The sequence below is a fragment of the Echiichthys vipera genome (genome assembly GCF_963691815.1).
Source record: "Echiichthys vipera genome assembly, chromosome: 15".
NCBI lineage: Eukaryota > Metazoa > Chordata > Actinopteri > Perciformes > Trachinidae > Echiichthys > Echiichthys vipera.
Genome location: NC_139840.1, coordinates 19,857,651 through 19,910,955, shown reverse-complemented (window position 1 = coordinate 19,910,955; position 53,305 = coordinate 19,857,651). Strand labels below are relative to the sequence as shown.

General features: G+C 39.6%; 6 protein-coding genes across 10 annotated transcripts; 1 reads left to right on the top strand and 5 right to left on the bottom strand.

The window, feature by feature from the left end:
• Window positions 1–473: 473 nt before the first annotated feature.
• On the bottom strand, window positions 474–3,409 carry fbxo36b (F-box protein 36b; the record flags this gene model as incomplete). The annotated part of the gene is made up of 4 exons (XM_083929035.1): window positions 474–983; window positions 1,235–1,407; window positions 1,958–2,066; window positions 3,314–3,409. 4 exons carry the CDS (start codon window positions 3,407–3,409, stop codon window positions 474–476), a joined length of 888 nt encoding a protein of 295 aa, XP_083785161.1.
• Window positions 3,410–3,934: 525 nt separating this feature from the next.
• On the bottom strand, window positions 3,935–14,937 carry agfg1b (ArfGAP with FG repeats 1b). 3 transcript variants are annotated; one of them, XM_083928262.1, is made up of 12 exons: window positions 14,677–14,937; window positions 10,566–10,659; window positions 10,169–10,284; window positions 9,700–9,838; window positions 9,447–9,603; window positions 9,175–9,282; window positions 8,564–8,702; window positions 7,364–7,443; window positions 7,161–7,253; window positions 6,794–6,955; window positions 5,607–5,701; window positions 3,935–5,416 (listed from the first exon to the last, which is right to left on the bottom strand). In XM_083928262.1, the coding sequence occupies exons 1-12, from the start codon at window positions 14,841–14,843 to the stop codon at window positions 5,360–5,362; spliced, it is 1,407 nt and encodes a 468-aa protein (XP_083784388.1). In that variant the 5' UTR covers window positions 14,844–14,937; the 3' UTR covers window positions 3,935–5,359. The 3 variants fall into 3 exon arrangements, with proteins under 3 accessions (XP_083784388.1, XP_083784389.1, XP_083784390.1); XM_083928263.1 differs by having other exon boundaries at window positions 6,794–6,952; XM_083928264.1 differs by lacking the exon at window positions 10,566–10,659 and having other exon boundaries at window positions 14,677–14,900.
• Window positions 14,938–15,918: 981 nt separating this feature from the next.
• On the bottom strand, window positions 15,919–21,984 carry LOC310957381 (putative flap endonuclease 1 homolog). Its single transcript, XM_083927923.1, has 11 exons — window positions 21,790–21,984; window positions 20,363–20,429; window positions 19,745–19,847; window positions 18,792–18,846; window positions 18,588–18,649; window positions 18,337–18,473; window positions 17,946–18,006; window positions 17,699–17,830; window positions 17,456–17,601; window positions 17,235–17,379; window positions 15,919–16,587 (listed from the first exon to the last, which is right to left on the bottom strand). Exons 1-11 carry the CDS (start codon window positions 21,869–21,871, stop codon window positions 16,537–16,539), a joined length of 1,041 nt encoding a protein of 346 aa, XP_083784049.1. The 5' UTR covers window positions 21,872–21,984; the 3' UTR covers window positions 15,919–16,536.
• A 285-nt stretch (window positions 21,985–22,269) lies between these two features.
• mffb (mitochondrial fission factor b) lies at window positions 22,270–30,138 on the bottom strand. Its single transcript, XM_083927733.1, has 7 exons — window positions 30,000–30,138; window positions 28,173–28,391; window positions 27,655–27,833; window positions 26,156–26,247; window positions 25,855–26,025; window positions 24,704–24,779; window positions 22,270–24,116 (listed from the first exon to the last, which is right to left on the bottom strand). The coding sequence occupies exons 2-7, from the start codon at window positions 28,384–28,386 to the stop codon at window positions 23,985–23,987; spliced, it is 864 nt and encodes a 287-aa protein (XP_083783859.1). The 5' UTR covers window positions 28,387–28,391; window positions 30,000–30,138; the 3' UTR covers window positions 22,270–23,984.
• Window positions 30,139–31,705: 1,567 nt separating this feature from the next.
• On the top strand, window positions 31,706–40,681 carry stk25b (serine/threonine kinase 25b). 2 transcript variants are annotated; one of them, XM_083927939.1, is made up of 11 exons: window positions 31,706–32,082; window positions 33,859–34,089; window positions 34,353–34,409; window positions 34,530–34,638; window positions 35,492–35,649; window positions 36,525–36,710; window positions 37,349–37,494; window positions 38,696–38,801; window positions 38,880–38,951; window positions 40,168–40,304; window positions 40,493–40,681. In XM_083927939.1, the coding sequence occupies exons 1-11, from the start codon at window positions 32,053–32,055 to the stop codon at window positions 40,512–40,514; spliced, it is 1,254 nt and encodes a 417-aa protein (XP_083784065.1). In that variant the 5' UTR covers window positions 31,706–32,052; the 3' UTR covers window positions 40,515–40,681. The 2 variants fall into 2 exon arrangements, with proteins under 2 accessions (XP_083784065.1, XP_083784064.1); XM_083927938.1 differs by having other exon boundaries at window positions 40,405–40,681.
• Window positions 40,682–41,093: 412 nt separating this feature from the next.
• Window positions 41,094–52,656, bottom strand: septin2 (septin 2). Of its 2 annotated transcripts, none has more exons than XM_083929018.1 (13): window positions 52,559–52,656; window positions 50,875–50,916; window positions 49,882–49,996; window positions 47,756–47,842; window positions 46,819–46,942; window positions 46,413–46,547; window positions 46,130–46,247; window positions 45,731–45,832; window positions 45,363–45,508; window positions 44,630–44,713; window positions 43,492–43,552; window positions 42,467–42,562; window positions 41,094–42,297 (listed from the first exon to the last, which is right to left on the bottom strand). In XM_083929018.1, exons 2-12 carry the CDS (start codon window positions 50,896–50,898, stop codon window positions 42,476–42,478), a joined length of 1,083 nt encoding a protein of 360 aa, XP_083785144.1. In that variant the 5' UTR covers window positions 50,899–50,916; window positions 52,559–52,656; the 3' UTR covers window positions 41,094–42,297; window positions 42,467–42,475. The 2 variants fall into 2 exon arrangements, with proteins under 2 accessions (XP_083785144.1, XP_083785145.1); XM_083929019.1 differs by having other exon boundaries at window positions 52,564–52,637.
• Window positions 52,657–53,305: the final 649 nt, after the last annotated feature.

Genomic DNA, 53,305 nt, shown 5'->3' with positions numbered 1-53,305 from the left:
AGTGAAGTGGAGTCTCATCGCAAAGTGGCAAGTAAGTTATCAGTACTAAGATTTTACCCAGAATTAGTTCATGACTGACACACTAAGGAGAGAAGAACTGCATATTGTATATCACATTTATATATTATGTAAATATTAAATATTACAATACTGTATATTAATAGTGTGTATATAACAATGAACAATTAATATGATCTACAATATTTTTGTTTGTGTTATTCATTTTAAGTCAGAAAAATCATGGCACAATGGACATACTAATGAACATGTCCCTAAATATCACATAGAGAATCGACAACACAATAGTCATATCAAACAAAAGTAAAAAAACAACAAAAAAAACAATATTTGACAAATACTATAATAAAAATAATAATACACAAATCATTTTAGGATTAGGAACGTGTATACCTGGCATATCAATACAAAAGTAAGCCTGAAACACAGGACTACGGCAATATTTGACAAATGGATTAACCCATTGTCTTGTCTGGCTCTGCACCACAGTCTCCTCTACTATTGTTCAGTTGACTTTGCTGCACCGGCGATTCTACCACACAGTTCTTTATTCCCTCATACAGTTGGCAAGGTACAGGCTCACTGGAATCAGAACAGGCCTCTGGTTCAGGATCAGGTTTAACATCACAGCAAGGACTGGTGTCAAAGCCACTAACACAATCAGTGCCAAGCCTTCGATCAGGGATAACGCCAGGGGGAGATTCCTCCTCAGATCCGGACGTCTGGTCCGTCTCTGAGCTTTCATCACAAGCTTCATCTGCCTTTGTATCAGGGTCAAAGACCTGTCCTTCTTGATGCCCCTCAGTCTTCAGCCTCCTGCGGCTGATCAACTTCTGCAGCTGTAGTTTGCTGGTGAAGAAGATGCTGCGCCAGCCCACCTCAAGCGCCAAGGATGCCACCTCGGCCGACACTGTGTTGCAGCGCCGCTGCACTGCCTGCTCCCAAAACTCCTCCGACCCACATAGCTAAGGAGCGAGAAATAAGTATAAGGAATATTTCAATAAACATAAGAATGTATTTTGTTGCATTGATATAATTTCCAATTTATTAAAGCAATCTCAAAATAGAATATTTCTTTAGATTTAATAACTCATTATTTATAATGATGTGTTTACATGAGAGGTGGAAAGAAGACAAAATGGGCAATGGGGAAATTTTAAACAACAGATTAAACTCTTTTCTCAGGATACAGTTTATTTTTAGCATCATCCCTCACCTGCCTGAACCTGCGTGAAGTTCGTCCAAGCTGACCCACATCTTCTAGTTCTAGATAATTTATTATCCGCAGAAGTAAGGAGTCAGACAGGTGCTCCAGATAATCATAATGGCCTTGGCACAAAGCCTTGGTGTACTGCAAGATTCGACGGCCGAAAACCATACTGACCTCACCTGCGAAGAAGCCCATTATATTAAAGTGGCTGTCATCCATATTCAAACATTCAATTTGATCTTATATACAATAATCACAAGACACAATCTGAAGATAAAGTGATACCTAAAGTAATGTAATACATCTCTGTACAGGTCTACTGCAGACAGAGCATGCTAAAAATTATGTAATATATAATCTTCTAGGCTTATAAAAGTCTTAGCTTATTAAAGATTTGATGATAATGTTAATCCACAGGAGCTGGACCGTAAGTATTAAATATATTTAATATATTTAATCCAAACTGACAAACTATCTTCTCTCTTTTTAACATTCATTTGCAGAACAGGCACAAAGCCACTATGGAGGCACCACCAACAGTTTTTTAGGGTACAAGCAGTTCAGGGAACCACACAAATACACAATTTATAGATTATCGTTTTTCAAAGAAGACATGTTGGTATATCATAGACGCTGTTTTTGCCTTGTCTATATCAAATCACATATGATGAAAGTACAGCAGAATCACTAATATGCCTTTTTTCCACAACACAGTCCCAAAGTCCTTACTATGCAGATAAGTGTCATCCAAGAAGTCCTGGTGAGACTCCTTCAGCTCCCCTGGCTTGGAGTACCTGTCTACAGTTCTCGGCGATATCTTCCACCATCTCCATATCACCTGCAAGTGACCATTCAAAGGATCACTGTTAACGGGGTATGGTAGGGTAACACACAACTTATTATTAATGCATTTTTTGTTTAACCATCAACATTATGACACAAGTATTTTACATAAAGAAAATGGAACTGTGAAACAACATCATTTAGGCCTGAAAAAGAGACAAAGCAGGGACCCCCTACTACAAATACTGTATTCAATTGGGCCTAACTGCCAGGGTGGCCTAAAGTCTACAAACACCGCTTTTTATGGTGCATTCTAATATATTACAATGATCATTATTAATTGTTAAGTGGTGAAGTAACACCCTTTCAAAATATGATTTCCGGGTCCAAACGCAGTAGTGCAATAGTGCCGTGTTCCCCGTTGTTTGAACAGATCTGACTTTTTAAAAAACAACGTAATTGTCATTTTACCTCTTTCTTATCGACGAAAAAGGTGTCTAACTGACCAAGAGGTGATCGTTACTGTTCATATATTCGGCTGTTGTTGTCTGTTTTATTTCAACGGAGCGTTTGGACCCGGAAATTGTATTTTGAAAGGGTGTTACGTCAGACTTAACAGCCGGAAAGACCTTCTCAATGGCATTCTATTGCTAGGCAACAGCCTTGGTCCTTAGTTACTTCCTGTCAGTTGATGCCATTCACAAATAGTGCAACAGGAAATAAACTAGGACAGATTTAAGATGTTTATGTTTACATCTTTGAAAAGGTCTATAAGCCAGTAAGGCTATCATAAGGTTGTGTAAATTTGTTTTTATTTATTTATTCACAAATGTATCTAATAATACGTTGCATTCATACGTATTTCTCGAAACACAAACAGACCCTTGTTAAAGATATCTAGTCTAATGTATAACTCACATCCCGCACAGTGAACCAATTAATTATAATTCACAATAATAATGATAATAATAATAATAATAATAATAATAATAATAATAATAATAATAATAATATATTTTCAATATTGAAATAATTGTGTTAAGTACAAAAGCAGGAACTGGGAAAAAGTATCGAAGTTAAAGTTAAGTAGCTGACGTTGGCAGAAAACACGGATTCATTAAACTGGTTGTTAGCTAACGTTAATTGTCAGTTTCAGTAACCACCGTTAATGTACGTTGCTAGGTAACGTTATAGCTAATTCAAGCTAGCAACACCGAGACTACTAAAGCGCACCCTGTATTTATTAACCTAGATAGCAATTTATAGTTAAGAGTACTGAAAATTAAAAATATCAATACTTACATCTGACTTGGTGACAGAAAAATGATAAAAGTTCTTGTTCGGTGGGGGAGCGCGTCCAGAGGTCTCAAACAACGGGTCTGTTAGAAGCGACGCCATGTCAGAAGTTTATGTGTTGCCATGGCAACGGCGCCTCCTCAGTTGGTTAAGATTCAATTCAATATTTTTGTATAATTAATTTTTTATTTATTGTTTCATTTTTACTCCCTTTTTTGTGTATTTTAGTACTCCTTTTTAAATGTGCTTATGTTGTCATCATAACGTAAGATTGTAAGGTTCATTGTTTTTTTTTTTTTTAATTTAAGTATGACGCCTATCAGTTCTGCAACTGTGTCAGATAACGTTTGTGAGGATTTGAAAATAAAGTTGTGTGCGGAAAAAAAGTAGATACATGGGAGAAAGTTAGCATTTTGCTTGTTCTAGTTCAGGCTTAGTTTGTGGTACAGTGTTATGAGAGAGGTTTTTAATAATTAGCCTACTCATTAACAGAAATTAAATGGAAAATATATTAATAATACCTATCTCCTTCAACCAAAATAAAGCTTGCATAGCTTTTGCATAAAGCCTCAGATAGTCACCTCTCCGATGGAATAATCAAAAGTGATCGTCACACAGTAAAACATGTAGTTAAAAATCTTTTAATTTATTTATACATATATTTATATATGTACACATTTACTTACCTATTCTTGAAAAGACAAGAAACACATTGTCAAATTCATTGTTAGTCATTTGTGGCACAACTGAGACACTAGTTCTCCAGAGTTCCAGGCCGATCCAGTAATGTAATATTCCCTAAATTAATTTGTTCTTTTCCCTTGCCCTAATTTAAAGCAAATTGAAGGCATATCAATACAGTATTTTTCCGTATCCTGTTATTCATCCCATAAGCTTTTTAACAGAAGGCAAAGGAGAAGAAGAAATATTTCAAGGGAGTGTAGTGAGTACAACATAATGAACATTTCATAAATATTTTTTGTTTTAAAATGTTTTTGTCTACGCAGGGTCTGATAAACCTGTCTGTCTCTGTCCCTGTCAAGGAGACAAGTCACCTGCAACCATGTGATTAACTGCTTCACTTGTTTTAACGCAACCCAATTTGTGTCACACCCACAAGCCTGAAGCTTTCTTTACAGTCTTTTCCTTTTGTCCTTAACATATTCATAAAGTATAGCGAATATCTAAAAACAGGAGAGAGGTTATTTAAGAGTATAGTTAACCAATATTTATAGATTAGGTAGAGTAACATGACGTAGAAATACTCATCTTAAAACCTACACTTCTTGTCCCTTTGCTCCGTTTGTGCTCTAGTAGACGTGCCTGTCTCTTTACATGGTGGGCTAAAACATCTGAAGTCTATTTAGTCTTATAGTCCGAATTTCACAGATATTGGCAATATTGATAGAACGGTGACCCTATAATTCAGGACCATCTACCTGCATGGGATGTTTCTTTTTTTTGGCTGGTTGCTTTGGGTAATAGGCAACTTGTAAAAGACATTTTGCACATTAGTGTCAGTATAGATGCAATTATGCTGAAGTAACAAATATAAATCCCTTTTATAAATGAAATACCTGCATCACCATGGTTGCTTCAAACCAGAGATCATGGATTTGGATGGAACCCTGTTAATAACCTTACAGTCTATACCTTTACCTACGTATATAGTTTGCAGAGGAGTTTTTTCCAAAAGGTAGTGTATACTCACCTTTGTTAATTCAGTCCTTGTTATACATAACATGTACTTAATTGTGATTACAAATGATGATATGCACAGCGCTTACAGTCATAAACGAAAAATAAAAAGCATATAATGTACTGTATGTATATAGTCCAAACATTTCCCTCCATAACAGTTTCTTAGTCTTCAATGTAGTCCTTTGTACTCCTTCATAGTGTTGTAAACTTTTTTTATATGAAAAAAAAAACCAAAATATATGCAAGTCTTTTATAAAAATAAAAAAAGAAGTACTGCCACTAATTGCATGACGGAACGGATGCGTTGAATATGTGCTGCATGCTGCCCTCTGGTGGCAAGGACTGGGAGTGCTACAGGAAAGGGTTGGTTGATCCCCCCGAAGGGAATGAACCGGCTGGGGCTCCCGCCTGAAATAAGAGAGGGAGTCAGATTAAGGACACCAACATAAAACATTACACCTTCAAAATAAATGTTAAAAATAATAATGTTTTCAATGAGTACAATTGTTTTCTGAACTGATCAAGCCCCAACGGTACATTCTTTATATTCTTCTTTAACCCAAAACGTTTGGGAAACCAAAAGGCAAAGCATGCTCACCATGAATGGGTTATTGGACATGCCAGGGCCAGCCATGGGCTGCCCAAAGGGCGTCATGGAGGGCTTGTTCTGACCGTAAACTGGGAATGCAGGGCCTAAGGGAGATACAGGGGAAGAGATTAACAACAGGTTGGGTCTGCTCTCTCCAGCAGTTAAGGAATGTGTCATAATATTTGATTGCAACTGTTAAATGAACAGACAAAAAAAGAGCAGGTTGTAAAAGAGTCAAAGATGAACACAAATCTTTTTACACTGAACTAAATTATGAGAGGTCATTTTGTTATTGTAAAAAGTGTATATAACAGGTCTAGGTGCTAAAGAAAAACTGTGAAAGTATCAAAACACTAAACCCACAGAGAAATGCACAAATGTCAGTACTTATTCAGAAAATGTGCCTTTAAAGGACCACTCGGGACTTCTGTGGTTGTGACAGCACAGATGAGGAAGTAAGGAACTTATAATATTTTATGATACAAACACTGGAAGTGAATCTGCTTATCGCTCTGATTCTTAATCGATTTCTTTATTGATTTTCTGTGTGGAAAAAAGTAGGCCGACAGGTTTTCAGCATCACAACAACTGTTTTATTATCTCTGCGTCTGAACACAGTGTAGTTAGAATGAGAGAAAATTTGTACAGCTTTATTTTTTATTTAGCTTTTGGACCGTTTCTTCCTCTCTGCCATGACTCCTTTAAATCACATAAAAGCATGTAAACATGTTCTAGTAGAAACCCAAAATATGGGTATAGACCTGAAAATTAGAACGATATGAGGCCTTAAGAAGCTCTAAGGGACAACAACTGTAAAGAGGAGGGGGAAAAAAACAATATGAGAGCCAGGCCCAGCGTGTCAGATTGCATTCAGGTGTGAACAGAGCCTTATGAGTGAGCATGTCAGATGTGTTCATTGTGTTTCTGGTGCAGAGTTTTGCACAGAGAAGAATCCTAAAGCTTTGTACCCTAAATGCAACCTTTTTATTACTGTGCAGTAGCTGCTACTAAGAAGTCACACTTTTAATTTGCTGCAGAAAGACTTAAACATAATTCCCAAAACAGATGGCCATCATCTAGATAAAGATAACTCTAAATTTATGCAGAGAAAAATGCTGCATGTGACCTAAATCGCAGACAGGTACTGCACAGGTGGAAGGAGGTAAGAGGACAGAGGGATGTGGGAGGCCACTAACCATTAGACTGAGGGTGGTAGGCCCCAGGTTGAGTGTAAGGGATGGGAGCCTGGCCAGGGAATTGCTGCTGGAAGTTTCCGCTGAAACTGGTCGGGAGGCAGTAGGAAGACGCATTCCCAAAGCCGGCAGGCATGCTCATAGAGCCAGTGCCAAACGAGGCTACTAGACACACACACACACGCACAGCATGTGTGAACATGAATGCGCACACACACCCACAGCACATACACAAGGAGGAGTAAATTCTAGATACTTTGGAAAATCACAAAGCTACTGTGCAATGTAACTGGGATACATCAAAGTAACACAAATGACTAATTAAAAAATGTGTCTTATTAAATTCACTTAACTTTAAATACACACACACCTGCAGCTGGAGCTCTGCCATTGGTCTGGAAAGGGTTGGTGGCCATCTCCGGGGCAACGGCTGCAGCAACAAAGGGATTTGTTGATGGGACGGCTAGATGAAATGCAGACAGAATTTACAAATTGAGTCTTCAAGCTTTGTGTGAAAATTTAAAGCTCTGAAATTGTATTTTTATTCTCTATAGTAGCAATTACTATTAAAACCTCCAAAGCTCGGCTGCATGCCGGGTAACACAGGTGGATTCTGGGCAGGCGATGAACCAAGCACTGGTCCAAATAAATTCCTGTAAAGAAAATGGCCAGATTAAATGTTTGTATGTATGTATGTTTAACACATGCAGTACGCATGACAGTCATGAATTAACCTTTAGAACTGATTCAGGGTTCACACATGTCCTGCAAAATCTGGAAAACAGTTTTTTTCCAGTTATGGAAAACACATGGAAAATTAGAGACGGACAGATATCTGCATATGAATGCAGATAAATAATAACTAAAAGCTAAATCACTATCAGATGATAGCCGATGTGTTCTGTGTGACACAGACTGTTTACCTGAATGCAACCAAAGCCTGCTCAAACGTGATTGGTAAATAGGACTCGGACTACAAACAGAAACCAGACCGCTTTCCCCACCCAAATCTTGTCCTGCTGCCTACAGATTCTACATTCCTATGCAGAATCATTTCATAGAGATTACTGATACTGTAAACAGTCTGCCATCTTTTTAAACAAACAGTTTAGCTGTGAAATTTTTTCTTATGGATTCGAGTGGATTAGAAGATTTTAATTGGAATTGAAATGTATGCATTCTTCTTGTGATCAACTATAAAGTTTTACCATATGAGTAACATTATTCAACAACCCACATTTCACACCAGATTAATCAATTTCATGTAGTGTACATTCAGTTTTTTTCAACGCTTCCCAGGTGTGTGGAGACACGCGGTGTAGGTAATTGATGGTGTCTGGAGAACATTTTTTGGCAGTGCTATTACCAAAATTTGTGTGTGTGTGTGTGTGTGTGTGTGTGTGTGAGTGTGTGTGTGTGTGTGTGTGTGTGTTGGTCCAAATCAGACTATTGAAAATCATCAGTAGTTAAAATGAGGGGATGGAAAGTCATCAATGATTAAACGTGAAGTTTCGACTGTTACCCTTCATCCAACCAGTGTCTCAAGATCGTAGTAATAATAATTTGAGCAGGACGTGTTGCGGAAAAATAATAATTTCATTCTGTGCCCCTCAAAACGCCCCATGGGTGCATTTATTTATTTTTTAAAATATAGCTTTTAATAAAGATTCTACATATTCAACCTTTAAGGCTAAAAGTTGCTCCTCACGTGCTGAATTAGGAGTGACTTCAGAAAGGGTATTTCACAATGGTGTGTGTGTGTGTGTGTCTCACCCTGGCACATTGCTGCCTGTGGGAACAGAGGAGCTGAGCTCGTTGTCCAACTCAGCTAGAGCAGCATAGCGGTCCTCTCTGTGGCTCCCTGACTGGGCAGGGATGGCACTAGACACTGACGGTATTGGCACACCTCCCCCTTTCGACAAATTTAGGAGAGAGAAAAAATATATTCACAGATCAAGTGCCACATGCATAAACAAAAACGCACTCAAATAATAAAAAGATAAAGAATTAACTAAATCATTTGGGGGTAAGCATGTTATTTTGTTACAGGTTTAGAGCTGAATGTCAACTGAGGTGTCTCCTTCACAGCACTTCTCAGAAGTCAAATTCAAATTAAAAAGATGTATGGGTGTGTTACCAACATCACTTACAATTGAAGTTGTCTCAAATGCTCAATGTGCTGAGCAGTAGTTTAAACCTTTATTCAGGAGAAATGTGCTTCCATCAAGTTTTCAACAGTAGTGATGGTCAGCACATACTCTAAGCATCTATAGAGAAGCCCAATGGACACATTGGGAAATAAGTAAATGAATAAGAAAAATACAGAGATGAAGGTGAGTGTGTGTGGATAGGGTGGAGGAAATACAATGGTGGGACAGGGGTACCTGATGAAAAGGTCTTTGAGGGGGGTGATGTGCTCAGATGGGATGGAATTGCAGTGTTTCCAAATGCCTCAAAGTTGGCAAAGTTGGTATCTGAATTACCCTGAGGTGCTGCAGCCACACACAAGGAAAATTAACACATACAATGAACGTGGAAATAAAACCAATGGCAGGGTAATGCATGGAATGATGACATACCAAAGGATCAGCACTAATAGCTTTACTGAGTCTCTGAGTAAAATGTTTTTGGGACCTTTGAGAGAAAGCTGTCTTACCCGACTGGCTTGGAAAATGTGCAAAGTTGGCAAAGTTGGTGGAGCTGGAAGTTTGAGTGGGTGGAGCAGCAAAGATGTCTCCTCCCAGGTCAGAGAGCAAGTCAAACTTCTTCTCTTGAGCAGTGCTATGAGCCTGGGAACGAGCAAGCCCTGGAGACTGGGCAGAAGCCAAAAAAAATGTCCAACCTTGTTGCAAAAGACATTCAAGACATCTAAAGGGCTAATAGAGTGCCTTGGTGTACATTTCTGTTACCTGGCGCAGTGGGGTCTTGTTGAGCTGCAGGGTCTTGAGGGGTTGGACTTCTGGAGTACTACCAGTGCTGCTGGCTGAGGAGCCAGACACAGAGGCCTGGACACTAGCTACTGCCCTTGCCTGGTCTGGAGGAACATACCTAGGCATCCAGGAAAGAACATCGACACAAATGTAGATATATTTAAAAAGACAAAAAGGAAAAAATTGATCCCTGTTAGTACAACAGTGTTTAAACATTTACGTATGGTTCACAAAATCTGTAACTGCAAAATGTTGTTTTTTTTTAACATTATTTAAAGCTGTATACACCTAAGAATAAAATACTGCTTTATTTGACCATTTGTACAATAAGCATCCATAGAGTGAAGAACTGAAATAAGTACGGTCATGAATTTGGGTTTGTGATTTTTGACAACAGGTTTCCAAAATGTATAAACAAACAAAACAAGTAGAGAAAAAAACATGTTACCATCTTTTCTTTTCATATTTTTCCTGGAGGAACTCTTTTACTTTCTGCGGTTCTCGGAAATCTGGAACAACTAATGTCCTGTCGTCATAGAGGCCCAACCAGATGTGTTTACAGACCTACAGGGGGGTCAGAGGAATGAGGAGAGTGGGAGGTAAGGAGGGGAATGGGTTGGGGGTGGTAGCCGGTAGAGAGGTGAGAGAAAGTAAAGGGAGGGGGGGAGGGGATGACAAGAAACAGGAGGAAAAAGTGGGGAGAGAGGAATGTCAAAAAAGTTGACTAAGCAGGGTTCATAAAAACATCAAGATACTTCTGGATCAAAGCCAGAATTACTTTTAAAATACTGTTTAATAATGTGAAATATGGAGCTGAGTCCTTTGTTGTAAAGTGGGCACGATACCTCATTGCTATGTTTCTGTAGGAACTCAATTTCCTGATGTGTAAATGTGGTCATAGAGATGGACTTCACTCTGTGTGGAGGGTTTAATCCTCGCCTGTGGGTGGAGGAGGTATATGTTAGCTTAAGAACAAGAGAAGCAGGATGCAACTCAATGCTGTACATGTGACAGGAGATGAGCAAGCAAAAACCCCAACTACAGACGCATTGATACACGTTCTTTTGTACTGAAACATATAAAAATGTTTTCATTGACGCGACACAAACCTATGCTGCCATTGCGTCTGAAGGAGACCTTTGCTTACTTTGGTTTGAGGACAGTATTCACCGTCAGTTTTTCAAAGCACGGTAATCAAACACAGCTTAAATGATAATTCAAATTTCAATCAGTAATACTTACGGTTGGGAATTTTACCGTGGTTTATCATGAAAACAGTAACAGTTTCATCCCTACATTTCTGAGTCCTTTATAATAGGGACATGGAAACTGAGTGTAAGTAAGATAATTTGACAGACATTTCAAAAATGCAAACTACCTATATCAATGGCATTTACTGTTGTTAAGCATTTCTGAAGACCATAGACTTTGTTTTTGCCTTAAATCTCAAGGAAATGTAACTTTAAATAAATCCCATAAGATTAAAATAAAAGGCAATTGCATAAAATTTGCAGTTTAAGGGTTAAATAGACTTTAAGGCTGGTGGTGCAACAGCCAGTTGGTCAGTTTTCTGGCAAAAGCTAAATAATGAAGACAAAGGACCTTAAACAAATCTGCGACCAAGATTACTGAATCATTGCTTGTTTGTACAGCACAGATCACATTTGTGTCAAAGGGGCCTTAATCCTCAGTCTCTCAACAAAAACTTCAGAGTATGGTCAAGTCAATCATATAATATTTCTTAAACAGCTGTACATTTTCCTCATGCAGGCAGTTCTCAACATATGAGGGACTGTGCGACATCAAGGCAGGGCATCAAGGGGCCCTTAGGCAACTCTGTCTGAGCTTTTATTGTGCAGACGGGATGAGACACGATGCAGAAAACAACTATTGCTTCACTAGTTGCGGCTTTATGGCAGATTAGCGAAGACTGTTGAAAAAACAAAATTACTTAACATCTGGGCTACTGGTTGCCATAAGGGATGTGGGTTATATGGTCTGATGAGACCAAAACACATTCAACCACCACAAAGGCTTTTGACAGCAACATCATGCTCATTGTGGTTTCCTGCTGCGTGCCAAGGAAGGCTTTCGAGGGTTGAGGAAAAAATTTAGTCAGACACTCAAAGATCATCCTGGAGGAAAACCTGAGTCAATTTATTACAGGAATAACTGAAAAGCAACAATGCGATGTCCTGGTGTGGCCAAGTCCAGTCCAGACCTCCATCCAAACCAGGATTTATGGCAGGATTTGAAAACTGCTCTTCACTGCAACATGAAAGAGCCTTCCCATAGGGCTGTCCTCGATTAAAGTGAAATTCCAGCTTAAAATCATCCCAGGGATTCCTTTTTGGCAAATACACTCATCAAATAAGCCATCAAGATATTTTTTTTCGGGTAAGAACTATTGACGGAGATATCCTGGAGAGTCGCAAACATTCATTAGCACGGGGCAGCATGGTGAACGCATTAAAACAACTTTTTTAACCACTAATACCGCTCAAAATAACACCAAACCTCTGCAGTAGCATGAGAAGAGTCCTTACACAGAAAACAAAGCACCAATAAGCTCCTTCCTTCTGGATTGACTTGAATTGACTTTACTACGAGAGGAGCTGGTACAGGGGCCAGTAGGTAAGTCTTTAAAACACTCTTTTAATAAACTCCGGGTTCACAAACTATGTTGTTGGTGCTTTGTTTTATGTGTAGGGACTCTTATCTTGAGCAGCATTAGTTGTATAAAAAGCCGTTTTAATGCCTTCACCGTGCTGCCCCAAGTTAATCAGCGTTAGCCGCATCCGGCTGTTAGCGACTCTCCCGGATCTCTCCGTTAAACGTTGATAAACAAAAAAAACGGAGCCGTGCCGTGCCGAAAAAAAAACATGGGATGAATTTACACCGGAATTTCACTTGAAAGAAATTCTTAATCGACTAACACTCATAATTTTGTAGAATGATTGGTAAAACTGAGTTTCTCTATAAAGAATCATGCAAAAGCACCACATTTAATCTCTGTTTACCAGAGATGTGCTCTTTGAAGTGTCATTGAAATAAGTAAAACAAAGCATAGTAAAAAGCATAAAATGACTTGGACCAAAAGAGCTGATTCATCTAAGAGGAGGCAGTTTTGCAAAGAAGAATGAGGGGAAACCACAGTGTCCAGATGTGCAAAGCTGATACAGGCACATTCACATCAGTCTCAAGGCTGTAACTGCTGCCAAATGTGTAATAATCAATTATGTTTTGTTAAAACTTGTACTTAATTTAGATGATATGGTCAAAGCTTGACATTTATGTACACACACACACACAACACTAGCTTACAATCAAAGGTTAAATAGTTTACATTCAGGCAGCTACAAAACGCTGTAACACCTTTCATGACAAGAAAAACACATTACACATTGACATATTGTCAGCAAGACAAGCAGACATGCAACTAAAGGGCAGTGGGCTGTTAAGATACTGCATAAATCAGGTCCACTGGCTAAATCCTGGTTATGATTTCATGATGACTTAAGTGGTTTCATCAGCTGCTCAGGATGACTACTTCATCTTTTAACTAAAGTTAGCATACATCCAGTGGTGGAACAAGTACTCAAAGCTTTTACTCGAGTAAAAGTAGTAACACCACACTGTAAAAATACTCCAAGTCAAAGTCCTGCATTTAGTATTAGTATCAGTATCAAGTATTAGCATCAAAATGTACAAAAAGTCACAGTACTCATTATGAAGAATGGAGTGTTTCAGAATTATATATCATTGGATTATAATTACTGAGAGATTGAATAAGTATCTAATGTTAAAGCTGATAAATATGGGGTTGATTTTAATTACTTTATATACTGCTGTGTAGCTTAATCTATAAAAATATATCCTTTCTTTTTTTGTTGATAATATTTTGTATTAATAATCTGAATGTGTGAAAGTAACTAAAGTTACAAAATACATAAAGTGGAGTAAAAAGTACATCAAGGAAAGCAAAATGACCTCAAAATTGTACTTTAGTACAGTCAGAGGTGCGGCTTGCCGACAAACTTTAAACTACAGCAGTGACAATGCACAAAGTTTGCAATGACAGTAGGAGACCTGACCTCCCTAAGGGGGCCCCACCTGATTTTACCCACTCCTGTTTTTATATTGTTCTTTATATGAATGTTTAAATTACATTTCTTTAATATATATATTCATATTTAGAAAAAAAAACTTTGAAAATAACTAACATTTTTACATGTCGTATTTTTTTCTTGGTGTCAGATGATTTATAACATAATGGTGACGAATGCTGGTTCAAGGGGCCCCCTGTGAATTTTTGCCCAGGGCCCTAACAGACTCTAGAATCGCCTCTGAGCACAGTACTTGACTAAATCTACTTAGTTACTTTCCACCACTGCCTACACCCTAAGTCGAGAGGCCAACCCTGCTCCTTCTTATCTAGAGGTGTGTGTGTGTGTGTGTGTGTGTGTGTGTGTGTGTGTGTGTGTGTGTGTGTGTGTGTGTGTGTGTGTGTGTGTGTGTGTGTGTGTGTGTGTGTGTGTGTGTGTTAGGAGGTCCAGCTAAAGTTCAACTAGAGGTGGTTCCCCTGTGACGAGCTGTTATTAAAAACAAGGTGGCCAAATATTTGACTGTTAGATATGAATCTTTACGTTGGGCGTGCTAACCTTGACCACACCGGGTAAAAAGTCACTGAAAACACCCCTCGAACTCTTGCCTAAATATGTAAAAACACCACTTTATAACTCATTAAAGTAAAGCTGTAAACAAACCGAATTGCCGACCCGACCCGACCGACTCTCCCCAACCCGACCCAACGGACGTTACCTGTCCGGGACTTTAACTAGCTAATGAGCTAACGGTACCGCCGAGTCAGTTGTGGACCCTTAACCGACGTCTTGTCCTCGCCTGGTGGACCCTCCAAACAACAAATATGATACTTTAGTCCAAAAGGAAACTCACAAGATCCCAGAGCAGGTGGTGCAGACGAAGGAGCCCACTGTCATGTTGACATAGGTCGGGCCGCGCTGGTCGCAGTCGAAGCATTTCCTATTCGCGGGCAGGCTCGTCATCTCCCGGAGCATCTTCAAGTGAGTCTCCTCCTGCTTTCGCTTCGCACTCGTCGCCATGGCCGTCAAACGAACAGCGCGATGGTTATCACCGGGGAGGAGGTCTGTGAAAGGGACCCGGGGGCAGGGCGGGTGTCTTCAGGGCAGGCTGACCGGTTACTAGACACCTTTCTGACCGGGGAGACTACTAGGCGACTGACAAACTTCTTCTTCACACGGGGGGAAAAGTGTAGAAACGGACCGGCTCCACGGGCACAGGCGCCATCTGTTGGCTCGGAACTCCTATTTTGATTAAAACTTCTTTTTTTATTATTTAAAAGATTCAATATAAACATTTTTAAATGTTCCCGAGTTATAGACATTTTCAACGGAATTCCGTTGCTGGGCAACAGCCTTGGTCCTTGTAGTACAAAAGGGGATGAAGAATAATAAAAAATAAAAACGTATGGGCTTTGCAAAACTAGGGGAGTGGATTTGAAATGGCTCAATAATATAAACGTTTTTGCAACAGCACTACATGTAAAAATACAAAATATATATCTTTTTAACGGGATTACACTGCTAGGCAACAGCCTTGGTCCTAAGTAACTTCCTGTCAGCTGATGTCATTCACACACGCTGCAACAGGAAACTAGGACTGTTTTGAATGTTTATGTTTACTTCTTTGAAAATGTACTGTATTTACAAGTTTGTTTCACAAACTTGGATTGAAACATATTCAGAAATATTTCAGAAAAAATATTGAAAACTGGTGCTATGAAAACACTGATATTATTTTTACGTTTTATTTGCTTTTTTATTTTTGGTAATTATTTGATTTGACTATCATATCTATTAAGTCTATATGTCCATTTATGTGTTTCTTTCCAATGCTTATAATGTTTTTATGTAAAGCACTTTGAATTTCCTTGTTGTTGAAAGGTGCTATAAAAATAAATTTGCCTTGCACTTCCCAATCATACTTTCCATAACAACATCACACAGCAAACTACACTTCAACATGATTTTTATTTTCATTTTTTTAAAGGCAACAAAACCACATATAGAAAATACAAAACATAGAGTGTAAACTACATTTACAAGTATTTTCAAAATAACATAAACTCATATGGATTGAAACATCTCACTTTCTTTTTGACAGGATTCCACTTTGTGTCGCATGTTTTAAAATTCAAGTCTTTGGTCTCGGCCTTGGCACTCTTTACACAACAGGTGCTCATTGAATATCTAGTGATGAGACATCCCCTGTCTTCAGTTCTGGCTTGAGGGAAGGCCTCCCTGACAGTGATCACACTGTTCTCTTTCATAGCTATCCACCGCCTGCTCTGCTTTTCTTGGTAGCTTTGCAGGAAACTGCTGGATGCAATGAAGAACTGCTCAGTGACCTGCATTGTTGCGCACACTGCTGTTAAGACAAGATCGGATTATTGTATTTTATTTATGGGGGTGGTGCTCCCATGCAGACACAAAGACCTAAAGTCAGTGTCTTGCCAGAAACTTGTTTTGGCTTTTTCTAACTTAGGGGGTGTCTTCTCTTTATGCAAAACCATAATTCAACATTTAAAGCTGCCGCCTCTGAAAATAAATAAAAAATCAAAATAAATGAAGTCACTGACATGGATTTTAAAGATTCTGGATTTTCTCAAAAAAATCATCAAAAGATCACGGATTTGGCTTTTGGTTATTTTCATAATTGGTTGAGATATCAGGACAGGCAGACATCGTTGAAACAACTTGATGATGGTCGACGGCCTTATTCTGTCTTTGGTCTCTTAGTGTTTAGAGGATCTGCAGCTTGCACGGTCTAGAGGAAGAAAGAGAGAACTGTTCAGACTTATCAACAAAGCCCATTGGTCATGTTAAAAGGAATAGTGATTTATTTTAGGTCATAACTGGCTGCTTGAATGCATAGATATAAACATGTAGATGCCGCGTCCAGGCTTATGGGATGCGTCTCAGCCTCTGCCATCTTGGGACAGGGTTCTGAACCGTTTTGACTACAGACTGTATGTAAAGACTCAGACCTTTGTGCTGCTTTTGGATGTTCTAACAAAACAAATAGCAAAAGTATGCAACATGGAATAACATTTCACAAATGAAAAGTGTTTTTTTAATATTTTACTGTTATGAACGTGCTGAATTTGATATATCACAAACTATAGGCTCCAATCGTTCTTTAAAGCTAACATAAACTATCCCGATACTAAAGTAAGCTTACACTATCTTGTGTCGGTAAAGAAAAAGAAAAAAAGATAGACATACACATACATGCATTTGAAGAAGCTCCCCCTTCCCAAGATGATGTATTGCTCCAATGAACAGCATCGGGTAGTTTTAAACACTTTTAATCATTTAATCATTATAGCTTTCATCTGATTATTAAGGTTCTAAATCAAGTTTTCAAACGCCTTAAATTAAAAAATATATTTTTGTAGATAATGTTATGCTCACCTGCCCCCTCTTTCTGGTGACTCTAAAGAAGTCCTCCATGCGAGTCTGCTTGCTGCGCCCTGCTGCCCTGTCCTTTTCCCTCTCCGCCCGCATACCTTCCCGTGTCTGACGGAACTTCTCCATTCGACGACGGATCCTGTCCTCCCTAAAAACATATCAACGTGTAAAAACAGTCATAAGGCATGTAAAATGAAAGCTGGGCTTAAGCAATAAGTACGTACTTAACGTATTTGACGTGGCAGAGGAGCCCAACCAAAGCTTCTTCATCTGGCTCAGACCAGGTGAGTTCAGGAGCCACTGTTTGTGGTGCATCCAAGAATATCTTCCGTGCTTCTTTGAACTTCCAGAAATGTGGCACAGGATGGGTCTGAAAGGCAGCAGATACAAGTGTCTTATCAGATCTTACACTTGTTCTGCAAAGCAACATACGGAAAGAAAAACAAAGAGAAGTGTCCATCTAGTACCTGTCTGTTGACATGCAAAACCACATTCTCAATATTACGGTGCTTCTGGATCAGTGAGAGAGCTCTTGTAGGACCCAAACCGGCTATCTTGTCACAGTAGTCACAGCCCAACAAAATACACAGGTCAACAAACTGGTGGGAGAAAAGTGCAAAAGAAGTTTGAAGACTTATTTGTCGTATTTCCGTGAAGTTGTGTTATGAATTGTGATATATATACTTTCTTCTATACTTAAAGTTTTAGTCTCACCTCCTCGTGGCTAATTTTGAGTTGTTCTAACAGCTTGGGTAAAGAATATTCAATTACTTCACTGTGAAGAAGAAGAAAAGCATGGGTCAGTATTAGATGTGTTTAGAAAGTCGCTGCTTCAGTGAAAGTGATAAGGAAATCACTAGTAGTGGCATGAACATGAACATTAGTTGAAGCTACAAGTCCTGTTATCAGAGATCTTTCAACCATGATGTCTCACTACAGGACTTACAGCCTGCGGCGGAGTCACTGCATCAATATCACTACAGATGAGCAACTTGAGATATAAATATTAAGGAAAGTTGCCAGCACGAATGTGAATTATACTATGAAATGGATTAAAACACAAGAAAACTCCTGAATGAATGAAACATGAATCGCACAATGCTACCTGTCCTTGTTGGCGTTCAGCTGGCGAATGAGAATATTGGCTCCAAACGTCAGTGTGTCCATGTCCTCTGATGCCACGGCGTCCACAGTCCCCTCTTTCACCAGCTGGGCACACAGCGCCTCAGCATCCCCTGGAGCCTGGTGTACAAGACAGAGAGAAATGGAGGGAATTAAAAAGGAAAATATGTGAAGTGAATGAAGGAAAGAGACCTATAAGAGAGAGAACTATGAGCAAATATGAACAGGTCACACCTGGATGACAGGTACACCCAGAAGCTTCAGGAGCTGGAGACAATCTTTGGTCATTGATGATGCTGCATGGAGTACAAAAGATTCAAGGTCCACTTCAGAAAACTTGACATTTAAATATTATATATATTCTATTGGAATGTATTGAATTCTCTAACAAATAACCTCAAAACCTGTGCTTGTGGTTGTAAGTCTGTGGAGATGTACCTGTGCCTGTGAGGTTGGGTGACCACCAACCAGCTGCTTTAGCTCGCTTCTCAAGCTGCGGGAAGAACAGGAGCTTCGATCAGAATGGGTGGGAGTCAACTGTATCACACTACAGGGTTTAGCTGTCTCTATCATAACGCACTGATTTCCCTTCCTTGTTTTGGATATTTTATTCAATCAACACAAGAAAGGAGAGCAGCTCTAAAGCCATTATAGTACGGTTCTGACAAGAACCAAAAAGCGGGCTGGGATAATTACAAGAGACCCAACTCAGCCTGGTCACAATCTCTTTGAACTCCTCCCCTCTGGCAGACCCTCGGATCTCTGCATGCCAGTATATCCAGACACAAAAAACAGCTTATTTCCCTCTGCTATCACTATCCTGCATATTTTATGTTTATTCTGTACATTTCGTTCATTCATCTTCAACCGCTTGTCCCTGTCAGGGTTGCGGGGGGCTGGAGCCTATCCCAGCTGACATTTGGCGTGAGGCGGGGAACACCCTGGACAGGACGCCAGTTTATCGCACGGCACATAGAGACAAACAGAGACAGAACCATTCACACCTACGGGCAATTTTAGAGTCATCAATTATAATTGTATATAAGAACCTACTGCATATTACATATGTATATTGTATATATGATCATAACTGCCTGTCTATTTTAGCCACCTGAATTGTTTATTGTATATCCCAATTTATTTATGGTACGCAGCCTTATGTCTGTATATCTGTATATTTATCTTCTTATGCGTACTTAGTGTCTATACTGTAACACCTACCGAATTTAAATTCCATGTATGTGTCATACTTGGCCATTAAAGCTGATTCTGCTTCTGATTATGAGCATGAGGGAACAATTCAGATTAGGTTTACCTTGACCTTTAACTGTCTTACACACACTAGGAGGATATGTTTAGTGTGAAGTTACAGACTCAAAGGTGTCACTTACAACAGCTGTCTTTTCCCCGGGAGGCTTCCCGTCAAACACAAAGACCGGCTTTATGTCATGTTCCAGGAAGGTGAGTGTGCGGAAGAAGAGACCGGTCAGAGGACTACGGAGAGGAAATATAGGATATTTAACACAAGTACATTTGTCAAAGTATAGAAACTCATGCACATTGTTAAATATGATCTTTAGCCTATGTCAGAGAGGTCTTAATTCAACTTTATGGTTGTGGTCTGTGGTGTTGTGTTGGATTGTATTATGTGTTTCTGCTATGTGTGCAGTAACAGAACATATACAACATGTACATATCCTTGATTTCCGTCTTACATTTTTGCATTTGTTGATGTTGCAAATTGACCTGCTCGGATGCAAGAAAAATATCGAGCCGACAATAAAGTCGTATCGTATAATTAAAAATAACTAATTAAGTCAACATACAAACTAAAGCGGCAGTGTGAGTAATTTACGCAACAATATTCAAACGCAAAGCTATTGAAGGGCTATTATATTGGACTGGGCACTAATTGAACTGGGAAGGAAATAGGGAATCAATAAATATTATTTGCTAGTCGTAGAAAGCTCCACTTCATTGAGACAGAATGGGTCATTATGAAAACTCACCTTAGTGAAGGCGTCACAGCACGGAACTGGTTCATAACAATAGAGGTGTCCAGTGCGATAACTTTACCTGTGGGTGTAACACAGCACCAGCATCATCAGCACCATAAAAGACCATTTCTACTAGTAAGAATGTATTTTAGATAGTAAAAATTACATTATGGATTATCTGCAATGTAATTCTTACTAATAAAATTGCAGGTGTTCATATCTGCAATGATATTTTTACCAGTGAGAATGTATTTTAGATAGCCAAAACTACATTATGGATATCTGGAATGTAATTCTTACTAATAAAAAAAGCTGTACATAGTCGTAATGACATTTCTAGTAGTCAGAATGCATTTTGTACAGTCAAAATTACATTATAGATATCTGGAATGTAATTTTTACTACTAAAATTGCAGGTGTACATATCCGTAACGACATTTTTAATAGTCAGAATGTTTTTTAGATAGTCAAAATTACATTATGGATATCTGTAATGTAATTCTTACTACTAAAACTGCAGTTTTACATATCCATAATGACATTTCTAGTAGTCAGAATGCATTTTGTACAGTCAAAATTACATTATGGATATCTGGAATGTAATTTTTACTACTAAAATTGCAGGTGTACATATCCGTAACAACATTTTTAATAGTCAGAATGTTTTTTAGATAGTCAAAATTACATTATGGATATCTGTAATGTAATTCTTACTACTTAAACTGCAGTTGTAAATATCCGTAATGACATTTTTACTAATCATAATGCATTTTGTACAGTCAAAATGCCATTATAGATATCTGGAATGGTTTCATTTGGGATATCTGAAATTAAAATTATGACTAGTAACATATGAATTGTATATATCTGTAATTGGAGTTTTTCCTAGTCAGAATGACATTACAGATATCCAGAAGGTTCATTCTAGATATCTGTAATGGTTTTTCATTTGGGATATCTGGAATTAAAATTATGACTAGTAATAATTGGATTGTAGTTATCTGTAATGGGAGTTCTTCCTAGTAAGAATTACATTACAGATATCCAGAAGGTTCATTATAGATATCTTATACACGTGAATGGCGAAAGCGACGTCATTTGTATTGATAAGAATGATGTTGTGGATATCTCAAATGATAATAGATAGTAAGAATGTCATTGTGTATATATTTAACTATCATTCTGACTAGTAAGAATTGAATTACACATATCTGAAAATACACATCCAGTCTAGATGTTAAATGTTAAAACCGCTTACTAACACGTAATTGTTATTAGAAGTTTTGTTGTGTCAAAGTTAGCCAAAAACTTAAGCTAAGCTAACTAACTTAGTAGTCAGGGGACTGGATGCTAACGTTAGCAATCGCCGTTTTATATGACAAAGATGAACCGTGCAGGTAAAACTAATGAATGGACAATAAGAGCAGGGGTATTATTACCCGTGTAGTCTCTGATGTCCTTGTGAAGAACAGCACCGGGAGCATTTAAACGGATCAAATCTGCCAGTTTGGTGATCCCCATTGTGTTGCTAGACAGCAACACTGCTTCTGTTAAAGTTACTTCCGGTTAAAAATAAATAAATACATTTAAAAAAGGAAAACTGCTCAGGGAAGTTTGTGTTTGATCCAAATCAATTTCCGTTGATGTAGAAATCTTTTGTAGTAAAAAAAAAACGCACTTCCGTTTTACTTAAATGATACCTCACGTATCCAGTAAACACTGGAGCAACTTCCGTCTTCTCATGGAGCAGTAGGGGTCAGCATTGCACTCAAACAGGGAGGAAATGAATATCCATTTATTACAGCAAAAAATATACAAACAGTGGATGTATTCATATATTACAAATAAAGTAACACACTTAAAACCCCAGCTTTAAGTAACAGGTACAGTGCTTAACAGAAAGAAAAGAATGTTAACTGCCACATTTTTGTCGACTAATTTCCTTATTTAAAAATAATGACAGCAATATTTTATATACAGAGCCATCTATAACACATGATCATACAGACAGTAGCTTTGAGATTTGGATCACACTGTATATGATGGATAAAACCACAGTTCAGGCTTTTATTCTTGTAGGTTGAATGGACAATTTCTCAGCAAAAAAAAGCTCAAAAGTAGAAAAAAAGAGATGTTCAGATATAATTTCCCCCCTTTCCAATACCTAAACTTCTGTATAAGCCAATACGGAATACTGATTCGATTTCAGTGTGTTAAAAAATACATCTATATTAACAACAGCCGTATATACGCAACTAACCCTGTATGGAGTTCGTGTATGGCCTGGCTCAGGTTACACATACAGATAATGAATACCATAGAACTTCCTTTTATTACTAGTTTTACAGTCAGCATTGGAAAAAGAACATAAATAGACTACTTTAAAGTAGATTTTTTTAAGGGTTAAATCACATGGTATCAAGCAGAGTTCATACTTGTTAATACCAATACCAGCATTTTAGGCAGTATCAGAGGCCGATATCCGTACCACTCTAGTAAAAAACAGCATGGGACAACATGATTTAGCACTGCACAGATAATACCCTTAGTAGCCTACCCTTTTTTTATGAGACTTTGTCAAGCACATTACAAACAAACAACATTAACAATAATAGGATATTCAAGAACTGTATACAAATGTTTTAGATAATGCTCAAAACAAAAGTGCAGGACATTCAGGGTTGATGTTATGGCATCTCTAGGCTTAGTCATCTTACTTTGACACTAAAAGAATGGTAGTTTTTTTTTTTTTTACAGAACTGGAAAACCTCAATTTACAACAGCCAAGACAGCTCAGGTCCTGTGACTGTAGTTCCAGCTCTGGGTTTGGTTCCCAAAACATTTGTCGCTTAAGTAAATCCTTGTTTCCTCTCTAATCATTCTTCTCCTGAAGCTAAAAAGTCTCATTCACAAATGGGATTTACTCACACAGAGATGAATGATGGTAAGCATCACTGTAACATTTGTTGTTGCTGTGCAAAGGATTCCTCAAGTCTTACGGGTGCAATCAGTAATATTCACACAAAATAATCAGAATATCTTAGTGAGACTTATAACTTATACCCGGCCCTCCTTTGTGACATTAAACTGGTCCACATGTTCTATCAGTGCAGTATTTGAGAGGTGGAGAAAGCTCCAGACTCAAACTTCAACTCTGCTTAAGAGCTGACATTATATTTGTCAGACATGTTGCTAGTTTTTAGACAAATAAAGTAACTAGTGTGTGCAAACGTCATCGATCCAGCTGTAGTGTCATTGTGCTTTGTCTTACTAGTTGTTTGTACAGGAATGAAATACATACGTTAATCTTTTACTCTAGTGGTGTAAGAGTTTGTAGTCAGATGTGAATACTAGCCAATGTGAAATTTCGTAACGTACAGGGGACAAACCCTAACATATGGTTATGATTGGTTTTGAAAACTTTGGTTATGTATTACTGCCTCAGGTCTTATCTTGACAGTGCTAAGTTTGAAATCCCAATACAGGTGGTTGTGGTGGTGGACGTTTACCAATGTTGTAGTTTCCCGTGGTTGCCTGTAGATGCAGTAAAGACTCTACTGTATTTAATGGTTGCACCTTTAACAAAGAATTGCTTTGGCTTCCAGTGTTTTAGGAGACTCAGTCTTGTCCAGTCTTAGCGACGGAACCAGATCCAGGTGTTAATGAGCCAGAACGCAACTGTGGCAGAATACAGGATCACCTCTCGCTTGGAGCGTTCTTTGTTTTCTTCCTCCAGCAGCTGCAGACGCCGGTTCAGCTTCACAATCTGAAAGGCCACAAAAAAATAGTTTTTTCACATTAAAAAAAAAATGGGAGAAAACTGCTTCTGTTCTACCGATCCCGAAAACTTTATTGTTGAACGAAAGTTTGTGTCTGTGTGTGTAAACGTGATTGACACAACATGAGGTTGCATTTATTTTTAAACGTGCGACAATTTCAGATGAAATATATAAACTTGGTGTCACACTTTTCTATTAACAACAGACATGAAGAACCTCCTTTTCTTGATTTTGTTAAACAAACTACACAACTACAGCAGGAACAGAATCTTTGAGTACTTTCCTACTGGCCCATGATATAATTACCACATGTATCGCATTTGTTTGTTTACGATCATCTAAAAAGCCAGTTGTATCTTTTCACTGGCTGTGTGCTGCTCTACCAGCATGCTTTGTAAGCAGATATTAGAGACATAATCTTGTTGTGTCAGCAACCCTTCACTGTACAATACCAGTTGTAATTTGTAACCCACAAAGTAGGAGAGAGAACAGGCACAAGATGCACACCGGAGCAGTGGAGAAGCTGATGAAGCAGTTATCAGTGACAGTCATTTGGGCGTATGAGACACATTACCTGTCGTCGTAGTGAGGAGGCGTCCACAAAGCCGGACTCATCAGGGTTTATATCCAGGGCCAGGTCCAGGTGTGTCCTATGGAGATCAATAGGTCTCAATTTAGAGTAATGACAACAGCAACATACTTAAAGTTAGTCTGTCTCAGAAACTGTCTGGAAACATTTTCCAACACATATTTTAAAACCCAAACAAGGTTGTTGGACAAGAGAATAATGCTGATGTTGACAAAGACTTGCCCCATTCAAGACCCTGAGGACTTCAAGTACCTCCATGAGGGCGCACTCATACTTGGCCCAGATGATCCGTGCCGTGCTTAAGGGTGATTGTCCCCCATCCTCCTTCCCCTGCGGCCCAGGCCCGCTTGCACTCAAATGACTTGAAATGATCTGAATGCTTCTTGCTTATACGTCATCACCCCTCTGAGTTTTAGTCTTGCCCGACTGTTTTTGAATTTTTCATCTGACCAAATCTGTAGTAAACTGTCCACGTTTGGTGCATCTTTTAAAATCTCTGTAGCTGGGAACAGTCGCACATAAATAGAAATTGGGGCCGCCGTCAAGGCTTGTGCTCGTGCATGTGCATCCGTGCTTTACAGAAGTCCACCTCTCTCAACTGGGCCATGGCCGGCCAGCGTGCCATGCCTGGGCGCGGAACAGTTGTAATCACACTGGTCAAACAAACTAGACTTGAGCTGGAAAGCGTGCTTGGGCACAGTACTAATGGACAGTGTGAGTGTGCACTAAATCAGTGTTTTTGGCTCACATACAGTAGAGGCAGGATGAGGTAAACTGAGGCTGTGAAACATTATGAATGGCCTTATAATGTTATTGAGTTTAGTGAGAAATATCAATAAATTTCAAATTAGATCAAACAAACAAAAAAAAACAACATCATCAGGGCACAATTTTTGCGCGCAGGACCTTGTGTAATTCATCAAGTACGTTCCGAAACTCTTCCTCCTCCTCCATTACAGCTCTTCACCTGAGAAGCTTTCCTAAAGCTTACAATAAGATTGTATTTATTTTCTATAATATGTTGTTATTTCATGACTTCTCAGAGATTCACCACCAGGACCAGCTGTTTGTTCTGACAAACTTTGTGAAGAGGATGATTTCTGAGAAACACAGCAGACAAAGAAAAGAGAAATCACCTGCGGTGGCTGTCATCTAGCACTTCGAGGACCTGCTGGTAAGCCCGGCGTGTCGTTGACTGAATATAAGACAGGAACCCCGCAGCTGTAAACAGGTTGATGTTCACATCCTCAGGAGAACAGAGGGGGGGACACAACCGGACTGGGGGGGCAGAAGGGGAAGGGGTTACACTGGCGGGGTAAGTGGGGAGAAACAGCAAAGAAATAAGATATTTTTTTAAACAAACCAAGAGTGAAATCAGAATGAAAAGTTAGCAGTGGTGAAGCAGTGTCGTAACAAATGTATTAACAATGTGCTTACCTGAGATCACCTCTGACAATTTGACTGCTGTGGCGACCTGACATGTTCTCGCTCGCACTGCGTTCCCTTCGAGACCGAGCGTGAAACTGGGCCTATGAATGATACAAAGATTTGAAAATTGTTTAAAGCTCATGTGAAAAGTTAAAGGCTAACTTAAAAGCTATAAATGATCTATCCCCTTTCAAAGCAGGCTAGTTTATATTGAAATCAATTATCTCAGAAATCTCCACCTCAAAGTTCATATTGGTTTTTGTTTTTCACCCGATAACCTTCAAATCAACAGCTTCCTGCTTTAACTGCACAGCCTTACACCTTTGATGAGCTGATTAACACCCGAAATGTCTCTACATCTACGATACTCAACACACACACACAAACGTAACTAACTGAAAGTGACCTACAGTCTTATTCCGTCACTTAAGGACGTTTCCCTTAGGTGGACCCCTCCGGACTTCCCATCTTTGAAGGCGCCCCAGTCTTCCTCGTCTTTGGTTGGACTATCCAACCGATCATAAAGCCTGTTCGTCGCCACCCCCCAGCCACTTTGTAAAAACACCAAGAAGTTAACTCCAGTTATTTTGTGTAAAAGGTTGACTGGTTTGAGGCTGGAAGTATGGGCAGTAGGCTTTAGTTTACTTTGTTTACTCTCCCTTCATTCTGTATTTTCTGTAACTTGATTGTTTAGCAACACTAGGTTTACGGGTGGCAACTAGATAAACTGGTTAGGATTAGAGCAGCTAGGTGGGTTTTTTTTTAGTTTATTTCAGCTGTAGAAGGTCAGTGGGAGTTTTGTTAATCAGGAAGTGGGTTTTGTTCTTGATTGTTTTATGAATTGGCGCAACCTGTAGCCTTTCCTGTTGCTGATTACTTTATAACCAGTTGTTAGGTAGAAATCTTACTTCTGCCTCCACTAACAAACAGCTGTGTATGCTAGACAACATCAGCTGTTTGTTGCTTTGTTCTTACTTATGCACTCCAACAGTGACAAAAGTATTATTGTAGTATTATTGTTTTAGGACTGTAGCGACTAATTGTTCGTTTAACAAGCCGCTTGGAGTCTCAGTGAGGTCTTGTCCAACACGCTTGTATAAAATCATTCTTCCCCAACGTTAGTTTTAAGTGTTTACTGAACCAAAACATTATATATGAAAACAAAATTATATGTCAGGGAAATTAAAGAAAAGCAATGAAACGGTCAACAAAAAATATACAACCCCACTCACCAACCCCCCCACCCCCCCCGTGTCTAACCAAGTGCGCAAACAGGTGAAATACTGTGAAACCACACCCAGGTGTTAATTACTGGAAATGCCAATAACAAAAACAGCATGTGCAGGATAAACAAATAATAAATGCCATACCATTTTTGGCTCCTACAATGACATTTTGTGTTTAACTCCAGCCTGCTACCTTTCTATACTTTAATAATAGGATAGAACAATAGCGCACCACTATTGGGATCAGCTTCAAACTCAGTAAATTAAAAAAAAGACCCTTACCACATGGCTGGGATTGCTCTGTGAAGTGTCAGTTTGTTCAGTTTCAAGTGAGTCCAGAGGCTGCTCCGTCAGAGTGAGGATACGCGGAGGGGCCTTCATGCTCAGGAGGTCCATGGGAGGGACGGACTGAATCAGATCCAAGTCCCGCGGACGAGAAAATTGAGAGTCCCCATCATCGCCTGTGAAGGAAGTGAGGAGGAGGACTGTTAAATAAAAAACGGTTGGTGGTAGGAGGTCACAAGGATCACGTGTTACTATGTTTTCTGTGCTGCTTTCCATTATTTGGCCAAAAGACCGCATGCTTTTGTAAACAAAGCGACGCATCACGATGACGTCAATAATGTGTGTGGCGTGTTACGGCGTGATGACATATAGGCAGTACGAAGCATTCGTGCCAAGGCCCAGGAAATGTGAGTACAAACGAGCCTGGGCCGCGGGGGGGGGGGGACAAGTACCCTAAAGCACGGGGCACGGTACGGATGGACAGTGTGAGTGTGCCCTTACTGTCTCCTCTTTACCTGCTACGATGATCCTCTCTGGCACCTGCATCAGAGTTGTGTGAATGGGCAGGGGCTGCTCAAGTGACAGAGACCCTGCCTGGTTCCCCGAGGCCACCTTGAGGGTCTCGGGGATTCGCATGCGCTGGCTGATGCCCTCTGTGTACTCCAAGTCATAATGGATGCGGTTCATCTCAGCCACATCCGCAGAGGAAGAGGTGAATGGCCCACTCATCCAGCCTGTAGACACGTCGAAAGGAGGAAAATGGAAAAAAGAAACGCTTAAAATACTCAACACACAAAAGAAAAGACTGGAGTGAAAGTTACAAAACATTACGCCACACTTGAGTGATGTCAGTATCACAGAAACAATGTTCAATAATCATATCCAAGTGTATATCTGGGTTCCTTTACCTTTTACAAGGTCAAATTCAAGCACTTTTCCAGGTGCATTTTCAAGCTTTCTAGCACCTTAAAGCTGCGTTTAATTACATATTTTATATACACATTACAAATAGCATACAGTTAACTGATTATTTCATTTACTCATCAAAACAAATAAAATGTTACGTGCAATTAACAACCAAAATTATGTTTTATCATCATTCTACAAAGGGGTGACAAAGGAAAAAAACAAAGTCTCATATTTGTAACTTGACGTCTTATAAAACCTGAATTTCACATCTTGAAAACACCACATTAAAATGTTAAGTGTTTTCAAGGTTTTACTACGGAAGCCCAAAAGGTCATACATTACATATATTTTATTTCCTCGGTTTTCCCGTGATAACGAGATAATTAATTTGAGATCTGGAAGATCAGAGGAGCAGGAGAATATTGACCACCATCACATACACGTATCGCATCAATCGATTGAATGCCTTTATGCCTTTTTATTACAGATAATGTTCATATTAATGTGGCTTCAGCTTTATCAGAGTGACGAATGAGCCTGGTGGCCTCATTGTTGTTTTTAACAAACTTTATTGTAAATATTATATAACATTACAACAGCATAAACACCAGCACAGGGAGGAGATTTACAGTATGCACATAAATATACAGATTACAGTTTAATCTCACAACAGTAAATAACCAACTGAAATCATCCGTCAGTGTTGTCTATAGTGTTCTTTGAGATCTGAGAAGTCTTTCTGAGGCATGAGATGTCAGGTGTAATGCGAATCTCAGGCCTATCACGTTTCATTCATTATCTATCAACTTAATTATCAGGAACTGACCGTTTAGGGCTTCCGTATTTCCCAGCACCCATCAGCTATAATATTGTATTTGCACTGGCATCATTTTAGTCGATGCCAGTGCATGTGCCAGTTATTGTTGTTGTTTTTGTTTCTAATTTGAGTATAAAACTACCCTATGTGCACTTGAAATGCCCCTCCGAGACAAATAAAGTTTATTGAATTGAATTAAGAACCCGGTATCTTTGCCTGCCTGCAATGCCACCCTGATATTCTGATTATTAGTATCATTGTTCCTAATTTAAAATGACAAATAGGGTGAATTTAGCCCTTGCTAATTGGCTGAGTGGCCCAAAACACACTCTAGCCCGACGACAGGGTGGATTGTAGGTGGTTTAACAGCCAAGGCTGATGATAAATAATACATAAGAAATAACATTTCACATTTCTGCTGCAAGGAAATACATAATGAGGCGCAGCTGTTGTTGACACATGGCTTCAATGTCACTGAATGAAAATGCACATGAGACGCAGTGTGTAGCATGTAGCTTCTGTCTAGCTGCTGTGTGTGTGTGTGTGTGTTTAGCATTAGCTCCGGTTAGCACAGGTTAGCACAGCACAGTTTCCGTGTATCTGCAGGGATACTCACCGTTCTGGTTTGAGCACCGGGTTTAAAATGTCATGAGTCAAAGGTCAAAATGTTGTTCGTGCCGTTATTTTAACCGCGTCCACCGGAACTGACGGCGAGGAAACCGAGAGACACACCGATGCAAGCTAGTGTGTGCGTGTGTGTGCGTGCGTGCGTGTGAAGGACTAACCATGACTTAAGTCTCAATAAATAAATAAATGCATACAAAAATCTATAAATACATAAATGAATAAATAAATGCATACAAAAATCTATAAATAAATAAATGAATAAATAAATGCGTACAAAAATCTATAAATACATAAATGAATAAATAAATGCATACAAAAATCTATAAATACATAAATGAATAAATAAATGCATACAAAAATCTATAAATGAATAAATAAATGCATACAAAAATCTATAAATAAATAAATGAATAAATAAATGCATACAAAAATCTATAAATAAATAAATAAATAAATAAATGAATAAATAAATGCATACAAAAATCTATAAATAAATAAATGAATAAATAAATGCATACAAAAATCTATAAATAAATAAATAAATAAATAAATGAATAAATAAATGCATACAAAAATCTATAAATAAATAAATGAATAAATAAATGCAAACAAAAATCTATAAATAAATAAATGAATAAATAAATGCACACAAAAATCTATAAATAAATAAATGAATAAATAAATGCAAACAAAAATCTATAAATAAATAAATGAATAAATAAATGCACACAAAAATCTGTAAATAATTAAATTAATAAATAAATGCAAACGAAAATCTGTAAATAAATATATGACTGAATGAATAAATAAATGCAAACAAAAATCTATAAACAAATAAATTAATAAATAAATGTAGGTTAACACAATTTTGAAATAAATGTAAAGCATTTATTTATTTTATTTTTTTCATTTATGCATTTATTTAGTTATCTATGTATTTATATAATAATGCATTTATTTATTTATGCATTCTTTTGGCCAGGAATTCAATATTAATAGTATCCAATTTTAAATGAAAAGACAGAAAAACTGTCGTACAAATATCAAAATAAATCTATGACATACATTAGCTTTACTACCTTTTATATTTAACTAAGAGTTTATTGTTTACTGTTTTACCTTCTATATTAAACTGAGTTTATTGTTTAGTGTCTATTGTTTTACCGTCTATATTTAACAAAAAGTATATTGTTTACTGTTTTACTTTCTGTATTTATTAAGATAAGATAAGATATTCCTTTATTAGTCCCAATGAAGGGAAATTTCTTATTCACAGCAGCAAAGTGGATAGCACACATAGAAGAAGCATCAATAAGAAACAATAAATTATAGAAAAAAATATGAACAACATGAACTCAGGAAAATATAAGAATAAAGGAACAACATATACAAATTTTTTAAGTATTTTAAATTTTCAAATTTACACTAAGGCGCAGAGGAAAAATAAAAGTATTGCACATTATGATTGATTATTGATTATTATTTAGTCAAGAGTTTATTTATTATTTATCTTATATATTGTTTATAACTCTTTTTTTGTTTTGTGAGCTGCTGGAAACTCATCCCAATAAAGAGAAGTAAATTAAAAAAGTGTTTGAGTGCCGGAACTACAACTCCCACAATTCCACCGTCTTCAAAAGACAACGCGCATGCGCACTCCGGCCGGGCCATTATTTTGTCCTCCTCAAGCTTCAAATGAACAACAGGCTAAGCGTCCCTTGAAATGAATTAAATATTAATAGACGGAAGGAGCGTTTTCGTCTTCTGGTCCTTCACCGCCGACGTAGATGAAGTCTCTCGGTCAGTAGCTCGTTGTGTCGCCGGGCTCTTCCGTCCCTCCGTTGGACCTGGAGGCCGAAAACAGAGCGCGGAGTGACAGCCCCGTTAAAGCCAGCAGATTGGGTGTTTATCTAGTTGGCTAGCCACCTTAGCTAGCTTCCTAGACCGCTAAAGAGGGGAGGAAAAACCCGACAGGAGCGTCTGATAACCCCGGGAAAGAGAGGTGCTGTGGCTGTCCCTGTCCCGTCCAACCGGCAGACGGGATGGCACACCTTCGAGACATGCAAAACCAGGTAACAGAAATCATCTTTACACCAACTGTCACCTCCCTCCTCCTCCTCCTTGTCCTTCTTTTTCTTCTTCTTGTGCAAGAACCCCCATGACTGCTATGTGGGTGGGGATCCGAGCCATCAATGCATATGTGATAAAACCAACTATTAATTCAATTCAATTCAATTCAATTTTATTTATAGTGCCAAATCATAACAAAAGTTATCTCAGGACCCTTTACAGACTAGGTATAGACCACACTTTATGACTTATTTATGATTTACATAGACCCAACAATTCCTCTGTAAAGTGCATAAAAAACATTAAAAGCATTGGAAAGAAACACATGTGGAATTACATGGAGATATTACATCATTACAAAACAATAAAAATACAGACAAGCAAATAAAATAAAAACAAGCAAAGTTAAATAATTTTAAAATAAAAAAATGTAATCAAGAATATAAAAGGAAAATAAGTTACAGTGCAGTTTAAGGAGTTAATATTAGGGATTGATCGATGTGGATTTTTTTAGGGCCGATATTTGCTACTTTTGCTCCCTTAATTTAGACTCGTAACATTTATTATGTTACGAGTCTTAAGTTTGAAAAAAAAGATTTATTGAACTTTAAAAAAGGCGTCTCCAGGAACACGGAGCTGCCTGTGGACGGCTGTCTGTAAATAACGCCGGGGAAAAAACTGTCGGCGAACGCAACAGCCCGAATCGGCCGATACGATACACGTAGAAATGTAAATATCAGCCGATAATATTGTCCGGCCGATGTTTCGGTCTATCACTAGTTGATAAATGGTTTTGGTTCGCTGAAAGGCAAACGTAAAAAAGTCTTCAGTCTTGATTTAAAACTGAAGTTGCAGTTTTCTGTGAGTTTGTTCCAGATATTTCAAACCAATTTCAATTTTATTTTATTCAGAGTAGGGCAAGACCACACTCTATGACTTATGTTTGAGACCCAACAATTTCCCCATGAGCAGCAACAAGTCAAACTATATTTAAAGATAATAATAATAATGCTCTAGATGTTTGGAGCATAAAAACTGAACGCTGCCTCCGCATGTTTAGTTTTAACTCTGGGGACACAGAGCAGACGTCTGAGAGGTCTGAATGGTTCACAAAGCAGAGGATCAGAAATGTATTTATGGTCCTAAACCATTCAGCTCTTTATAAACCCAACAGTGGTATTTTTTAATATTTAAGATTATTTTTTTGGCAGTTTTCCAAGCCTTTATTATATTAAACAGACAGGAAATGGGGTGAGAGAGAGGGGGGAGACATCTAGCAAAGGTTCGCAGGTTGGAGTCGAACCCGCGGCCGCTGCCTCGAGGCCCTTCAGCCTCTTTACATGGGGCGACTGCTCTATCCATTGTACCTCAAAATGTCATGATATTATACAGCAATATTTTAAAAGTCTTCATTGTTTTAGATTTGCAGTCGTCACATACTGTAGATACTAAAATACTTTTTAATAAAGAGACTTCTTCAAGTGCTTCCTCGCCCACTAGAGTTGAACTATCACTCATTTCCTGTCGTTATGCCGAGAAGTATCATCTTGAATTGCATACTGTGCACAAAGTTCAATCTAGAGTCCAGGTAATTAAATGGGCTGTGGCTGAATCGACCCAGATAAGAAGTGTGACTCATCATGTATGTATGTTTTTTTATTAACATCGTTATTCAGGCTAACAGATGGATAGTTTGCTCTTGTTCCTGTTTAAGAAACACACATCATGTCTTCCTAACTGTCAATAATTCAATGCTTTCTTCGCCGTTGCTGGATCAGAATACCCGGTTGGACCCCGAGGAGTACTTCACCAAGCAGGAGCGGATTGGGAAGGGTTCCTTCGGAGAGGTCTACAAAGGCATCAACAACCGCACGAAGGAGGTGGTGGCGATTAAAATCATAGATCTGGAGGAGGCCGAGGACGAGATCGAAGACATTCAACAGGAGATCACGGTGCTGAGCCAGTGTGACAGCCCTTTTGTTACCAAGTATTACGGATCATACCTGAAGGTGAGACGATGACGCAGATAACGAAGCGGTGCACACACAGATTATTTATTTATTTCAACATTTTTAAAAAAAGTCTTTGAGACACAGACACAAAGGCAAAGCCGTATTTTTACATATTTAACTTTAAATTCTAAACGCCTTTCATCAGATATTTTGCTCGATATCAGGAGTGAGCGTATGAGCGGGCCTCCTTCTCTTCCTGCTAACAGTTACACATGCACGCAAACACACAGCGCCTTTCATCGAATACTTTTTCCTCTCAGGGGACCAAGCTGTGGATTATCATGGAGTATTTAGGTGGAGGATCTGCTCTGGATCTGGTAATGAGATTTATTTTTTTATACAGCTTACAAAGTGGCACTTTTTGTACTTTTTATACTGTTCCTGGCTCTCTCTCTCAACTTCCACCTGTTTCCTGATTCATTTGTTCCTCTTTCTAGCTGCGTCCAGGGCCTCTCGAAGAGACGTACATTGCTACTATACTGAGGGAAATACTGAAGGGTTTGGAGTACCTGCACTCTGAAAGGAAGATCCACAGAGATATTAAAGGTAATAAAAGTTTTTGTCATTTGCGTTGATCGGACACGGTTTTAATGCTAATTAAAATTTAAAACGTTTACACTAACTTTTTTGATATTGCCGCGGTTTACTATTACACTGATTGGTCAATTTGGAAAAAAAAAGATCACGCTTCATTTGTGTAAATAAGGTGATACACACTTAGGGCGCACTCACACTGTCCGTCCGTACCGTGCCCCGGGCTTCCCTCTCCCCCTGCGCCCCGGGCCCGTTTGTACTCACATTACCTGGGCCTCGGCGAATGCTTCTTGTTGCCAATACGTCATCACGCCGTAACACGTCACACGCATTGATTGACGTCATCGCGATGCGTCGCTTTGTTTACAAATCTTTCCATAGACCTCCAAGTTTTTGTGCGTCTTGTCGACGGTTTTTGAATATTTTCATCCAACCAAATCTGCAGTTAACACTCCACCTCCGCATCACACCAACGTCAACCTTTCGCCGCAATTGTTTTAAATGTCCGCGCATGGTCCCTCCTTCTTTTTTCTATGTCCGTCACAGGCGCACATAAAATGACGTCAGAACCGCCGTAGGCCTCGTGCTCGTACATGTGCAAACGTGCTTTACAAAGCCCACCTCTACCAAACGGGCCGTGGACGGCAAGCGTACCGCTCCTAGACGCGGTACGGTTGCACTCACACTGGTCAAACAAACTAGACTTTTGCCATGAAAGGTCCTTAGGCACAGTACAGATGGACAGTGTGAGTGCGCCCTTAATTTCTCATAATTGTTACTCCATCTTTGATGCCTTGTATTTAGCATTACTTGTATCACTTATTTTTGTATTTACAGTCGTTCTTCTTCTGTCTCTTTCACCTAGCTGCCAATGTGCTGTTGTCGGAGCAGGGCGACGTGAAGCTGGCAGACTTTGGGGTGGCGGGACAGCTGACAGATACGCAGATTAAGAGAAACACATTTGTCGGCACGCCTTTCTGGATGGCTCCAGAGGTTATCAAACAGTCCGCCTATGACTTCAAGGTGAGGCCAGAGTTTGTGGACCGGACAAGAGACATCCGGTGTTACTTCTTTGAGTGAACGCTGTCTTTAGGTTTGTTTGCTTGTTTTTTTTTTCTCACTTCTGGGTGAAAATATGTTTGAAACATTGAGCTCATAAAGAGATCATGTTATTGGTGGAGGCACTGATAAGTAGACACTACACAACATTTTCATTATTATTATTATTGTTATTATTATTATTATTATTATTATTATTTAGTTGAAGCAATTCTTAACCTTTCTTGCATGTGTCAGCTCAAGCACTCAGCGCTTCCCTCTTAAGACTCACCCTCTTCCCCCGGCCTGACCTCTGACGCTCCCTCCTCCCCTGACACATGCGTTGAGAGTGAAATGCTGCGTTCAAGTGCCATGGGAAGTCCGAAGTTTCGGACCTCCAAATAGGCAAACTGCACTGAAAGGCTCCTACAAGCGAATTCGGGGTAGTTCGATCTCCTACGATTTCACTAGTAGGAGGTTCCACTTTGACAGGAGTTCCTGTGCACTTTGCCTAGTCGGAGGTCTGAAACTTCGGATTTCCCATGGCACTTAAACGCAACATGAGCAGCGCAAGTGAAACGGAGCAACGGAAATCATTTTATTTAAACTGAATAAAAATAATTGGTCAGACTTTTATCAGAAATATATGAGAATTGAATATTGATGAGTGGTTTTCTTTTACATTTTAGTGCGCCATACACTTTTTAGGAGCGTTTTAAGATTACAAAGAAAAATGTAAAAATGCCAGAAACGTAAGAATTGCTTGAAGGAACTGTATTTTATTTGCTTACATTTCAAGTGACTGTATGAGAAGTTAACACACCCTACTTACACATTTCACCCCCCCCCCCCCCCCCCAGGCTGATATTTGGTCCCTGGGAATCACTGCCATTGAGTTGGCTAAAGGGGAACCTCCCAACTCCGACCTGCACCCCATGAGGGTCCTCTTCCTCATCCCGAAAAACACTCCACCCACACTTGAGGGGCCTTACAGCAAGCCCTTCAAAGAGTTTGTGGAGGCTTGTCTAAATAAAGACCCTCGTTTTGTAAGTAATGCACCTGTATCCATCTGTATCGGAGCGCAACTAAAATGGGATCAGACGTGTTTGTTTATAACTAAATAAGATCAGGAACTGAGGAAAAAAACTTCCACACTCCGATAATTTATCCGACCAAATGTGTTTGATTGAATAAGCACGAGATGTCCTTCATAGGAATTATAAATTGTGCTGTACTTTCTCAAATATTCAAACCCAATCCAAATCACATTTCTGTTGTGCAACAAAAATGTGTTAAATCTATTTATCACACAGCTTTGTTGGACTGTGATTGGTCGATTCGACATTCTATGATCTGTTATTTCTGAAGAGCTTGTTATGGACGCAGTTCTGATTTAGACTCTGAAGGACTTTTTTAAATAAATGAAATCATTTTTGGATCAATACTTTGTGTCAAATTGATATTTTTAGTAAATAGTCGTGTAACAAACGGGATAATGTAGAGCAAGTGGGCCACTATTGCAATAACGGTCCGCTCGCTCTACATAGACTTGTTACTGATGATCTCTTTTTGTATGTTATAACTACACAACTGATCCCAACTGTGTGATTCTTCTCCCAGCTTCAGAGACACTGAATGTTACTCTTCTTTATTCTGCGTCTGTCTTTCTAATATGTCCGCGCAGAGGCCGACAGCCAAAGAGCTCGTAAAGCACAAGTTCATCACGCGCTACACCAAGAAGACGTCCTATCTGACAGAGCTGATTGACCGCTACCGCCGCTGGAAGTCAGAGGGGCACGGGGAGGAATCCAGCTCCGACGACTCGGATATGTGAGTCCCCAGAACACACATTCAGACATTTAAAGCTATAATATGTAAGAGTGTAATGTAAATGTGATGTGAAAAGGGCGGTTGGGAAGCAGAGAGCTCGAAATAAAAAAGTAAACAGAAAATCCAGGCAGAGGGCAGGTTCTCTGCAGACACAGACACCAACACACTCTTCTAGTTGCTCATAAGTGATGATTGAGAGGGATTTCTTTTGTATTTGTTTTTTTATGAGGATAAAACTACATATTATATCTTTTTGAGGATTTGCATTTTGTAAAGGATCCATTCAAAGTCAAATTTAGGACTTATGTCGTCAAAACAACATGAAAATGTCTGTCACGTATTTTTCTCTATTCTTTCTGTTGCAATGTAGAAAAAACAGCAGCGGAACTGCGTTATGGCAATATTTCCGTCATTCGGAAACTCTTTACATTCTGATCTATGCACTTTGTTGTATATGTTCATTTTGCACTAAAACTCTTAATAAAAAGAGAATATAAACTCAGTAATTTCATTTTTTCATGAAAAAAATGGGATTTGCAGGGTTCGTAAAGGTGCTTTAAATCTTTGAAAATGCTTGAATTTTAATGTGTTTTCAAGGTTTGAAAAGTAGTTGAATTTTGGAGTATTTGAAAATGCTTGAAATTGTATCTGTATTGCTTTCACAACTAATAACTATAGAATAGGAATTTAATTTATTTCTTATCCTTCTGTTATTACAAAACACAATTTTAGTTGTTTATACTAAACAACCACTAAGACCGATGTTAAAATGCAGCGTACTCCGACACTTTTATTATTATTATTATGTATATTATTATTATTATATTATACTATTGGGATAGAAGACTTTGCCCAGCACTAGTTCAATTACGGGCATCTTAGAGAATTTTAAGATTATTTAGAAGAAGCATTGGTTTCCCACCAAGTCGCATCAGATATGAACTTTTATGTGTTGCTTATTTAAAAACTTCTGTCAGATGTAAAAGCTTGTGACGTATATCAGGAATGAGCGTACGGGCATGTCTCCTCCTCTCCCTGATAATAGGAAGCAGTTACACATGTACACAAACATATATCGTTATTAAATTGTCTTTAATAGAAACCCTTTCCCTGAATGTTCTAAAATAAGGTGCAAATGAATTTATTATGTTGTGTCACGGTGTTTAAATACGTTTCTCTCCTCTTAACGTCGTTCCTCCAGGGATGCCGATGGTGATGTGGATACGTGTCCCATGTGGACCTTCCCCACAGTCAGACCCAACTCTCTGAACAAGTTACAGAAGGGCTACACACACACAGATTCAGAGGTAAGACGCACGCAGACACAGAAACAGAATAATCCTCTTTTTTTTGTTTCCTCTAACATCTGTTTTTCCTCTTCCCAGTCAGGAGATTTGGTGAAAAGGCAACCCAAGTCACAATGCTTGTCTGCTTTGGTAACACCCATCTTCAGAGAGGTAGGCATGGCTGTTGGATTAAATCACTTTATATCATCTTAATCCATAGATGATTGTAGAGATAGTATGTGCATGTATACTGTAGCTCTCCAACTACGCAGGATTATCAAGTGGAAGATTTCCTCCCGTTTTATTAATTGCATAAATAATGATCAAGTCTGAGCTGCTGGAGTTATATGATCTCATTTCATCAGATTTATTGCTCCCGTCAGTACGTCGGACTTATTTATTTAGTCCCAGACTAAAGGCAACGGCAGATTAATTTATATAGCACATTTTAATGCCAAAAGACAAGTGAAATCTCAAGAAACAAGTGGTAAAAAAACATTTAAAGCAAGCTTCAAATAAAAAACAAGCAGGTAAAAGCACAGAACAAATCAATAAAAACAAAATAAACAATGAAATGCACACAGAATAAAAACAGTAAGTAAATGTTACAAAGCTGGGTCTTGAACATGGATTTGAAAGAAGTCAGTACGGACTCAAGTCTACGATCTTCTGGCACTTTGTTGCACATCGGAGCAGCACAGAAGCTTAAGACTCATGTTTAGCTTCGACTCTGAGAACAACCTGTTATCCCAGAACCTGCCGACCTGAGATGTCTGCGAGGTTCGTACAGGGTCAGGACATCTGACATTCATTCTTCAACCGCTTGTTCCTGTCGGGGTCGCTGGAGCCTTGATTGGGCGTGAGGCGGGGTACACCCTGGACAGGACGCCAGTCTGTGGCAGGGCACATAGAGACAAACAGAGACAGACAACCATTCACACCTACGACAATTTAGAGTCATCAATTAACCTAACACGTGCATGTCTTTGGACTGTGGGAGGAAACAGGAGAACCTGTAGAAAACCCACGCAGGGAGAACATGCACACCCCACACAGAAGGGCCCCAGCCGGGATTCGAACCAGGAACCCCCTCGCTGTGAGGCGAAAGTGCTAACGACTGGACCTAAACCTAAATGATCCCAGTTACAACCCTAGCAGCAGCATTATGGATCAGCTTATGCTGTCTTGGTTGATTCCTTGAACAAATCAGTCTAAACTAATCTTTCTTCAGGAAACACTAAACAGGTATTACACATGTACTTTTACTCTGACTGATATCTGCTTGTACACAGTACAGTTGAAACTAAGCTTTGAAGTCAATTTGTTTGGTTCAATCGTCCCATTTAACATTTAAAATACTTTCCATTTGATATTTCTCTGCCACCAGTTGAAGGAGAAGCGGCGGGCGAGTGGCGGGGGCGTAGGAGCCATCGAGGAGCTGGAAAACGCCTTCAACTTGGCCGAGGAGTCCTGTCCGGGCATCTCCGACCGCCTCGTCACACACATGATGGAGAGAGTGTGCAGGTGATATACCGACGGCTATACGACTGTGTGCTGGGATGATTATTATTCAGCAGAACATATTTGTTTATTTGAATTAATCGCTTTCATGTCGTTCTTCCAGGTTTTCTTTAAATGGTAACACCACCCCGTCCTCGCGGTGAAACCCCAGCTGGATGTAACTTAACCCTCCTCCCTTTTCTGTCTCCCAGACCCACCCACCGCCTCAGATAAGGACCACAGAAGACCCTCTCGTATCTTTGCACCCTTCCCAGTCCGGTCCCCCAAGAGATCTTTTAATTAGTTATAATTAAATATTTTTACAGTTTTTCTTTAAGAGCGGAGAGTATTTAAAACAAAAAAGCCATGGCATTTAGAGCGTTGTGTATACCTGTTAGATTGAGAAGAAAAAAAACTATAATAAAGTCTATGGAAAATGTCCTATTGGCTCGGTGTCTTGATGGTGTTAACACTGCTTGATTACGGTCTGGGGCTGCACATCATACTGTAAACTGTACTGGAGCATTCATTAATATTGTACCTTTTAGAAATAATATTTATGTAATTTGAATGTCTGTCTTTATTTCCTTCTCTTCTTTAAAAAAAAAAAAAAGTGTTAGCATGGGGTTGTGGGTCATTAACTTCTCCATACACTGTAATTACAGACACCCTGGTTGTCAGGCAGGTTCATGCTGGTTTTGTCCGTCTGAAGAAAAAAAAACGCACACAAAGGGAACGGAGAGCATGAGCTGAGGTCCGTGGAGTTGCATCCCATGGTGGAAGACAGGTTTAAAAAAGACAAAAAGGCCCATATCACAGAAGAGATTAATAAAGTTTAATAAAACTTCTTACAATATATGCATCAAGAACAATATTTGGTGCTTTAATAGTGGATAAAAACAGCACAAAGAGGAATGTCAAGAACTCACATCTTGGCTGGTGAGGGAAACGTTGGCTACACTGACCTCATTGGGTCACTTTTAATCTCTGTGGTCATGGTAACCACAAAGTACTCAGCAGTTGGGACAGGTAAAAGTGTATACCTCTTTAATCTCACTGCATCAATTTAAAAAAAGAACACAACGGTTCATGCTCCCTGGTACAGGACTTCACTTTACGGTGGAGAGGAAACATGGAGAAGTAACTTCTAGTCGACTGAAAGCTCCAAAGTGAAGCATCACGCCTCATTTGCACGTCCTTCATTTGTCACGTCTACAGGAAGACTGAGAGGTCATGGGTCACAGTTAATTCATATCAAACTCAAAAGGAGCTTAACAACACTTGAATGCCATTTACTTAAAGACACTGATCTGAGAACTGCACTAATGGATACGACTTTGACAGGAAAGGGAGAAGCTCATCCAAACAGCACCAGAGGGAAAATTCACCTGATAATTTCATTGGATAACACTGAGCAGGGTGGACACGGTTTAAAGGGAAGCTTGTGTGGTCATCTCTTCACCAAAGGGAATATGAAATAATGTTTTCTCTTCACAAAAACAATATTGAGATAATGGCAGAACAATGGTGGAAAACGCTACTTCTGCTACTAGTTTTCACCCAAGCTGACTCTCCCGATGAAGCTCGTTCACAAAGCAAGGGTTAGCACGTGCTTTGTGAGAGGTTTGTAGCACTGAATACAGGCAGCAGTACTTTGGTTTTTTTAAGTAGCAAATAAAAAAAGTAAGGGAACAAAAAATAGAAAAGTTAAGTTTGTATCGAAGATATATGCCACCATTTTAAGAGGTGGTCACGTGACTTCATTTGAGTAACTGGCAAAAGTTTAATAAAATGAAATAACCGTGTGAAAATATATATAACATAACACTGTCTGAATATACTTAACTGTATGTATATATATATATAAAAAAAATATCACTCCAAATCCCATGTAGGATTGGAATAAAAATAGTGGCAAGCAGTATGGGTCAATAACCAGATAGCCTTTACACGTTCTCTGCTATCATCCACCTCTCTCTCGCTCGCTCTCGTCAAATTCGAGCAGTGGCTCAGATTCCTACGGTGGAAAAGGAAAGAAAAAGTTACTAAAATCAAGCCTGGCCTCACAGAAGACCAGCATCTATAAAAAAACAAAGTCTCATTAAGGTATTTAAGATACAAGTGGAGGAAATAAGGCGCCCTGTTGTTCAGGAAATATAGTGCGGTGTATGCAGTGTGCCTCCCACCGTAGATTTTCAGACATGGGGGCCGTCTCCCTCTCCGTCTCCCTGCTTCTGCATCTGGGCCTGCATCTTAGCGATCATCTCCTGCATTCGTCTCAGCTGTGCGACACAGAACACCAACATATATGACAGGTAAACGACAACTGCACTGAATACAAAGCACATTCACTAAAGCACACCTCAAAGGATCAGGACATGGAGCTGTATGTGACAATGCACATGTCCACAGCCGTTGAACGGGACGTCAAAATACCCTGTGTGCCCCCAGGGACAAAGTCTGTGTAACGTCCGATTGAGCGCATGTGTGAATAGAGCAGGTCATCGTGCAGAGAATTCAGAGTGAGTGAGTGGGTGTGTTCAGAGGTGTAGTGGAGGATATATGCAGGTATACAGGATATACCCACCTCTTTTTCTGCCACTCTACAATATACCCACTTATCAGCCATAACACCATCAGAACATATAGGAGTGTACCCACTTCCTCCTCAATAACCTACGCATCTACCTAGAAGTACACCCACTTCGCCAACTACCACTAAGCCGTTGGGCACATTGATGACATTCCTATCATGCCGCTTGCGAAACCAGAAGAAAACAAACGTCAAAAGGTGAAAAAGAAGGATGATTTACATGAAGGCGCCAAAGGAAATCTCTAACTGAAGAGGTGACAAGGTTCAGGAACTTCTGTCAGTAAGTGTCGGCGCAGAAATCGTCAGAAACATTCAGTGCACGACGAGAGGGTCAGTTGTTTACCACTTTAACATGTGTATTATGACTCACAACAGAAACAGTTCTTCTAAAAATTGACATTGTTACTTGCAGGACAGAGAATGATGTAAAGAGTTCAACACTTCATTTCCTTTTTAGATGAGAAGATTGATAGCGCTGTAACTCTTGGCAAGAAAGCAAAAAAAAGAGTATTACGCAAAATGTGAAACTATTTAACAAACCTGGAAAATCGAGAAGGATGGTCTGTAAATAAAAAAATGAATTGAAGTGTGTGAAGTGTAGTGTGTGAAATATCTCACCTCAGCCTCCTTCTCCTGCAGGATCATGTCCTTGTCCATTTCCTCCGGCTCCGGTCCCCGACTGCATCAACACAACTACAGTTACTTTTGATGCTACACGCTTCACAATCAACCTCAAATATGTCTGCAGAATGTATACAATTAACTCGATAAATCATTAGGTTAAATGCAGTCAGAGAGGTTATAAATGTAGAACACTGTGATTTATAAATTAGACGGAGTCAGCAGAGCGGTTTGTTTAAGTGTGCATGTTGAACCATTTAAAGTAGTGTTAGGCAAACATGACAAAAGCCACATTGAGAAGATGAAGGGATCAGTGGGTTAGTTCTTTGCAGAGGAGAAAAGTGGGCAGCTACAACAAATAACTACAAAGAGATGAAGGCAAGAAGATTCAAGAGAGAAGCAGCGAGAGTCAGGGGAACAGCATTACCTCCCCCAAATGAAAAAACACGGTACCTCCAACAGTCCACTCATGGGGATTGGAAAAATCAGCCACCATTGGACAGATGGCGGGGCAATGTGAAGACAGTAAAACCACTGCCTTCTCCTGGGTCGGCTTTAGAAGAAAGTCTAAAAGAATCTTTCTGGTCTACGTTGAGGGTTAAATGATGATACGTCCACAGACACTATGTTAAATGACATAATAATCCAGTCTACGCCCTCTACAGATACTCAGACTACACATGCCATTTAGCTACCAACTAACCATGTAGAACCACAGCCCACAGCATTAAATTCACTTCTGTCTCGCTACCAAGGCCTGACTGATGAAGTGAACATGCGAAATGATGAGTTAGAGCTACTGAACTACAGAATGATACTAGTTCAACTACATTATACCGCATGACTCGGCAACAGAAGACTGGAAGTAAATGACCCATTATACAGAAATTCATCTAGTCACTCAGCTGTGGGTGTTTCGGCTTGGTTTCATTTCTGTAAACATCTGTGGTGTCTGTTGTGTGCATGTGTTTGACAACAGCATTTCTGTGTTGCTGTTTTTTTTTTTTCAAACATTACTTTATCAATTAAATACGTCTAATCAAAATGTTTGAGGTGGGGGAGGTGCAGAAAAGCAAGCTGACAGACAAGTACGTACGCAGGAGACAGAGGCAGAATGTAACCATGGGAGGACAACCTGCCGCCCCGTTTGAGGCGCTCTGAGCGGAAGTTCTCGTAGTGAAGGTCCTGGGTCACTTCCTGTAGATCCTGCATGTGGGTTCTGTGGAGTTGTGGACAAATCACCAATCAATAAATACTCGGATGTTTGCTTCACTGTACATGTCTGTCTGGTTCTGGAGCGCACCATAACAGAACCACATTACACTGCTACTGCAATTATAATAATCATATTTCTATTACAGTCATAGTTTTTAATGTTATTGTTGCGGGTCTCTCTCTCTATTTATCACTTTCCCCCAACCGGTCCAGGCAGATTGCCTTCTACCATGTGCCTAGGATCTGTTCAGACATTCCTGTCTTTTAAAGGAAGGTTTTTCGTCACCACAAGGGAATTGTTGGTAAATCATAGTGAGGTCTAGATTTATTCTGTATGGAACGGTTCCTAAGATAACCTTTGTTATGATTTGACACCTAATAGAATTTAAATGAATTGCTAGTGTTGTTAGTATCTCTCCTTTCGTCCTTTGTCTACATTAGTGACAAAAAAACCTATTGTTAGGGGTAGGCTTGCTCTTGTATCTGAAGGCGTCCTGCCAAACAACCTCGGTACGGTTTCTTTCCACAGCATTTGCAGGGAAAGATATACACAGTTTGGCAGGGCAGTCAATTTCAATATCACATTAATCTTATCTGTACATTTTTAATGAAAAATGTAATCACGAGTTGTTTTTAGCTCCTTGACCACTCACATCAGCATGATCCGCAGCTTGAGGAAATCGTTGTGTTCTGGATTCTCCACCTCCACCACTCCCCAGGGGTATAGGCGGCCCCTCACCTTCTTCCCTTTGGCTTCAATCTGCTGGTTGGATCCCACCACTGCGAATGGGATGCTCGCCTGGAAAAGAAGAGTTCATATTTCTGTAGTTATGGTTCAACCACACACATAAATAATTATGACACTTAAAACTTAGCCCTAGAGTAATGGGATAACTTAAATGGAATTTTGTGAGAGCATATAAAGCTGACTGCTTTTAGTCCTGACAAATTCTCATTCCTGTGGTAAAAAAAACATATTCATATACACTCAGGGATGATTTGCAGGTAGTGGAGAGTTTACCTTGAGGATCCTAGTCTGCTCTTTGAAGTCCTCATCCTCATCCGACTCAGCATCAGGAAGGTGGTAAATCTTAATGCCGTGTTCATCGATCTCATCCAGAATCTTACCAAAAACACAGGTTATTATTATCACCTTTAATTACCTGTGATGTACATACTGCAAATTAAACCATATTAGTTCCTCTTTAGGCAGAACTTAACATTTCTCTCACTGGTTTTTCTACCTTCTGCTTTTACACTACTACTTTTTAATCCCTGTTTCAATACAGTTCTTAAAAGGTACAAACAGTATTTTCCTACACTGGATGGCTACAGCAGTGACCCTGAGCACATGATAGCAACTGGTCATTTCAGGAACTGGGAAAGACCCAGAACAATGGGTGACACGTGTTTTTCTCACCCTGCGCTTGAGCCTCTCCCTCTCTCTGAGGGTGAGAGTATCTGCCTTGGCGATGACAGGAACCACGTTGACCTTATTGTGAATGGCCTTCATAAACTGGACATCCAGGGGTTTCAGGCTGGTGGGACAGGAAACAGACAGGCACGGGGTCAAAGAGAGACGAAAAAATCAACTATTTGTGAAAAAAGGGAGGGCATGAAACATATGGTTAGTGAAATAGCAACGTGCAACTTTTACTGACTGAAAAGCCCTGTACGTGTGCAGTTTGTATTTCAGGACTCACCCGTGGCCAAGCGGGGAAATGAAATAGAAGCAGCAGTGAACTCTATTGTCAACGATGTGTCTACGATTTAGACCGCTCTCGTCATGGAGGTAGCGCTCAAACTGGTCATCAATGTAGCTGATAATGGTGCTGAAACTGGATTAGAAAAATATACAGAACATTAAACATACATGTATCCCAGTATTGGACTCATCCACACTGGTAGCACACCCAATAAATCCTACACTCAAGAGCCAGGATGAATTAATTCTCTTTATGACTAAAAATATTTGAACAAACATTCATTTTTAACTGTCCCGGGGTTAGTGGCTCATCACTGTTCACGATCACAGGACTGACACTGGGTGATTAATACTTAAAAATACCTCATCTCCTTATCAGCATATGCCCTTAAAAGATTTCATACCAGTCTTGGCTGTTGATGGCGTCTCCGTATCCTGGTGTGTCTACCACAGTGAGACGGAGCTTCACTCCTCGCTCCTCAATTTCTACTGTCGATGCCTCGATCTGAACCGTCCTTTCTATCTTTTCTGCAAGAAGAAAAAAAGTACAAAAACTTGTGAACATGTGAGTCAGTCCACAATCATGTGCTTTTAATACAAAGGTCTCAAAAAGTGCTTTAAAATAAGGATCATTAAAGCGGGGGCAGGCAGATTATCTGCACCTCCTCTTGGCTGTGTACAGGCTTTAGAAAATCTAGTAAATTAGACAAGGCTTTGGCCAATCACATGTCATTTCATAGAGAGGACGGTCCTATTGGCTGTCCTACGAATGCAATTGTATGTGTTCGTCCCTTCAGATGGTGAAAGCTACAATGGAGGGAGATCCTGCAGAAACAGTTGCTATTTCAGCATCGGCAACAACTGCCTTCACTGCAAAGTAACCCAAAAAAAGTCGAACTTACCAAAAAGCGAGTAGAAAAGAGAGCCTGACAGTGAACGCAATAAAACGTGTGTCAGTGTCTGCAAAGTTTTCACAGATGGAGGGGAAATGTTGCTAATACTTAAGCCTTCTGCTAACTGTAGCCAAAGGCTCCTGGCTGCAGCTAATCAGGTGCATGTTTATGTAACAAACTGGAACCTTGAATCACAGTAGGTCCTCTCAAAGGGCTTCACGGGCCCACAAGTTCGCAGAGAAAACAGGACGGAAATTCTCAGAGAATTGCCGCTATAAAACAGCTCCAGGATCACAATTAGGCGATCGTCTGGTAGGAGGGGCTTAGGACAGATATCGGAGAGCTGCAGGAGGAGGGTTGTATTTACAAAGTCTGGCTTTTTTTCCCCGCCTTTTCCAGAAAACTGCCTTCCTTTTCTTAAGTGCACTTAAGTGCATGTGTGTTTTACCTGCTGCTCCAGGGATCACTCTCTCCGGATAAAGGTCAGTAAGGAACAGACTGTTGATCAGTGTGGATTTTCCAAGTCCAGATTCACCTTTTGACAACAGAGGAAAATTAAATCAGTATGAGAAGCAATGTCAATAAATATTACACAGTTGCTAAAAAGGATTTAAGTCAGTCACATTCAGGTTCTTGCTAGTCTTGCCTTGTCAGATCTATCTCCACAGAGCTGTGTATTATAGTCTGGCCACACTGGCCTATCATTCTTGGACAGGGAGAAAAAAACCCTCTGGCTTGTTTATATTTCTTTATACCAATCGCACTTGTCTTAGCAGGCGCTCAGCCAACTGTGCCCTTGCAGAAAAGATAGTGGAAATGGCGGAAGGGGCCTCTCACACGCCGGATGTCAGGCTTTAAACCTCTTCTAATACAGAGTTCACTTTCAATGAATAGAACAAAGGCGATCCTCACTGTGCTGCAGGAAACAAGACATCTGCCTGTGACGCACAGCAGGCCGCACACCACACAGAAATATATGTGTCAGGTGGCTGATTAAACAACCCCGGGGCCTGTGAAAGAGTCTAAGTGTTCATAATCAGTCGGCAGCGTTGTGTTAGAGTCAAGACGAAGACCACTGGTTAGTTTCCCTCTATGAACTAATAACATGGATATGCTGCTCTGGCTCAACTCCATCTTTACATGATAATCTGCTATGAATAGAATAGAAATACTTTATTGATCCCAAGCTGGAAAATGCAGAAATTGAATTGAAGAATCTCTGTACTGATGATTATGAATGTGTCTGCTGATGTTGTGTGATTATAAATGAAATAAAAAATACAACTTTATCAACCAAAGTCTTGATAGGCTTCCTCTAAAACTGGCTTCATATACCAACACTAAACACAAGACAGCCGGACAGCCAATTAAACATCCACAGTTTGAGTGATTAAGTCTTAAATAAAATCTAAAGGCCTGATTTCAAGCCTCGAATCAGACTAAAAATATCTTTCCACTGAGTTTTGCAGACACACTGGTCCTTGCTTTAGTTTTCTGTCCATAAACCTACAGCAACAGGTTTAATAAACTTTGTTCCTCGCGCCTCATGATCACAGAGTTACAGATGCCGAGACATAAGCAATGCTGCGACTGTGAAAAAAAGATTTACAGAAGTCTTCACCACATCATAAACCGGCAATTTGCCAGAATGTCTTGTATGGGAAATAATACTCATCCACATATAAATTATATACACTACAATTTCAGATGCTTGTGTAAAAAGAGCTTTAGGGGAAAAAGTACCAGTGTTTTAAGGAATCAATAAAAAGTGATGCATACTGAGGAGAAATTATTAATTCTCATGGTAAGGAAATTGTTGCTATGTGTGGGGGGAAACGTCAGCTATCAAAGTACAGGAAAACACTGATTTATTTAAGAACCCAGGTTAAATAAGGTTAAATAAGCACTCAATGAGTATTCTAGTAGTACAGGGACAAGGAGGCCTTGTCCACTGTGTGAATCATTCCCTCGAGGCTCACTGGCTACATTCCTCTCTGGTTTATTTTAAAGCAAAAGGATGAGCAGCTTTCAGGGGAACTTCCACCCTCCCCCCTTACCAACAAGCAGGGAGGTTCACACAGCCAGTGTTCACATCGAGAGTTTACGCTGCAGCTGAGGCCAGCTGAGCAACTACACTGATGAGACATCTGCCATTTTCTACAGACCAGCAGCCTTCATGCACACTAAATACACCTATGCATTACTGAAGATGGCGTCAAAGAAAGAACATGCTTACTCTCAGCAAAGAAACTCAACTAACTACAGAGGTGAGAGTTTTAAACTGTTATTTTGAAAGGCCACCATGAAAAGACCGCATATGACAGGAACAGCTGTACATTTTCCAGGCTAATGGCCAAAATCCCATCATAAATGTATCACAGAAACAAACCAACATGAGCCAAAAGAAACAAAACACATTCCTCAAATGTCCATGTTTACTCTAGCTGTCCAGTATGAAACTTCTTATCACTGAGACACACCATTTTCCACACTAAATAAAATCTGCATTGCATAATGACATGAAGAAAAGGACAAAACCAGAAAAGGGTTGAAAAACAGTGATGATTCACTTACCTACTACCATCAATGTGAACTCAAATCCTTTTTTTACTGACTTGCGATGAACCTGATTAGGCAGGTTGGCAAATCCAACGTACCCTGGGGTCTCAGGGTTGTTAAACTGGCCCTGCTGTAGGAAAAAATAACAAGGCACGACATGATTCATCATTTCTTCGAAAATATGTTAGGTGACATTGAAACTTCAGATGAAAGAACATAGCTTAGCACATAATTATTACTTCAGCTAAAACATGTTTTGTGGACTGGTAGAAGAGGAGGGGCCAGTTCATCTCCTTCCTGTCACTCTGGCATTTCTCCTATGCATGTTATTGTGCGTGTGTGTGTGTGCGTGTGTGTGTCTTCTAGAGTAGAAACCACTGAGGAGACATCTGTTCACAAACAGCCAGGAGGTTTTGGAGGACTACGATGAGTCCTCTACACTACCCAAGACAAGTATGGACAGCTTTTAACTGCCCCTGTAGCAAAACTATACTGTGATAGTGTCAATTTAAACGCAAAAAGGTACAGGTTTGCTCATTTTGGCCAAGGTCTTGCAGGATTTATGAACGCTCCCTTCCCTGTCCTTTTAGGAAAGGTCACAGTGGCTGTTAAGCCTGATAAGCAGTGTGTTCTGGCTCTGCTTTGGGCTTTTCAACACACACATAAAGCTACATCAGTGGGTCATGAGAACGGTGAGCAGACGTGTGAAGAGTGACCCACTCAGCATTCAACAAGTAACATTTGTGTTTTGAACAACATAATGCTGAACATAATGCGAGAAAATGCGGGGAAGCACACAATTTTCCACTGAAATGTCACATGAGATGCTCAACAAAACCAAACCACCCAAGATGAGATTTTGGAGGGAATATTACACACAGCTTAGTTTATCCTCACTACTGCTTATCCATTAGTCTAGATTGACAGTCAGCAGACATCTGAATCTGGTATTGCTGCATCCTGTTACAGTACAGATGTAATATGCGGTTTCTTTTTTCAGAAACTCACCTTCATTTTGTCGGCCTGAGACATCTTTTCTCCTTGTTGAGCCTGAAAGAAAAGATAAGATTGTATCACATACTGAGAAACTCACAAAACAACTGAAACATACTCACATTTTTTTCTGAAATGGAGGCAATTCATACTGTGCAGGCGCATACTTACTCACAGGCCTGACTGTGAGAGTGTGAGACAGGAAGTCTGGTTTGTGCTCAAAAAGCTGTGTGAGAGCACTGTGTCACCACAAACAAGCTTTCCCTGCTAAAACCGCTGCGTCCCACTACAACGCTATTATCTGGGGATAAAAGATTAAGCCATGCTTATGCTTTTAATCCACACTGGCATCATATGTTTATGGGTGCTTGTTGTGTTGCAGTTAAGTGGCGGTGTTACATTCAAACACCGAATGGTCTGAACCGGTCGGAAACACACCCACTGCACTCACTCTGGATAAAAGTGACTGTAACATTACACCGGAGCTGTGTCATCAGTCGGACAGTTTGGGGCTAAAATTCTATGAAACTTTCTGTTAAACCTACGAATATAAATGATGTTGTAATCTTTAGAGTTGATTCAAAGGTGCAAAACTAAAGTCTTACTTCTTATCTTTGTTACCATATATCGTGTTAACGGTCTAATTTAGCGTTGTGTCTACAAGAGTCGCCAAAAGTGCGCCAACACCGGTGAATTAGCCGTGTGCTACTCTCGGCCCTAGTCGGACACCCCGATCTCCTCCCCGTCAACACTGGGAGCTGCTGACTGTTCACATTAACATCAATGCTGTAAAGACATCCAGGACAATTCTTCAGTCTTTCACAGTAAATTACATGCTTTGAAAGCTCCAAAATACATCGTTAAGTGTTATTAATTTCCATTTTTAACGTAAACCACCACTCGAGCCGCTCAGATTGAGCGTTGCCAAGACGTTCTCACTGCTTTCTCTCATCAAGGTCACTTTATTTTACTAATTTGACGTGTAAATGTCCATGTACAGATATGAAACTTTACTTGTAGTTTCTTAGAAGTGTGTAAATTAAATCTACTTGCACTTCGGGTGCAGATCAACCAGTAAAAGCACCACGAAAAGACCGGAAACTGCGGCAGATCAGATCCGTCCGGTTAGGGATAGTACCAGCGAACGGCGTCCGACTGGTGATACATTCCCTATAAATGTTATATTTTACCGGCTGATTCAGACAAATGTACGTGTCCAATCTAGTTTGAGCTAATTTAAGATGTTTACCAACTTAGATGAATCATATAAATGGCTAACGTTAGCTGATACGAACGTTGCTACCGTTAGTAAGTACTACTTTCTTAAATTAACGGTCCGGTCCGTTATTGGAACGTGAATTAGCTGGTTGATTAGCAACGGCTATCACTACGGTAACAACCTAGTGGGTGTGAAATGTGCCGACATCTGCCATTTAAAAGAAAAATATATAGTTTAATGCCAATTCTTGTTCTTGGAGATCAAAACTATGTCTCCACCGAGCTAACATCCGTCTCTAGCTGTTCAGTAAAGCAAACGACGAGCTTTAGCATCGCGTTAACTACCAACTACCGTTAGCGGAGTAGCTTCTCCTGCAGGATGTTCACTTAAACGTTTAATGTTAGCGTCGTCGGTTTAACTACGACACTACAGCCCCGAGACAACTAAGCGACGAGTTAGATACATGTTTATGAGTGTTACCTTACAGTCTGTCCACACAGAGAGTACACAGAGAGAGCCGACGGCGAACAGTAGACTTGGCGGACACCTCAAATTCTTCAGATTCCGGTGCAGCAGCTTCCTTTAGCACACGGACCACAATGCACCGGGGCCAACACCACACAAGATAATGGTAACAAGTTTACATTCATAACCAAGTTTAATTGATTAAAAAAGTGATAAAATAGGTTTTCATGAAGAGTTAAAATTGTGTTTATTTATGCAGGAATGGGTGTAGAACAATACAGATTACATGTATTGAATCAGAGCTGGGTGTTGATAGTTGTGTGCTGATTTTTTTTATGTTGTGAGTATTCATTTTATGTTTGTAAGCTTTTGTTTGTGTTGTACTTTTGATGTATTGTGAGGATGTATGTTATGGATCTGAAACTTAAAACTTTCCTCTTTGATAAAGCCTGAGCTTACTAGCCCTTAATGATGCTGCTATAGGCCTAGTGTGCCGGAGGATAATACTGTTGCTGATCCTCTGAGCTTCTCTCCTCTGTCTGTATCATTCATGTCTCATCAGTGAATGTTACTAATTCAACTTCTTTCAGAGTTGTTTGTGCTTTGTCGTCTCTCAGGTCTCTGCTGATCGTGGTGGTGAGCGATGCTTCCTGCTGCTATTATCATTATTACTCATACACTCACCGGCCACTTTATTGGGTGCACCACTCCAACTGCTCATTAACGCAAATTGCTAATCGGCCAATCACATGGCAGCAACTC

Bases quoted from the DNA above. Each gene is read 5' to 3' on its own strand.
- agfg1b (XM_083928262.1), bottom strand. From the start codon at position 14,843: ATGGCGACGAGTGCGAAGCGAAAGCAGGAGGAGACTCACTTGAAGATG. The intron at 10,660-14,676 runs GTGAGTTTCCTT...CTCCACCCACAG, and splicing joins ACCACCTGCTCTGGGATCTT to GCGAGGATTAAACCCTCCAC. The intron at 9,283-9,446 runs GTAAGACAGCTT...GTGTGGCTGCAG, and splicing joins ACATTTTCCAAGCCAGTCGG to CACCTCAGGGTAATTCAGAT.
- LOC310957381 (XM_083927923.1), bottom strand. From the start codon at position 21,871: ATGGGGATCACCAAACTGGCAGATTTGATCCGTTTAAATGCTCCCGGT. The intron at 20,430-21,789 runs GTAATAATACCC...TTACACCCACAG, and splicing joins GGACATCAGAGACTACACGG to GTAAAGTTATCGCACTGGAC. The intron at 18,650-18,791 runs GTACATCTCCAC...TACTCCATGCAG, and splicing joins ACCCAACCTCACAGGCACAG to CATCATCAATGACCAAAGAT.
- mffb (XM_083927733.1), bottom strand. From the start codon at position 28,386: ATGAGTGGGCCATTCACCTCTTCCTCTGCGGATGTGGCTGAGATGAAC. The intron at 26,026-26,155 runs GTAAGCACATTG...TTACCCCGCCAG, and splicing joins ATTGTCAGAGGTGATCTCAG to TGTAACCCCTTCCCCTTCTG. The intron at 24,117-24,703 runs GTAATGTGTCTC...GTGGCCTTTCAG, and splicing joins CCTCCTCACTACGACGACAG to ATTGTGAAGCTGAACCGGCG.
- stk25b (XM_083927938.1), top strand. From the start codon at position 32,053: ATGGCACACCTTCGAGACATGCAAAACCAG. The intron at 34,090-34,352 runs GTGAGACGATGA...TTTTCCTCTCAG, and splicing joins ATTACGGATCATACCTGAAG to GGGACCAAGCTGTGGATTAT. The intron at 38,952-40,167 runs GTAGGCATGGCT...CTCTGCCACCAG, and splicing joins TAACACCCATCTTCAGAGAG to TTGAAGGAGAAGCGGCGGGC.
- septin2 (XM_083929018.1), bottom strand. From the start codon at position 50,898: ATGTCTCAGGCCGACAAAATGAAG. The intron at 46,248-46,412 runs GTGAGTCCTGAA...CTGTCCCACCAG, and splicing joins ATTTCCCCGCTTGGCCACGG to CCTGAAACCCCTGGATGTCC. The intron at 45,509-45,730 runs GTAAACTCTCCA...CTTCTTTTCCAG, and splicing joins AGCAGACTAGGATCCTCAAG to GCGAGCATCCCATTCGCAGT.